General features: G+C 42.6%; 1 protein-coding gene across 2 annotated transcripts; it reads left to right on the top strand.

Annotated features, from left to right (window-relative positions):
* Positions 1 to 26383: 26383 nt before the first annotated feature.
* Positions 26384 to 70066, top strand: KDR (kinase insert domain receptor). 2 transcript variants are annotated; one of them, XM_075930409.2, is made up of 30 exons: positions 26384 to 26609; positions 29788 to 29878; positions 31202 to 31398; positions 33682 to 33806; positions 34106 to 34274; positions 35950 to 36089; positions 36696 to 36867; positions 38716 to 38827; positions 38923 to 39086; positions 40591 to 40747; positions 42454 to 42577; positions 43526 to 43634; positions 45463 to 45807; positions 47781 to 47927; positions 48168 to 48299; positions 50824 to 50930; positions 51342 to 51477; positions 51753 to 51857; positions 53151 to 53264; positions 54773 to 54861; positions 56833 to 56989; positions 60961 to 61058; positions 63125 to 63247; positions 63379 to 63490; positions 63737 to 63836; positions 63941 to 64046; positions 65331 to 65482; positions 67664 to 67760; positions 67867 to 67955; positions 68625 to 70066. In XM_075930409.2, the coding sequence occupies exons 1-30, from the start codon at positions 26552 to 26554 to the stop codon at positions 68842 to 68844; spliced, it is 4047 nt and encodes a 1348-aa protein (XP_075786524.2). In that variant the 5' UTR covers positions 26384 to 26551; the 3' UTR covers positions 68845 to 70066. The 2 variants fall into 2 exon arrangements, with proteins under 2 accessions (XP_075786524.2, XP_075786523.2); XM_075930408.2 differs by having other exon boundaries at positions 60958 to 61058.
* The last annotated feature ends 2023 nt before the right edge of the window (positions 70067 to 72089 follow it).

Raw genomic sequence — 72089 nt, 5'->3', positions numbered from 1 at the left:
AATAAGGCAAAAGTTTTTAAATATAAGGAGCAAATATTTTAAAATCCTGCAATAACACATTAGAAACACACAGACTCTATTTATTATAAACATCTTCAGAGTACTGCTCCAACAGCATTTTCTTCCTTTAATACAGCATCATACCACATAGGAGCTATTTTTTCACATGAAATTAACTGCAATCGTATTCATCTGCATTTGGAAAAAATGGTGAAAGCGTAAAATTGTTCTAAAGAGGGCTGTGGTTTTCTGTTAGGGATCATAATGTACTGAATCGAATCTAAGTTTCAAGTGCTTAAAGGTTATCAAAGTTCAACTGCCTAAAATTTCTAGAACCTCATGTACAGGCTTTGCACCCAGTTTTATAAAATGAACAAACCATACATCTGATTCAGAAATGTGCCTGGGTTTACAAAACACCTCACTGAGCTTCCATATATCTATGCCAAAGAAGTGATATATAGTAGTTAGAACAGGGAATAGAGAGAAACCCCTGAGTTCTGGTCCTAGCACTTGGGGTGACTTATGTGAGAGTAAATCATATGGTCAACTCCTCTGTGACTCATGTTACCAACCTGTACATTTATTGTTTCTATTATGGCATAATTAGGTACGCTAATACATTCCTACACAACCTCATAGGGTGTTATGAAGCATTGCTAATTGATATCTGTAAACTGCTGTGAGATTAATAAAAGGTGTGGTAACTATATAATTTCCAAATATTTTATTATAACTCTGCCCCGATCATTGTGCTGTTCCAGTTCTGACCTCCTATCTACACATCTCTCCTTTCTTCTTCCCTTGACATTGAGGGCCAGATCCACGACTGATAGAAAGCAGTGTTGCTTCACTAACTTTGCAGAAGCTATACTGACAGGCTATCTCATGACTGTACCACAATCACTTCTCCTCTTACAATATTATCTTAAAGCCTCCTTTTTCTATTGACTTTATAATTAAATATCTAATTAAATATAAATATCTAAAAGGGTGTTTCAAGGAGGAGGGAGAAAAATTGTTTTCCTTGGCCTCCGATGATAGGACAAGAAGCAATGGGCTTAAACTGCAGCAAGGGAGGTTTAGGTTGGACATTAGGAAAAACTTCCTAACTGTCAGGGTGGTTAAACACTGGAATAAGTTACCTCGGGAGGTTGTGGAATCTCCATCACTGGAGATATTTAAGAGCAGGTTAGACAGATACTTGTCAGGGATGATCTTGACGGAGCTTGGTCCGACCAGGAGATCAGGGGACTGGACTTGGTGATCTCTTGAGGTCCCTTCCAGTTCTAGGATTCTGCTATGAAAGTATTAATTGTCTTTTGAAGGCATTTCGTGATGCAGTTAAATAACATATTTTATTACATTGCATCTGCTTTGAGACAGATTTTGATCATTTGCGTGTATGCTCAGAAATTATATCCATCTATTTATAGCAACTAAAAATTTCTATTGTTTGGGATTTTAGAGTTGTCACAATCAACAAACTCTTCATCTTTGTGATTTGTCATAGCAGATGACCTTTTAATGCATTTACCTGGTCAGAATGAGCACACCTACCAGCTCAGGCCTCTCGGGAGATAAGTGCCTTTCTTCTCCCAGTTGTGGATTGTGCAAGCCCTGGAGCTTAGGCAGGAAATAGATGTCCTGGAAACTAGAGCAGGGACAGCAAAGCCAATGCCCAGAGAATGAAACGTATGCATCTAGGGAACTTTTAAGGCAAAACATTTAGGTACTGAGTGAGTTTAGGTGTTTATGGGGTAGGCAGTAGCCAAGTGGGGGTTTTGTTAATCCCAGTGTCACCTAGGACTTTGGCATCTAAGTTTCTTTATGGATCTGAGCCTATCAACCAGCCAAAGTGCTCTTATGCCACGTTCCCTCCCTATTTCTGACATAAGGAGCATGCTGTGAGCTAAGGAGTGTGGAGAATGATAACCTACATCCCACTGATCCCCAGTTGGCCCTGGCAACAGGTCTGATTGAGAACACCTTATTAGTATGGAGACACAGCCTGCCCAGGATTGGGAGGACTGCAAAGAGGAGATTTGCATCAGCTTCACAAAGTCCACCTTGTCCTAAGCTGTGTGCTTGTCAGCTAGAGCAAAGGATTTGGCTCACGGACTTCCACCTAGGTATACTCCCATCTCTGTCTGGGGGGATAGATGAGGTCACCTCTTAAGGTCCCTTCCAGCCCTACACTTCTATGATTCATCTCTGGATTGCAGGTTTTAATCTAGCCCTTGTTGGTTGTGTCTGGAAATCATTGCTGTCTGATGGCTGGTTGGTAATCACTCATTCCAATTCAGAGAAGATAGATATCCATACTGCAAAACCCACCCTTACCACCACGGGCAGTAACTGATGCCTTATTGGCATAGTGGGACTGCGTTGATAATAAAACATTTCTTCTCATACCTAGAAATGGTCCCTCCAAGCTGATGATTCCATATGGGAAAGGCTACTGCCTTTCTACCTTTTCTGAGACTAATCAGAGGGAACAAACTCCAAGGCTGTCAGTCCTTCTACAAATGAATTCTTTCCTTCAGTCTTCATGGCTGAGGATGTTAGGGAGATTCCCAAACCTGACCAGTCCTTTGTAGGTGACAAATCTGAGGACTTGTCACAGATTGAAGTGTCATTAGAGGAGGTTTTGGAATTCATTGATAAACTTAACAGTAACAAGTCACCGGGACCAGATGGCATTCACCCAAGAGTTCTGTCAGTCCTTCTACAAATCACCTTCCCTAATTAAAACATACAAAAGGTACAGCCCTTAAGTTCCAGTCATCCCCCAGCAGTCTGAAACCACAATTTTGGCTATGCCCATCTGAAAGCTCCGTCCTCACAGCTTCTTTTATGTTGCCGTCCGGTTGGATAATTTGTCAAAACTTCATTTCCTGGGGAGTAATGAACAGACTTAACAGAGTCCCTCATGTGATGTTCTGCTGCTTGCTACTGAAGGGCAGAGGAGAGCTTGACCAGAAGCATTCGGGTCTTTAAAAAGCAGCAATGTAAAGAAAGGACTGTTCATAGTTTCTCAACAGTAATTTTATCTTATCTGCGCACATTGCTCCTTTCAAATAAAGAGTGGCCTGACCTTCCACTATTATAAGCATCTGGAGATGTGGGAAAGTATTCCCGAAGGTAAGAAGCAATGATAGGGCTAATGCAAAGTGCAGGGGAGGGATATGTGAAGGCTAGAGCTACATTAATCACAATTCAATATGTATTCCGTCTTTAAGTACAAAGCTCAACTCCCCACAAAATAACACACAGACTAGTAGTCAAGTCAATTAACTTCAGTCCAAAGAGACTTTATATTGGCATGACAAGTGACAAAAGTGTTGCCATAGTCTTGACTCTTCAGTCACACTAGGCTTGCTAAGGTGCTGCTGCAAGGTGTCATGGCATAAGAACATAAGGACATAAAGAACAGCCATATTAGGTCAGACCAAAAGTCCATCCATCCCAGTATCCTGTCTGCCAACAGTGGCGAATGCCAGGTGTCCCAGAGGGAGTGAATCGAACAGGTAATGATCAAGCCATCTCTCTCCTGCCATCCATCTCCACCCTCTGACAAACAGAGGCTAAGGACACCATTCCTTACCCATACTGGCTAATAGCCATTAATGGGCTTAACCTCCATGAATGTATCTAATTCTCTTTTAAACCCTTTTATGGTCCTAGCCTTCACAACCTCCTCAGGCAAGGAGTTCCACAGATTGACTATGTGTTGTATGAAGGAGAACTTTCTTTTATTTGTTTTAAACCTGCTGCCCATTAGTTTCATTTGATGGCCCCCAGTTCTTATATTACGGGAACAAGTAAATAACTTTTCCTTATTCACTTTCTCCACACCACTCATGATGTTATATACCTCCATCATATCCCCCCTTAGTCTACTCTTTTCCAAGCTGAAAAGTCTCCGTCTTTTTAATCTTTCCTCATACGGGACCCATTCCAAACCCTTAATCATTTTAGTTGCCCTTCTCTGAACCTTTTCTAATGCCAGCATATCTTTTTTGAGATGAGGCAACCACATCTGTATGCAGTATTCAAGATGTGGGCGTATCATCTGCAAACTTTTCCAACTCAGTGTTTACCCCTTTCTCCAGATCATTTATGAATAAGTTGAATAGGATTGGACCTAGGACTGACCCTTGGAGAACACCACCAGTTACCCCTCTCTATTCTGAAAATTTACCATTTATTCTTAGCCTTTGTTTCCTGTCTTTTAACCAGTTATCAGTCCATGAAAGGATCTTTCCTCTTATCCCATGACAACTTAATTTACATAAGAGCCTTTGGTGAGGGACCTTGTCAAAGGCTTTCTGTAAGTCTAAGTACACTATATCTACTGGATCCCCCTTGTCCACATGTTTGTTGATCCCTTCAAAGAACTCTAATAGATTAGTAAGACATGATTTCCCTTTACAGAAACCATGTTGACTTTTTCCCAACAAATTATGTTATTCTATGTGTCTGACAATTTTATTCTTTACTATTGTTTCAACTAATTTGCCCGGTACTGACATTAGACTTACTGGACTGTAATTGCCAGGATCGCCTCTAGAGCCTTTTTAAAATATTGGTGTTACATTAGCTATCTTCCAGTCATTGGGAACAGAAGCTGATTTAAAGGATAGGTTACAAACCATAGTTAATAGTTCTGCAATTTCCCATTTGAGTTCTTTCAGAACTCTTGGGTGAATGCCATCTGGTCCCGGTGCTCTAGCCACGTGTAGAATCCCACCCTGGATGGAAATCCAGGAGGCTTCACACATGCTTGATATTAAGTGTGCTGCAGGATTAAAGTCAGACTGCATAGCCTACAGAGGTGATTGGTCCCCGATCCTCCATGGTATTTAAGTGCCTAACTCCCATTGATCTCAAAGGGCATGTCTACACTACAAAGTTAATTCGAACTAACGGATGTTAGTTCGAATTAACTTTGATAGGCGCTACACTAGCGCTCTGCTAGTTCGAACTTAACGAGGAGTACAGCTAGTTCGGATTAGAAGCCTAATCTGAACTAGCTACTCCGTGCCGTGTGTAGCCGCGCGGCACAGGGTTCGAACTAGCTGGGATTTAAAAATGGCGGCGCCCGGCTTATGCAAATGAAGCCCGGGAAATTCAAATCCCGGGCTTCATTTGCAAGTGCAGTATGCCTACATTACCCTCCTAGTTCGAATTAGGAGGGTAGTGTAGACATACCCTTGGTGATTAGTCTTTCACTGACTGGAGCACAGTACGGATACAGACAGCAAGGTAATAGGGGCTATAGTTACTACCAAAATCTTATTCCCTGATTTTGAAGGTATGCCAGTTATTGGTTTCACATGAAAATCAGTGGTATTTGACAGTGGGCCCTTCTGGACCTGCCCCACCCCCAATAATTTCACTGAGGTAGCTACATTTTATTGTGTTTATATAGAGCTCTTAAGTGCTCATATGTCGGTATTTCTTTGAAAAAGGTCCCAGTCAACTCTTATAAAATATCTGATGTCACCTCAGTTTCATCTCACAGGACAGGAGCCCCATGCAGTTTCTTTCTGGTACTGCTCTTGCTTTGCCCAAATAGCTTCCTAATCGTCTGTTAAAATGGATGGCTTGAACGGGATCTAATATCACACTTTTAGTTCTAAATTTATCAGAATTGGTGATTAATCCAAATCTGACAAATGTTTCTGGAGCCTGAAAACCATTTTTTTAAAATGCCACTTAAACTTATTTTGAATTTCAAAAAGAAAAAAAATGACAGACGCTAATGCTGGTGAAGGCCTTTGGATAGATAGTCCTGGAGACAGACCTGGAAAACTATTCAAGTGATTTTATACCTGGGTAGGAAAATAATACAATTCAGTCCTTGGTAACTCAGCTAAATCTGACGAGACAGTTGTTAATTAGATCAGATTTGGTGGTGGTGTTTGCATCCTGCACAGTTGTCCACTGTGTGTTGAGCTGAGATCCCCAAACTCAGTTCAAACGAGCAGTAGCCACAGGGCCTGCCCCCATGCCCATCACAGTTAATGAAAACACTCCCACTGACATTTTTTTTTCTATCAGGTCCATGATCCCCAATATAATTAAACATTAAAGTTTCCCCCTTAAAATATGTAATATGGTGTGATGGGGTTTGTTCACTGCTGCAGCATCTCTGGCAGGCTGCCCTAGGGATTAGCTCTCCTAGCCAGTGCTTCTTGTTTGGCACCACCACCTCTTCTGCTCCGGAGCCCATCTCCCTTCAAGGACCGCAGCTTCCTCTTCAATGACACGGCCCTCCGGCCATGCCACACTCAGTGCTTCTCCTTCTGGAGGACATCTCTGCAGTGCCTGTCCAGCCACTTCCCTCAGAGGTGACTGCAGTCTTCTGGGGGACTAGATCTGCCTACTATTCTGGGTCCCAGCCTAGCAACCTGTATATGGCCACTGCTTGCAGCTCCCCCTCCAACCCTGGGAAACTTCCCTGTGGCCCCCGCACCCTCTTTGCCCTGGCCTCAGATCCTCAGTCTGCAGATCCCTTTAACGAGCTGCCTTTAGCTCACCAGGTCTCTACCTTCAATATTACTCTGTCCAGAATGTTTGCTACCTTCAGCTGGCAAGGCAGACAGTTCTCCCTCCTCAAACTCCAGGGAGCAACTGAAGCTGCTCTGCAGCCCTTCTTATATAGGCCAGCCCTCCTTGAGCCCTTCGCTACTAGGCTGCCTCCTGCACAGCCTCCCTAGGGCTCTATTAACTCCTCATAGGTCAGTGTGGGACAGGTGCCCCATCACAGTGGTTGTAAATATATCAGGCAATATTTTCCAAGGGCCACCAACCTGACCTCAGTTTGGTCCCAAACAACTTTCATGTGCAACCTCTTGTGTGCCCAATATTTATCACTCCTGTGTACAAATCATATAATCAATGCAAGACAAACTTCCATTTTAAACCAGTTTCACTCAATTGATTCCACTGGAGTTATGCAGGTAGAAAGCTGGAGAAAAAGAGGTGGTGAATCAGCCCAGTGAGTCTGAAAAGCCTTGTCTCACAGCAAATAACTATCAGAGTCAACCAGCTACTGTGGCAACTAAAGTATAATTAGCTGTTAAAATATGTAACATCTTGTAGGTGGGGGCTCAGTTCATTTTCCAGTGCAGAGAATGTAGTGATCTTTGTTAAATAGTGGGAGGTTAACAGAATAAGTGTGTGTCTACACAGGGAGACTAATATGAAGCTTTTTATGATGTGCATCAGGTAACTTGAAGTACACAACTCACACCAATAACATGCATGAGAAACACCTGTTTCATTTCAGTTTGCATTGGTTGAACACACACAGCAATGGTTTGCTGTGAATGGAGGGTGTAGCATTCTTTAGGGCATCCCATGATCCTTTGCTTCACTGCTGAACAGTATACTTCCTGGGATTGTTTTTGCTACGACATGTGGGATTCCAGATGGATTCCAAACTTGCGTTTTGACTATTTCTGTCCCTTACTTCCTTTCTGGGTGGTTCACACCATTTCTGAATTGCTCTCTGCCAGTATGGACCTACCAATACTATGGTGACAAGCACAAACATGCAGAGGCTGCTGCTAATGTCTATATTACAGCATGCAAAGCCAGGTGAATTTGGCTTTGAACTTCTCCTGTTGTTCTCTTGAGGAGATGATGTGGGAGCAGGAGAACATTCTATGTCAGCAGCAGTAGCTCCTCCAGCAGCAGGTGGACACTCTGCAGGAATGGCAACAGGAGCGGGAGGAAAAACAGGACCATGCGGAGCAGTTGGAACTAGGGGACCTGTTCTTGATTCAAGACCAGGAAAAGGGCTGTCTTTTCTGAGAACTATGTAGAACTGACCCCAGAACCAAAGCAACAGCAGACCAACATATGGTGCCCAATACTCTTGGTTAAGTGACCATCATTGCTATCTAGAAGTTAGCCACTGCGGAATGTTACCAGTCTGTATCCAACCAATTTAATATGGGAGAGCAATTGTTGGGGCCATTCTTATGCAGGTCTGCTGCATCCTTGATAAGGTACTCTCTAACCTGGTCATAAGACTGGGTAATGCTTAGGAGATTATTAATGGCTTTGCATTCCTGAGGTTCCCAAACTATGAGGAAGCAACTGATGGAACTCATATTTGTTTATCTTTTTTTCCCAAAAGTGTACACAAGCATTTTCAAACTGGATAAATTCAGTTTGAGTCAATTTAAAACCCCCGCGTAAATGAGCCTAAGTTATTGAATGGACAATCCTCTTTGTTCAGCTTGTCCTTTCTGGACCAATATATAGGGTCTTTTGTTTTTGCTAGGAATGACTGACGTTTTAAGCAATGGTTAGATGGAATGTAGTGTAGTGCAGTGGAAGAAAGAAATTATCCACTCCTGTGTGTGGAGATGGTTCTTCCCTATAATTTAGAAAAGTTTTGATTTGGATTCCATAAGAGGAAGATGACTTTTATTGTTGAAGGGAAAAATAAAAACCAATTCAGATAATGTTTATAGCCCAGAACCTAACATACTAATCCCTGGCCTAAACTAGGGAGTTATTTCAAAATAATATCCCTTTTTTCGAAATAATAAGTGGAGCATCCACCATACCAAGCCCATTATTTCAAAATAACAGGCTGGTTATTTTGAAATCTGTATTCCTGCTTTCCTCGGGGAATAAGCTTATTTCGAAATAGTTATTTCAGCAATTATTATTTCAAATAATTTCCTAGTGTAAACATGCCTTAAGTTATTTCCTACCCTTTGGTGTTCTTTAACACAAATCTCTAGTGAAATGATTGTTGATGCAGTTAGAATTATAATATACATTAATATACAGAATTATAATTAAATATTACATTATAATAGAATTTATGTTAATAAAATGAAGTCAAAATTATTCACAGCAAAGCCACCACATTGCTGTTATTTTAACAATGAACATTTCTTTTAAAAACACGAGACTGACCCTAAGCCTCTGGAGATGCAGGGCAGGATTTCTATGAAGAAACTAGATAAAGATCTATGAAGCAACTTGTGCTAAGAAAGCAATTCGATGGCTCTACAGGACTGAAGAATAGATGTATTTTGTTTTATAGTCATTCATATTCTGTAGAGCCCAATTTATTACTTGTGTCCTATATATCAACCAAGTGAACTTGATGACTGTATTTGCTCTAGACTATGGGCCCAATCCTGCAAGGTACTGAGCACTCTGGTCCCACTCTAGTAAAGTATTTTATTTCAAGCCCAGACACACTCCCAAAGCACATGCTTGTGTGCTTTGCTAAATCAGAGCTAGAGGGCTTAGCACCTTGCAAAAGTCAATCCTAAGAAAATACAATGGACCTTTGCTAACAAAATTGTCATTACCTTCAACAGTAGCATGATGAAACCCCATATATCAATAGTTGGTAGATGATATTTAATTAATATATTGTGGACATGTACAGGCTGTGAAGAATCCAGTATGTTGCACTTTTTACCTACTTTACCTATCTGGGTCTGCATTTAACCTGTGTTACATTTTACTTATTTTGTAATAATAATTAATTACCAGTTGGCCAATGTTGACAGGGAAAAATTGACTGAAAATAAAAACCATAAGACCCTTGCTCTCATAGATGCTTCTAACTTCATGTAACACTTTGGTAACTTGAAAAAAATTCACTACAGGTTTTTGTTTGTTTTCCACCTGGCTTGTTTAATCTTAAATCTTGGAAGCCAAATCCGCTCTTGATAGGCAAAATGCAAGTTAGTAATGGGAACTTTTAGGGAATGTTTTAATGGGGTTAGGGTGCAAAGCAGCATTTTAACTAGGAGGCATGATAATATGTGTGGTAAATGAATCTTCTGGTGTGAAGTAATCATTTTGTTCCTGATACTTTACATCCTCATCATTGTAATCTTTCTTCCTCTCCACGCCTTTGTCAACCTCTGCTGAAATTCACGTTCAATTCCACTGAATTATCTTTTGATTTTTAAGAAGAGTTCAAGAAACAAAGTAAAACAGAAATACCCACAGATAAGCAGAAGGATGTAAGAGCCCTTTGTTATGAGATTCCTTTTATGTGTGAAATATTTATTAGGCCTTGCCTGCTCACTGTTTGAAGGACTATCTGAACTGGTGGGCCTAAGGAGAAATCTGAAGCAGAGAAAAGAGAATGTTTACAATTAAAATGGTGCTTAATCTCCGGGAGTGACAGGAAAAGATTAAGCAAACTGCAGATAAACCATCTTATCACTGAAATGTATACATGCTGAATGAAATGTAAAATAAATACACAGCTGTCCTTTAAATGCTTTATGCATCAAAGTCTGTTGATGTGTTGTCTAGTGAAAGCACAGAGTTAAAATGTATGGTTGTGGCATATCCTACAAGCTTGGGGGTAACTTAAAGTATGGCTGAATTGCTGAGGTTGGTCTAAGGTTCTTGGCCATTGACTCAACTATAAATCTTTGGGTTGTTTTGAACTTGGAGCTTTCTTTTGTTGAAAGTCCCATACACCAGAAATGCAAGATATGTAGTATAGTGTATGACAAGATGTCTGAAATATACAATTGTTGTTTGGCATGTCCCCCAGAGATTTATTAATGAGTTGGTTATTCTGTTGAAAAGCACATTAGTGTACAGTTGAATCACTCTGGTCTGGCACCTTCGGGACCCGCGTGGTCCCGAACAAGGGAAGTTTCTGGACCAAGGGAGGTCAGGCACCCGGGATCTCCCAGGGCTTCCCTCCTAACTGCTGCTCTGGGAGAACCTGGAGGCCTGACCTCCTCTGGTTCACCTGCCTGGCTCTGCTGCCCTCCAGAGCTCTGCTCCTTACCTCCAGCCCCGCATGGCAGCAGCTGCTCTCGGGGGTTCCCCAGCCCCCGTCCACTTGCTGCCAACTGTGGCTTTACTAATGGAATTGTGCTCAGATGGGTTGTGCAAGATAAATGACCTGTCTTCACAGTAAGAAATCCTCAGTAAGGGCCCTGCTCGACTCCCATTGATTGCAATGGAAGTTTTGCCATTGACCTAATGGAAGCTGAATCAGGCCCTAACTCTTGATCATGACACTGGTCACTAGTTGAATCATTTGAAAAACAAAAACACTTTTGACGTATTTAGAGATCATCAGCTTTTCATTGGCATATGACACACAAGAGAGCTCAGTTGGAAAAAATATGTTGACGTGCATCCTGATGCATAAATGTTTTGTCATAAGGATGATGGCACAAGAGATTTCTTTTTAATTAAATTATTCAACAGCTCATTTAACTGCTTAACTAATTGTTTCATTATTTACCTGTGACGGACTGGGCCGGGTCTGGGCACAGCTGAGGGTGCCACTCAGGGTGAATCGCTCAAATTCGGGGCTTCTTATTGCCCCAGACTGGAGACCTTCCCAACTAGGCCACAAACCAGTCCCACAGAGCACTTCAGCTGCCTGTCTGGCCAGCCAGAAGCAAAACTCCTCTGACACTCCAGCTCTCTCCGTGCCCCAAACAGCCCCGGGCCTAACACACAGGTGAGGGTTTATAGAACTCAATCTCATCTATCCTGAATGGGTTCTTCCAGTTTCAAGAAACTAGCCACAGGTCCCAATCAGTTTACACTCTGGATCTTACCCACAAATCACGCTGAGCCAATCCTTTAGAATCTAAAATCTAAAGATTTATTACTAAAAGAAAGAAAAGCATGAGAGTAAGGTTGTTAAAATATCATACATTACATGCATCAAATCTCCCAGTTTTCGATTCAGGCTTGTAGCAGAGATGTTATAACTGGTGGCTTAAAAGTCTTTGGTGTACATCCTATGTCAGGATGGGTCCACAGTTCTTTCCGGCTCGTGGCTCCTTGCAAGGCTGCCTCTAGGATCAAGAGCTGAGCTGAAGACCAAATGGAGGATGCCACATGGCCCCTATATACCTCCTTCCTCGTCTCTTCTTGGCTGCAGCAGGGCCCCTGGCCAGTGGCCTATCCCTCTGTTCCCTGCTAGTAGCCCTTAGGTATCAGTCACATTCCTGAGGTGTGTCTTTGGCCTATAGAGGGTCATTGTCCCTGAAACCTCACTCATTAGCTTATCCATGGGCTGAGCATTCCTCTGCATTGTTCAGCCACAGACAGAAAAGTTTCCAGCATCGATACAGAGTACATGTTTATAAATCCACATACAGACATTATACAATTACACTTCATTGGACTTTCGGTCAGCTACATTTGCATCCCTAGCTCGAACTAGGGAGCAAGTGCAGATGTACCCATACTAAGAAAGAGAGGTGGGGTCTGTTGGTTCCATCACAAGGCTGGAATCCTACACTTCTAGAGTCTACTCATAGGCTTAACAATGAGCTCCTCATTTGAACATTCTGGGCTAATTGGCAAGTTCTACTCTGGGTTCTAGGGACAGTGAAGAACTGTTCCACCACATCCTGGAGATAATGTGCTTCAGAAAGCACAGTGACTCTCAGACCTCTGGGGAATGGGATGTCTGTGCTGTCATTTGAGAGAATGTCCCATAATTAACACAGCTCCATAGTCTATCCATCAGTGTAGTGGCCTGAATAGGCAGAATCCTCTGAAAAGCAAAAGCAGTCCCACTGTAATCTATAAATGATCAGAATTATCAGCTAACAAAATGCAGTTGGTTGCAATAGTAAACCAAGTTTGGTTTTGGGCATAATTTTGAACTGTATAGACAATGCATAAAAGAACCAAGTCCAAGCAGGTAAGGGGCTGCATCTAATAGTTAGTTCTGCCAAATAGGAAAAAACCCACAGGTAATAGACATCCACACCAGTGAGAAATCAGGAAGTACCGAACTTATAATTTAGATAACAGGATAGCAGCCCCCACCTGAGTTTGGGCTATGACTGAGGGAAAGGATAATCATGTGGTCTTGGGAGATTGGAGGGACAAACTTTTCTTTGCTACAGAAATCCTCGGTACTTTGGGACACGTTTTCTCCTCTTAGCCATGTGCCTGTTTCAGGCTGGTTTGTTTCTCCACCTGACTATGGAAACTAAGATATTCTTAAAGGCTTTGCATGAAAGCACACGCTTTTGTTTGAATGGCTAGGCAGTTTAATCAAACCCAGTCTAATCACAGTGAGAAAGGCAGACAAAGACTGAGGTCTTCCAGCTGTCAGTTCCTAAAATAGTAAGAGAACCATGGTGGACTCTTCATCTTTGACCACAGCTACCACCAACTTTCTCAGTGGCAGCTGCGCTCAGTTGTTTTACCAGCATAACAAAAATGTTTTAAAGAAGCAACACAAGTCAGTGTAGCCAACTCTCATGATTTTGTCATGAGTCTCATGATAATTATTTTCTTCCTTAAAGCCCCAGCTCCTGGAGTCAGTGGATATGTGAGGATCACAGCCTTCATTCTTAAGGAAAGAGTAAGTTTCAAACCCCCTCTTCAGACTATAGAGAAAGCTTCAGAAATGTGTATATCATGCACCCTACAAGCTAAAAATGCAAAAGGCAAATAAAAAGATCTCCAAATCTATTCTTTTTACACAATCATATGATTTTAAAGCCAGTCTCATAATTTCTGATGAGCCTGACTCATGATTATTGAATATTTGGATACATCATCTGCTTAGGAGTAGGAAATCTGTTTATATCCAATAGGCCAGGCTGGAAATGCAGAGGTAAAGGGAAAAAAGTTCTCTCTGCCATTTTTTCCCCCTCAGTGAAAACACAGAAAAATATTAGTATAATTACCCTAAAACTTGTAAACAGCCAGGGAGTCAGTTCACAACACTATTAATGTGCGAGTAGTTCTAGTCACAATCAATGTGTGTGTAAGGGCCACAGGGTGAACTCAGTGTCAATAAACAGCTATAGGTGAACCAGCTATCTCCAAAACTTCCTTTTTGCTTCTGTAAATGAGAACACAAACAGTCTTGCACACAGACCTGAGCTCCTTCCCAGAAGTCTGAAGATAGGTGCGTTGTCCATTGTTAGGGTAGGTGTCATGTGCCCACACAGTATATGTGGAGGGTACCACCATCCATCTCCATATCCTGCCCAGCAATATCTCCCTTATAAGCACTGCAGCAGGAAGTAGTTGGAGAGTAGTACTCAGACATCATTCCACAAAACTCTGATCAATACATTGCCTTTTGCTATGCAGCTGTGTCTAGCCTTCCCGCTAGGCATTCGTAGGTAGATTTTGCTCTTCAAGTAGCTTATTTCTAGTTATAATTATATTTAAAAAGAACAGCGCATTGGATTGTGGAGTATAAGGCTTTTAAAATGTGATAGTTCAGTTACTTCTACTGTTAGAAAAAAGTAGAAGCACAACAGTAACCTGGTTTTGTTCTTACATTACAAAGATGGGGATAGAAATGTAGCCGTGTTAGTCTGGTGTAGCTGAAACAAAATACAGGACTATGTAGCTACATAGTAATTTTGTTTCAATTACAAAGATGATACAACATCAAGCATGCCCTGGCCATGTATCTATCATACAGGATAGTTTAAATAAAATAATGAATTCTGGACATATGGAAGGTACAGGATGTCATTGTGTTAACAGATTTGATGTGCAGGTGGCAACCCTCCCAGCAGAAAAGGCAAGGGTCAGGAAACATGTGGTGTTAAAAGGGTGGAAGAGAAAGTAGTGAGCCCAGACTCACTTTTCCTGATGACATGCAGAGTCAAGGGGAAGGCTAGAGGCTATAGAAAGTGACTGTCACTGATTGACTCCTCAGAGAGTGCTCAGAATCCCAGATTTATCTCTGTATTCCAAAGAAAGAATGTGGTGTTCATCTGGCTGGAACCGGTTCAAAGACTCTGTGCTGAAACTGATCAAAAATGGATTGAGGAAAAGAAATGGCATGCAAAGCCTTTTCATCAACATGCTTGTTTCAAGCAGTAGTTGTTAGCTGCCAGTTAGAAACTCTAGACCTGTATTTGCCCACTTGTTTCCTAATATAACTATATGTTATCATTGTATATCAATAAGTGTGTTATCCCCCAAACATATTTTGACATCTGTGCTTTGGGTTGCTTGAAATATTTTTGCACCACTTCAGTCAAAATATTTTCACAGTTTTGCCTGAAAAAGAAATCTTGTTAGCTCTTTAAAAAAGATGACTATCAGGTAACAAAGCTGTAATTATCAGGTGCTTATGAAGCAAAGAGCAGCAATAATATGGAAATCAGAAAGACAGGAAAGAGAAGACAAACAATATTAACATAAATACAGTGAGGACATAGTGTTTGTTATAGTCACCTAGGCTAAGTCTACACAGCGGAGCTATTTCAGGACCTATCCTGAATAGCTATTCCGCATCTTAAGAGCAAGTCCGTTATATCACAATAAATGGACTTGCTATACCAACGTCCCTGCAAACCTCATTGCATGAGGGATAAGGGATGTTTTGGAATAGTGCCTTATTTTGATATTTGGTGCTGTGTAGACAGTGCCAAATTTTGAAATAAGCTATTTCAAAATAACATTGAAATAAGCTACGCAATGTGTGCAGCACAATTTGCATAGCTTATTTTGAGGTAAGGTTGCTGTGTAGATGCATCCCTATTTTAAAAGAAAAGCAAGAAACAGAACATAAAATATAGGCCATAGTGATATGATGGGTTACTCTTTGCTGGAAAGCAGTGACTCCGAAAAAGATTTGGAAATCATGCTGAACATGAACTCCCAGGGTGACACTTTAGCCAAAGGAGCTAATGTGATCCTAGGATGTATAAATAAGGGAATATCCAGCATGACAAAAGAGATTATTTTATTTCTATATTTGATGCTGGTGTGATCATTGCTGGAATACTGCATCCATTTCTGGTGCCTACAGTTATAGGGATGTTAATAAATTGGAGGGGCTTCAGGGAAGACCCTTGAGAGTGATTAAAGGGTTAGAAAACATGTCTTACTGCCAGGATAGACTCAAAGCGCTCAATCTATTTAACTTAGCAAAGAGAAGGTTAAGGAAAACTTGATTACAGTCTGTAAGTTCCTACATGGGGAACAAATATTTAATAATGGGCTCCTTTGTCTAGCACAGAAAGATATAATATCATCCAATGGCTGGAAGGTGAAGCTAAACAAGTTTAGGCTACGTCTAGACTACAGGCTTCTTTCGGAAGAAGCTTTTTTCAGAAGAAATCTTCCAAAAGAACTTCTTCTGAAAGAGGGTGTCCACACTGCAAGGCTGCGTCTAGACTGGCAAGTTTTTCCGCAAAAGCACGTGCTTTTGCGGAAAATCTTGCCAGCTGTCTACACTGTCCGCTAGAATTTCCGCAAGAACACTGACGATACCATGTAAGATTGTCAGTGTTCTTGCGGAAATGCTATGCTGCTCCTGTTCGGGCAAAAGCCCTCTTGCGCAAATGCTTTTGCGCAAGAGGGCCAGTGTAGACAACACGGTATTGTTTTGCGCAAAAAAGCCCCGATCACGAAAATGGCAATAGGGGCTTTCTTGCGCAAAACTGCATCTAGATTGGCATGGATGCTTTTCCGCAAAAACTGCTTTTGCAGAAAAAGCATCTGTGCCAATCTAGACGCTCTTTTCCACAAATGATTTTAACGGAAAAACTTTTCCATTAAAAGCATTTGCGGAAAATCATGCCAGTCTAGACATAGCCCAAAGTGCATTGAAAAAGTGATCTGCTTTTTCAAAAGAGAGCGTCCAGACTGAATGGATGTTCTCTCATATGTAAGCTGTGATTGCTATGGATGGAATGGCCACCAGGACACCTGTGCTTTTTCCTCTGTCCTCTTCTTTCAAAAGAACTCCCTCTTCCCCATCTATACACACAGTTTTTGCGAAAGAGCTCTTTCACAAAAAGGCTTCTTCCTCATAGAATGAGGATTACCAGTGCCAGAAAACTCCCTCTGTTCTTTCGATTTCCTTGTGGAAGAACGCAGTTGCAGTGTGGACGTTCCTCAAGTTTTGTTGGAAAAATGGCCATTTTTTCGACAAAACTCTGTTCTGTAGACATACCCTCAGACTGAATAAAAGGCATATATTTTTTATGGATGAGAATAACTAACTATTGAAATTTACCAAGGGTCATAGTGAATTCTCCATCACTGACAATTTTAAAATCGAGATACATTTTTTAAAAATATATTCTCTAGGAATTATTTTGGATTATGCCTATGGCCTATTTTATAAAGGAGGTCAGATCAGATGATCACAGTGATCCTTTCTGGCCATGGAATCTATGAATCTATGAAGAGAGTTATTCTTACTTCCTAAGTGAAGCAGTCCATCCATCCATCCATCCATCCATCCATCCATCCATCCATTTGTCTAGCCTATTATTCTCCTTTTGTAGAATGCCAATCACAATAGGCTCTGAATAAGCAGGTATTAGGTTACCAACCCTCCTGATGTGGCCAGGAATCTTCTGGAATCAGACTATCTCCTGGTGGCTACTGTAGCCAAACAGAGATTTTTAGACCATTAAAAGTCTAGCAGTACAGCAGGGCTAAGATAGCCTTCTACCTGCGCTGGCCCTCTGCCACTCCTGGAAGCGGCTAACATATGACTGTGGCTCCTGACCAGGAGACAAGAGGGTGCCAGGAGGTCTCTATGCTCTGTCCCTGCCTGAAAGCACTGCTCTGCAGCTCCCATTGACTGCAGTTCCTGGCCAATGGGAGCTGAGGAATCAGTGCATAGGGTGCGGGCATTGTCAGAGCCACCTGCCCTATCAGGGTCCTCAGGGACATGCCGGCCGCTTCTAGGAGCAATAAGAGCCAGGACAGGCAAAGAGCCTGCCTTAGCCCTTTTGTGCTGCCCACTGGGAGTTGCCTGAGGTAAGTTTTGCCTGGTCAGAACCAGCACCCCAAATCTCTCCTGCACCTTCCACTCCAACACCCTAACCCTGAGCCCCTTTCTGCACCAAAATTCCCACTTTTAACTCACACTCACTCCTGCACCCCTTTCCTAGGCCCAGGCTCAGCCTGGATCCTCCTCCCCTTAACCCTTTGGCCCCAGCCCAGAGCCCGCACCACCTCCCACACCCCAACTTCCTGCCCTAGCCTGGTGAAAGTGAGTGGGGATTAGGGAGAGCCAGCAATGGAGGGAGAGGGGATGGAGTTTGTGGGGAGGAGGGGGCAGGTCCTCGGAGAAAAGGTGGGGATTGGCCTTGAGCAAGGAGTAGGTTTGGAGGCGGGACAAGGTGTTTGGGTTTCAGTCGGCAACCCTAGGTATTATACCAAAACTGGGGCACAGAATATTTTAAACCATATTTTTAGTTTTATTTTATGTATAAAAATATGTTGTGGTCATCAAAAGACAATAAATAGTAAGTGCAGTATCTTGTTACTATGCATTGACTTCTCTCCCTCAGAACCAATCTTCTTATAATCCAGGATGGTTTGTAGGCAGATACAATGAGTCAACAGATTTCAAACTCTATGGGGACCTGTGATGCCAATGCCTCAGTCCCAGCATAAAACTTGTATGAAAGATACTAACTTTAAATGTATGCAAAATAGCCAGTAAAATCAATTTCCTATTATTTTGGGAACAAATGAAGGAAATCAGAAAGGCAAACCTGGAGGGTGCAGGGCGCACATTCCATTTACTCTCTTTTTGTGAGCACAGAGAGGTACTGGAGTGTATAGGAATCCTGCAAGCTGAAAACAAGATGCTTCTTCACACAGTGTTGACTTTTATTGGCTTTGGCTGTGGAAGGGTTTCTTTCCAATGCATTTAAGTCTGCTTATTTGGTGTTTCCTATCTACTTTTGCACCTATGTTGTTTACTCACCATATGTTCCCATATACAGTATGCCTTGGTCTTCTCTTCAGATATGGATTTGAAATAATTATTTCACCTTTCCCCCCTCCCCTCAAGCTACTTTGCCAATCTGAACTGGAAATAGCATTACTGAAATACAATTATTGCAGAAATACAGATTCCCAGTGGTTAATCTGGAAATACAGGTTGAACCTCTAAAATCCAGGACTCTCTGGTCCGGGAACATCTGTGACTCATAGACTTAGACTCATAGACTTTAAGGTCAGAAGGGACCATTATGATCATCTAGTCTGACCCCCTGCACCGTGCAGGCCACAGAATCTCGCCCACCCCTGTTGGAGCAGAGAGCCCCGGCTGGCTACATTCAGAAGCACAACCTGGGCTGGGCTGACAGCAGGGAGCCCAGCCCCAGCAAGGCCAGCAGGGTAGAGAGCACATCTCTGGCCAGGGCTAGTGATAAGGAGTGCAGCCCCAGCCACGGCTGGAGGTAGCAGGGCCAGTGGCTGGGGCTGGCGTAGTGGGGAGCGCAGCCTTGACTGGAGCTGGCCCATTGAGAAGCACAGCCTCAGTCGGGGCTGGCGTGGTTCAGGACGACTCAGGTCCTGAGGGTGCCAGACAAAGTAGTTCGACCTGTACTTGGTCAGGTAGCCTCCTGGATATCAGTTTTTCTAGTCTGTTTGATTTTGCACCCAGAATGCTTTGGGAACTTCAGAGTCTAGAAAATTTGAAACACATGACGCAATTGAAAGGTGGCACTGGGTGCATTCCTTGGCTGTCCTTAAGCTGTGCTGTGGATTTCCAGGGAACCTTTTGGCTCTTTCCTGTGACTGGAGGGTTGCATCCTTGGCCTGCTGAGTACCTAGTCAGTCCCCACCAACTCTGATAGGAAGGAGCCTCCATTCTTCTTACTGGTCCCTCCTAGCCCAAGGGAGAGGGGTGATCTTATCTTTTCTCCCATTGAGATCATAGGAGGTTGATATGTTTCTTGGAAACAGTGCACAGAGGCCAGCCTACTGCAAAGTGGACACTTTTTGAAGTGCATATCTGTCCTGTCAATAGCATAGTTAATACTTGGCTTGTATCCTGGGAGTTTTGGGGGATACAAGTAATTTCCTATGCTGGAGGCATATGTGTAAAAGTATGTGTATGGGGGTGGGGGGAGGGTAGGACAGGGAATGTTTTTTCTAAAACCTATGTTAACACAATGTTAATACTGAATTATTAGCATTTTGGAAGACCCTAGGATTCTCGTGAAGACAGCCCTTCAAATATACAGATTATTCAATTTCTTGGCAATTTGCATGTGTATATCTGGCAGCAGGATAAGCCTCTAGTAAATATATCTTCTTGATCAACCGCTCCATTACCCTTTTTTTCGTACGGAATTTTGAGTCAAAAGATTATCACTGGTGCTCCAAATGGAATTCTGGGCTTGGATCTCATGCTGTCTAAGGCCTGTGTAATACAGGATATCAGATCTAATGGGCTGTTCTTATCTTAAAACTCTATGATCCATGAATCACATGTCCTGCTTGCTCTTAGGCTTATGCTCTCTCCATTAAACAAAGTGGAACATATTTTCAACCTTTGAATGGCCTCACAAGATACACACACCCAATGGGAATTCAGTAACTGTACTGTCACTTCCTGTCCTGCTGAATCTGCACCACTATCTTGTATCAGTTACTGAGTGTTCAGAGGAGATAATTCAGCTTTGGGAATAGCAGGCAGCAGTGAAAAGGCAATACGTTATTATCAGTAACATTCCTACTAGGCTAGGGGATGGTGAATGGTCACATGTTCAAAAAGATGGTCATAAATTGATTAATTACAAAAGAAAAAAATGTGTAGAAAACTCTTATTTCTTTCTAGTTAGGCTTGTGACTCTAAAATCTCAGAAAGTCCACTTCAATGGACTCCACACACCACAGTAAATCAGGGACTGTCTCTGATCTCCAACTCTGCCTTTTCCAGCTCTGCTTTTCCAAACTTCATCCATTTACCACCCTGAATGGAGACTGAACAGAAGCAGAACCTGTTTCTAGTAGGACAATTCTTTCCTTAGGAAGAAGAAGTGATCAATGCTGGTCAAGTGAGGAGTAAAGGAAGAGGAAAGAAATGAACAAATAAGCCATTACGTAACTTGTACATTTATTAAGAAAAAGGCTTCTGGTTTTCAGTAAAGGATTTTATTAGTCAGCAGGAGTTGACTTCTTGCTTAGTAGATCAATAGCATAAATCATGCATTTAATAAATGTTTGACTCCTTGAAATATATTGCTTCCCAGTGAATTTGAGGTTTGTAAGTTAAAAGAGTTACAAACAGACTTACAATGTGATCAGTGTAAATGAATTTTGACTACTCTATATTTGTAGCAACCCTCTACAAATACTGGGATCTTATGCACCATTGGGATAACCTGTCAGAATAGTTTCGTATCCAAGAAAACTCATGGGCTACATCTACACTGCAGGCTTCTTGTGCAAGAGCTGTTCTTGCGCAAATGCATGTCAAAAGATGGCCATTTTAGCCATAGGGGTTTCTTGCGCAAGAAACCCCTGTTGCCCGTCCACACTCCCTTCTTGCACAAGAGATCTTGCACAAGACAGCTTATTCCTTGTGGGGAGAGGAATAACTCTTGTGCATGAAGCCCTCTTTTCCATTGCTTTACTGTAAATTTACTTGTGCAAGAAAGCGCGTGGAGGTAGACGCTCTGCAGTGTAGATGTAGCCATGGGGTTTTAGTCTTTAACAGAATGTTTGGTACTACCGGAGCTAGCCCAAGCTACGAGCTGACTGGGCTATCACCCGGGGTGCCCCATTGTAGGGGGCCCCACGTGGGGCTGCCGGACCAGGTGGGGGTGGGGCCGCGCATGCGCTGGGCGCCCGGAGTGGGGCTGTGCATGCGCCACACTCCTGGGCATGGCGCCGTGCTCCCAGGGCCCGGGGTGCACAAATGGCTTAGGCCGGCCCTGGGTACTACTGGACCTTAAAAGTTCTCTAACTTCTTCTTGCTCTACACATTTCAGGTTCCTGAAATCCTTTTGATGTAGGAATATTGGACAGAAGTTCTATCGAGGTCAGCTAGCACCACTGCTTACTTGGCTGTTGAAATCATTGTAAAGAAAATTGTTTGGACAGTTTATGTCAGGGATAGACAACTAATTTTTGATTGGGGCCACTCCAAAATTTTGGTAAGTGGTTAATTGTGCTGCACTGTCCCCACCTCCAGCAAAATCTCTCAGCTCCCATTGGCCAGTCAGGGGCTCCTAAATCCACTAAACAAAGTGACCTGATCTGCAGAAGTGTTGAACATTCAAACATCCCAGTAAAGTCAATGGGAATTTTTGATGCTCAGCACCTCTGAAAATCAGACCATTTTTAAATAGGTAAAATGGGGATTTAGTGCCTAAATGTATGTAGGTGAAATCAGTGGGGGTTAGATGTCTAAATATCATGGAGGATCTGAGCCCTGGTGCTTAGCCATACTTATGTTCATGTGCAGTCTGCATTTGTGCTGCCGTGCTGATAGCCTTGCATTCTGTGCTGCTGGTGCTACTGGGTTGAAGTGGCCCATTGGGAAGATATACACAGAGGCCATTTATAGAGCTCCTGGGCTAAAGCAGCCAAGGCTATGAACCTCAGCACCAGTCCATATCTTCCCCAGGATGTTGTTTGAAATAATTAAGAAAACAAAAGGCTGCTTGTCTGCCCTGCTGCTGCTGGCTGTCCGGGCCAGGCTCCTAAAGCCAGGGTCCTGGCTGGCTGCAAAGTGCTGAGGAGTCGTGACTATGTCAGAGGGGAGAGGGAAGGGGGAATGACTCGGGGGAGCTGCCAGCCTCTGGCCTGATCCCTTTCCAAAAGTCTTTGCTGTTTCTTTGTGTCTTGTATTTAATGAGGTTTTGGCCATCACAGCAGCAGATGCATAAACAAAAGCATGTTGGCCCCTGTTTAGTTAAGGGGAGATGTTTGTCCTCCCCCATTTACACATATCTTGCCCATTGATTGTTTTCAAAATACAGGGTTTTCCTAATTTAGAGCCTCAGGGAGAGAGAAATGGTTTTTATTAAACTACTGCAGGGAAACAGGTTGACTCTCCAGGGAATAACAACAACAACAAAAAACAAAACAAGGTGATTTGTTGGGAGCCTTCCGTAAGTCCCCTCCAAGTCTGACAAATTATCTCATCTGTGCCACTCTATAAAGAGCCTTCTAGTTCCTGTTTTCGGAGGAAGGCAGAATCAGGCAATCTGAGTCTACTGGATCCTTTAGTCATGAGCTCTCACATGAAGGGCTAAGATGTTCTGTTATGGTCAAGATACATTCAGGCTATGTCTACACTACCAGTTTTCTCTGCAAAAAATATGCTAATGAGGGATTCATTTGCATGAGTCACAATCTCATTTGCATATTTTCTGACGATCTGTTTTTGTGCTAGGGTTTTTGCACAAAAACAATCAGTGAGGACATTTTATTTTTGCGCAAAAACCCCTTTTTCCGCAAGATCGGTAAACCTCCTTTTTTGGGGCATAAGGATCTTGTGGAAAAAGAAGTTTTTGCTCAAAGAGAAAACGTTCAGACTGCTTGTTTTTGCGCAAAAACCACAGTGCAAAAACAGATCAGCAGAAAATATGCAATTGAGATTGCGACTCATGCAAATGAGGCCCTCATTAGCATGCTTTTTGCCGAGAAAACTCGTAGTGTAGACGTAGCCTCAGTGCAGCAACGGGGAAGGCACTCAGGAAGCCAACTATAAGCCTCTGCTTCTCTGGCAGTCCATCTACTTTAGTGTCCTGTTTTTTGACAGTGGCCAGTGCCAGATGTTTCAGGGAGAATGAACAGAACAGGCTGATTTATTGAGTGATCCATCCCCTGTCTTCCCATCCCAGCTTCTGGCAGTGTGAGGGCTACGGACACCCAGACCATGGCATTGAGTCCCCGACCATGTTAGCTAATGACCATGCCCTCCATGACCTTATCTAATTCTTTAGCACAGTTTTACTTTTGCCCTTCACAAGATCCTTTGGCAATGAGTTCCACAGGCTGACAGCATTGGGTGAAAAAATACTTCCTTTTTAAAAAAAAATCTTCCGCCTATTAATTTCATTAGGTAATCACCAAGTACCGTAAAATCTCGAATATAATGCACACTTTTCCCCCAGTTTTTTTAGCATCAAAGTCGGGGTGCGCATTATTTATAGGAGGTTTTTAAAAAAGTTTTAAACTCACCCTCAGCAGGCATGAGCTGGGCGGGGCTGGGCTGAGCTGGGGTGGGGCCCCGCAGGCGCGAGCTCAGCGTGCCGTCAGCTGGGCGGGGGACACCCCCCCCAGCAGGCGCAAGCTTGGCATGCGGACAGCTGGGTTGGAGAGGCTCCCCCAGCAGGTGTGAGCTCAGCGTGCATGAGTTCAGCTGGGCAGGGGGATCCCGCAGCAGGCGCGAGCCCCTTCCTTCCTATGCATACCTTAAAATCTCGAGTATAATGAGGGTGTGCATTATAGATAAGAGTTTAGTTTATTCAAGAATTTTGACCTTTAAAAGGCGGATGCGCATTATACATAGGTGCACATTATACTCCAGATTTTACGGTATCTTGTTATGTGAAGAGGTAAATAACACTTCCTTAATTTGTTCTTTACCAGAACATCCAAAAAGCTGTGGCAAAAGTCACCTTCCTCCCCTGCTATTCAGCCCACATCACTGACTTATTTGTTTCCAGGGATGATCACAGTGTGCTAGACACTAGGGATGTAAAGGGTTAAGTGGGTAACTGGTTAACTGGTGGCCTGGCTGGTCTATGCTGAATTGCTGTGGGCCCAGCCCCGCTTGAGCAGCCCCCCAGGCTCCACCATCCATGGCACAGTTGGTTCAGTCATCCCAGCTTGGGCGGAGCAACCCAGGGTGGAGTAGGAGTTACTGTGTGCAGGGGGCTGCTCCAGCCTGGCTGGGCTGGAGAGACCCCCTTGTCTGTGGGATCCTGGTTAACCAGCTCAATATAACATTTAACCATTTAACTTTTAAAAAGGGATTTTACATCCCTACTGGACACTGTACAAACAGAAAGGAAGGCACAGTTGCTGTCCCCACTACAAAGATTTTACAATTTAAAAAGGGAGACAAAGGCTCTTTAAAGAAACACATAAGCAATGTGCTCAATGTGGTGATTGGCCTTCCCTTGAGTAGCTTGCTTTTTTGTTTGTTTGTTTGTTTGTTTGTTTCACAAACATACACCCTGTCTCCAGTTGCCTCTTGTCTTGCAAGAAGGGAGCTGGTTAAAAGGTGGAGACAGGAACCATATGCAGTAGTACTATATGTAGACAGGCTGTGACTGCCAGACATTAAAAGTCTATGTAGGACTTGTGGGGGAACAGGAGTGCCTGAGCAGAGAACAAGTGCAGAGGGAGCCCAGTGATACACTTGTCTACACATACTGCTGCATAGATTGATGTCCTGGGATTCGATTTAACGTGTCTAGAAAAGACCTGCTAATTTGATCACTGATCACGCTCCTGTTGACTCTGATAATCCACTGGACCAAGAAGAGAAAGGGAAGTCGATGAGAGAGTTTTTCCTGTTGAGCCCTCAAAGTAGGGATGCTGTGGTAAGTTGTAGCTGTAGCTATTCATGTAACTGGACTTGCGTATCTTAGTTTGACATTGCTCGCTAGTCTGGACCTGGCCTATATGAGCCTGCCTGGAAACCCACAAGATCCTATTTGATATGAATAACAGAGACTGGACCAGAGAGGGCACCTTAGGCATTAGGTCTGAAGAGCCCCCACTCTTTACTGCACCACCTCCAAGGACCCAAATGCTTACAATAATTGCTCACTTAGAATTGCAACTTTTTAATCCAAGGCTCTGTACAGAGGGTATTTGCAAGTTTTCCTTTTCCTTCCAGCCCAAGTAAAATATCCTTTCCCTTAGCTGTGATGTCTGAGTAGTTTGGGAACCCCCCAGGGCTAGTGCTTACAAGATCTTGCTGCTGAAGCACATATAGTTTATGTTCAGGAATTGTACTTGAAGCCAGCAGTCTTTAACTGGCTATATGATCCAAATTGATTGTCTCTGGGCTGTTATTCTCTAATAAAGCCTGCTGACTGGGATGGATTAAGCAAAATGCATCAGTGTTTGCAGTGAATCTCATAGACTTTAGGATCAAAAGGGACCATCATGATCTAGTTGCCTGCACATTGCAAGTTGCAAAATTCTCTCCCATTCCTGTAATTAGTGGTGCCGTGGCAATGCTGAAGGTGGAAATCATGGATTTGGGTTGTCATTATTGTTTCAAGCCAGGTAGTGTGGCAGTACCTGCAGCACCCCCATTCCAACACCTATGTCTGTAATTAAACCCCAGGGTCTGAAGTCCTCAAATCATGATGTTAAGACTCTGCAGGATCAGCCAAGTGCTTAAAGAAGCAGATGCACCAGCCCCCTCCATGGTTAAGCCCCACTGAAGGCAGGGGAGGTGAGAGGCCGAGGGTTGGTCACTCGATAAAAGCCCATCTGTCTGAGCGCTGCAAGCTGGGGGCGAAGGGCGCTGCTGGGCCACTACACTGCAGCGGGCTGAGCGGCCACGTGCGCCCAGGCCCCAGGGGAGGCGGGGCGAGGGGAAGGCCGGGGGCGGGCAGGTGGGAGGCACCGCAGGAGTCTGACTCCTCCCCCGGAATAAAGAAGAGGCGCTGCGGGCGCCGGCTGCGATGCCCTGGCACAGCCCCAGCTCGCGCGGAGCGGCCCTGCCCGCACCCAGGGCGCAGAGACTCGCCCCAGCGGCACCAGGATTAGCGCCCGCCCGCTCGCCCGCTCTGCGCACAAGGCGCCGCTGGCAGCAGCCGGAGCCCGCTCCCGGGGGGCGATGGAGGACGCGGTGGCGCTGGCGCTGCTGCTGTGGCTGGGGAGCCCGCCGGCTGCAGGTGAGGGGCGCGCGGGGAGCCCGGGGGGTTCCGGCCCATGGAGCGCAGATGCGGGGAGACCAGGCTGGGCAGGCGCGCCGGGAAGTGCCAGAGCCTCGGGGCAGATGCTCTGATGGGAGCAGCCGGGCGAGGGCTAACCCCGGAGATGCAGCAGGGCCCGATCCTGCTGCCGTGGGAAGCGACGGGAGGTTTGTCCCAGCCCCCAAAGCGAACCGCATGGAGCCAGAACATAGGGACTGGGGCAGGCGGAATAAACCCCCGGGGAAATCCTGCCCCTGTTGAAGTCAATGGGGGGTTTGGTCTTGGCTTCAGTAGAGGGAGGATTTCACCCTATGCCCCTGGCTTGTGTTGCCTGGTGACCTGGGGACGGTCTTCTTGGGTGAGTTGAGAAAGGGAAGCCAAGGGAGTCACCCCCATTTATAGCTCCAGCTGAGATTTTGCCTACGGAGCTTGTTAAAGGTCTTAGCCTTGGCCATGGCCTCCTCCTTCCCCTGAGGTCTCCAGAGGAAGAGGCTGTTCCTTATTCCTGCTCAGGTGCTGCAAAGGACAGGACATCCTGTGCCTCGCACGAGAGAATAGGCAGGTGCACAGGCCATTGCTTTACCAGGAGAATTTGGAGTGACCATGCAGGCTGATCAGCATGTGTAGGGATGGAGCCATAATTTCATCCCTGCATCTTTTGTAGAAAACTCACCAAGCGCCAGGCAGTTTTGCCAAACTTTCCCATGGCCAAGGCAGATCTTAACGAAAAGGGGGGAATGGGGAAACAAGATGGGGGAAAAGGAGTTTCCTTCTGTCTGTGAGGAGCTAACAATATGTTGTGCAAGACACAAAATACAACTAACTCCTGCCTCTACAGCCTAAACAAGAATGAGTGGAGTGCCTGGAAATAATCACCTGTTCACTATACCGTTGTCTTGGGAATAAGTGGTACAAAATTCTTGAAATTCAACATGATACATTTATGCTATTCTCTTTCTCAATAAAGGAGGCTATATAGACTGAGACTAAGCCCAGTGATAACAATCATACTGAAATTAATATTTTAGCAGAAATTAAATAAATTGGGATGACTTGGAAGTTAACTAAAATAATGCCTGTGTCTAACACAAAAATAACCTTTTTTGGCTATTCTAATATGGATATTCATATAATTAAAATTATGCTTGTGTTTGGAACTCAAACATTTTGACTATTATAATATGGATATTAATTTAATACCAAACATTTGCATGTTTACACAACAAGTAATACTATTTTATTGATCCTCATATTTGTATATCATGTTTTTTTTGAAGTGCATATGTAAGTTACCAATGTATTTTCTTTTGGAATACTCTCCTTAGAGATATGCATAAGAGTAATTTTAGTTCATGGCATGATGTTTCACCTTGAAGAAAACAATCTAGCCATACAATGGTCAGTTTGACTAAGGCTGAACATTCTTGACTAAATGGAGCTTATTTTACTTTAGTTTTTACGTCTAACAAAGCAACACTGAATGAGAATAAAATCTCAATTTTAGTATTGAACACTTCTAGGGACTCTTATTTAGCTGTACACTAGTTTTGTTGAAGGCACGCAAATGGGAGGAGGATTTAGTCCAGAAAGATTTAAACCTGTTTGCTGGACGATTAGATTAGATAAATCATTATTTGCAAATCCTATGATAAAGAGTAAGTTATAAATTTGATTTGATTTTCCTTCTTAATTCAAATTTTTACCTTAGTGATGGCTTTCTACAGTAAAGTGCAACAGAAATCAATTATCTGAACCCTATTGTCAAAGAATCTCTGTAGGAAAGGTTTGATAAAAATATGATGAAATTGTGGCGAGATAGTGAAGCCCCTAGCTCTAGGATGACTTTACTGTCAGTGAGGCAGAGCTCCACAGCTGCTTGGCACTACAGCCAGGGCAGAGCTTTGTAGCCACCTGGCTCCACAGCTGGGGCTGGAGCTCTGTGGCTGGGGTGGAGGGATGGGGACAGAGCTCCGCGGCCCAGGCCAGAGCTTCCTGACTGCTGGGGCTGGAGTTCTCTGGCTGCTGGAGCCAGAATGCAGCAGGAGCTCCATAGCTGGAACCAAGAGCTCTCTGGCTGCCGCTGGGGTCAGAGTTCCCTGGCCAGGGCCAGGCCTGGCTGCTGCTGGGGCCAGGGAGCTCAGCTGGGGCCAGAACTCCCTGCCATGCTGTCTCTCCTCCCCCACCGCACATACACACTCTGGACTCCCGGTTGAGTCGCCGGTGCCCCTTACAGTGTTCCTGCCAGACTGCCCTCTTCCTGGGCTCTATGGTCCAGGAATATCTGTGGTCTAGGATGGACCACGGACGATGCTGAACCAGGGAGTCCTGGTTAAAGGAGGTCCAGTCTGTACCATCGCTGTTCATTTTATTGTGCACGTTCACTCATTTGCTCCTTGTACATCTGAATTTGCATTAAGTACGCCGTGTTGTCTGGCCAAGGCAATGTTTCAGAACTTACTCAGATATGTGTACTCATCCTTTACTGACACAGAATTCCCAAAGGGAGTGAGTATGATAATAAATGGCAAAAACATCTCATTGTGTTCTTTGAAAGGTTGCATGGGCAGGACAGTTACATCAGAACAAATATTGGAAATTATCTGCAAGCTTTAACTGACATGAGTATTCTCCCCGAATGCCGTGGAACCAATCACCTAAATAAGGTTTGATAGAAACAGGTTTTCTTAGGGTTTCAAGCAACAAAGGAGATACATTAGAAAATGCGATAAAGGAAAACAAGACTGGGTCAAATGACCTTGAGTTTATGATGCACTATGCAAAATAATTTAGCAGAATTCATTAATCAGCAGCCTTGGCAAATGTATGTATTCAATTTACTATAAGAGTTTTCCCAAGGGAGTGAGATCATCAGATGAAGGTTCACTTTATTTCAATGTCCCATATCCTTTTGTTAGACCTTGAAGTTGGTAATGCAAAAAAACAGGAACTCCACCCGAGCTTTATGAATTGCAGAGCTATTCTGCTAGCTCATGACCATCTGCCCATTCTTCCTGTTATGACAGAGCTCGTGAACTTCTACTGGGGTGTGTGAAAAGCTGTAGAACATTTAACACATTAAACAAATAGGTCAACTTAAAACATGCTCTCTTTCCCCTTTTTTGCAGTGATTTTCTGATATATTGCTTTTCTTTTGCAGGCTTGTTTATTTCTCCAGATCAGCCAAGTCTTAGCATACAAAAAGATATCCTTGCAATAACTGCAAATGATACTCTAAATATTACTTGCAGGTAAGGGAAACATTGGCTTTCATTATCACTATGACAATGATTTATTAATTAATTTTATAGAGAGGTGAACCCTTTCTCTTTCCTGAACCTTGCGCAAACCCTTTCTCCATTGCAGGCCAAGGGCTAAGTATTAGGGTATGTCTACACTTCATTCCCCTCTCTCTCTTTCTCTCTCTCTCGCTCAAGAGGAATGCAAATGCAGACTCTTGAAACTGCAAATGAAATGGGGATTTAAATATCCTGTGCTACATTTGCATAATTGCGTTATGGAGCTATTTTGAGAGAAAAAAACGGGGTTATTTCGAGATAAAACCTTTCCCTCAAAATAACCCTTACTATTCAAAAAATGATGTTTAAGGGCTATTTCGAGGGAAGGGTTTTATCTTGAAATAACCCCATTTTTTCTCTCAAAATAGCGCTATTTCACAGTAGTGCCATAACTCGATTATGCAAATGAAGCGTGGGATGTTTAAATCCCTGCTTCATTTGCAATTTCGGGTGTCTGCATTTGCATTCCTCTCGAGAGAGGAATGAAGTGTAGACATACTCTTACAGAATTAGATCACAAGGAGAATAAAGAACAAAATAATAGCTATTGGTTAATCAAGGGATATTCTCAAGAGTCAGGTGCAGAGGTGAGGAACCTTTTTTGGGTTGTGGGCCACTGACCCAAGGAAAAATCAGGTGGGGGCCACACACAAGTGAGAAACCAAAATACCCCCCAAAACTCTCACCCAAATCCTCACTGATGTGGCCACCAACTGAGAAGAGAAAGACACTCCATACATTCCCTTCACGCACCAGAGCCTAGGGCGGGCCTAAGCTAGTAGATTTGCTGTCCTCCAGACCTGCAGTGGGGGTGTGGGCTTCCTGATGCTTGGGGGAGAGCCCTGAGTCTCAGGGGTCAGATCCAGATAAGCTGGAGGATGCATCCCAGGTTCTTCATCCCAGGTCTAGTGTGTCAAATGCATTAATGTAATCCCTGGGTAGCCTCAGCCACTCTTCCTGTGTGGGAAAGATGCGGTGCAAGCAGCAGGCATTGGGGAGAGTACTCTGGAACATAGAGCTGGTTGGGGGTAAAGCAGAGCCTTTGTCATCTCAGTTGCCTCCCCATTTTGGAGTCTTGGATTCATCACCTCTTAATATTCCTTTATCAGATTTAGTGTTTCTTAATGTTAATGGTTTAAGTTTGTCTAGTAGCAATTTGTCTTGAAGTTAAAACAGGCCATTCAAGAATGAGTAGGGCTCAGTTTTCCTGACGTGGACGTAGCATGCCCCTCAGCCCCTCCTGCCCTAATATGTCTTTCTCATTTGTTTTGCTAGTGGTCAAAGAGCTGTGGAATGGCTGTTGCCTAACAATCAGAGTAGTTCTGAAAAACATCTGGCAGTGACGGACTGCCAGGACGGCCCCTATTGTAAGAGGCTCACTCTCACAAAAGTAATAGGGAATGACACTGGAGACTACAAGTGCTTTTACAGAGACTCCCAGGCAACTGCAAGCATTTATATCTATGTTCAAGGTAGGTGGCTGCAAGTGTCTTACATGATTCCTACCTAACAATAAGGTGAAAAGAAACAAAGGTGTAACAAGGATTTCAAAAAACTTTGTTTTAAAGTAACGTTCATTGAATTGCCCACAGGAAAACCTATTTAGCAAAGCATATGCATCAAGATCAACAGTTGTAGGCTGGAGACTGTGAGCCTGAGATGAAAGCAGTTACCAGTCCATTTTTTTCAAGGTTTTAAGGAAAACAAGAGTAGAACTATGCATTTATTCTGTAGGTGCTGGGATTCATTGAACTCCAATGAAGTTTATAGCCATTCTGCATAGGAAATAACTGCAGAAACTATTCCTTAACATTGTTAAAGTAGATTGAAACAGGACATCATAACAACCACGGAAGCGGGGGAAATCAGACTGCTTTCATGAGATGTCTAGCGTTTCCCATTGTATCAAGCTTTACACTTTATTTAGCAGAAGGGCATCTCATGGTTTTTTCAGTGCTTGCATTTCCAGTCAAAATGTGGAGACACAATGTTTGTGCAAAAATATGTACAAAAAGCCAGCCAAACTTATTTGACTCTCAGAAACCAACTTTTTTCCCCCTTAGGCTGGGTTTTGAATGAAGGTTCTGCTCAGTTTGTATTTTTCATTATCCCTCTTAGTTCTTTGCAGATCGTATCACACAGATACATTTGCCTACACTCTATACATGCATTTGGGTGGCACAGTAAACAACAATGTAGCAGCAGAAACTTAGCATATGTTTTAGCTGTGATGGTAGGAACATCTTTTGATAGTAAACTGTGAGATCCTTGATCACAGCTTTTCTTCTCAGTGGCAGCTTTTAGAGATATTTATCAGGTATGGAACAAATGATCACCATAAGTTGTAAGTGAGACATTTGCATCACATAAAAGATTACTTCATGCTGAGCTTGACCTCCTGGCTTTCACCTTCACAAAGATGAGCCTGCAGCACTTCTTTCTGTCCTGCTGACCAGGCTATCTTTACAATTAAAATTGGGACTAGTTTCCTGATATTGGAATTCTTGGCTTTGTGAAATTGACATTCTGTATGCAAATTGTGTGAAATATCTACATGTCAGTATGGGTATGTCTACACTACCCCCCTAGTTCGAACTAGGGGGGTAGTGTAGACATACCCTATGCTATTTACTATAAATAGAAAAGTACCTGTTTGCAGGATTAATAAAAACGATATGTTCAGCAGTGCTTTTTTTGTAGCGGTACTGCCCGGTACGCAGTATTGGCACCTCCAGTCAGAGCTCAACAACTTTTTTCCCCTGGAGTACTGGCACCTTTTTTTTTTTTTTTTTTTTTTTTACAAAAAAAGCACTGATGTGCAGCAATTAGTCTAATTTACTTCTACAAACACTAGCCTACACATCAATACTGGGAACTGATCTCTTTGAATGAAGAACTCCTATTGGCTTCAATAGGAGTTACACACATAGGAGGATTATAGGGTGTATTTGTACAATTTTAAAAGCAATACATAGCTGTCACATTTGTATTATCTAAACAGGACAATGCATAGGTCAAGTCTGAAATTTTGTCTATATTACAGCTGTGGGACTCTGGGGAAATCCAAGTCGACTTCAAGGACTGACTTTTCAAAACAGTCCTCGCAGTTGCGCTTATAAAATGCATGTGGCTGCAACTATAAATCCTTCAATTATGTATGCAGTTTAGGTAGCTGCATACACAGAATGACATTAGAGTAAGCCCCTGAATATTTTCCCTTTTAATTATCTGGCTTCAATTACCTGTGCACCACACCATGCACAGGTTTGTTTCTATAGTTTATAGTCAGAATTCTGAAAAGTTGGTTTTTAATATATAGGGTTGTTTATAAAGCCACTTATTTATTGTTGAGAATTTTAAAAAGAATAGCCATTATTTTAGGGGTTATGAAGCACTTAGCTCCTTTTACCAATACTGGGATCCATTGCTATAGTCCTTAAGCACATTGACTTAAATTGGAGTTCTGCCTGTGTAAAGACTTCGGGGTCAGGCATGGAATTCCCAGAATTGTTTTGACACTATTACTGTGTATTTGGGCATGATGGTACTGTTAGACAAGGAGGAGTTAAACTGCACAGTTATGTCAATTTAATCTCCGTTTACATACAAGAAAAATAGAAATGTTTTCCAAATAACAAAGGGAATAGATAGGAAATGAAAGACAAGAGCGAAACATAGCAGGTTGGGTTCTTTCCAAATCAAGAGATTATAATAAATGCAAACGGTGGTGATTTACAAATCAAATATTCTTCTAGATTACAGATCTCCATTTGTGACTTCAGTTAGTGATCAGCTTGGTGTTATATACATTACTGGGAACAAAACAGTGGTGATTCCATGTCTTGGATCCATATCAAATCTCAACGTATCACTTTATGCGGTAAGAAAAAAGTCAATTATTTCCTATTTATTCTAGAAGTAGCAAAATTTAACATTAATACAATATCTTAGCATCTTATTTCTGGAGTTTCTGAAACTTATGAACAGAATGGTAACATTATCACTGCTAGCAAATAATACCACTCTCCTTGTGTAAACATCGGTTGACTGCAAAGTGAGCGTGGCCTGAGTCAGGATGCCAAGACTGCATCCATAACATTGTCATGAATATTAGACTAACAATTTTGAATTTGTTTAGTTTTGGAGTTTAACTATATTTTATTGATCTTTTTTTAACAGAGGTATCCAGAAAAGGTATTTGTTCCTGACGGTAAATCAATTTCATGGGATAATAAAAAAGGCTTCACTATTCCCAGTAACCTGATCACCTATGCCGGCATGGTCTTCTGCGAAGCTAAAATAAATGATGAAAGCTACCAGTCTGTGATGTACATAGTTGTGGTTGTAGGTGAGCCAAAGATGACTCTTTATGGTCATTGTTTTAAGCAATATTATTTTTCTTGGTGCAACATATTGAGCCATTTCATCTGATTGGGCTGTAAATCAGGAATACTGAAACTATAGTTAACACAAATGGGTTTTCATATATGTTGTTTTGAAAAAACACACACCTGAATTTAAAGGGAAAATGTTGTTGTGTACTTTTTTGGATGAATCACTGATATCTATACTTGGTATTTTACCTGAATTGCTTTCTGGTGTTTTTTTTTCAACTATGCAGGATTTCGTTTTTCCTAAACTCTCTTTCTCTTTTGTAATGAATGTCATCACGGAGAGACTAAAGCACAAGTGAAGGGACCTTGAGAACTGGCACTCCAAGGGGACAATTTCCCAGGGCTCGGAGATACAAATGGGTCTTGAGCTTCTGGCTGCTACTACTGTGGCGGTGACTGGAGCCCTGGGCCCTTTAAATTACTGCCAGAGTACCACATGGCATGCCTGCAGGCAGCACTGAGGACTGCCTATCTCCAGCCCTGCCCCTTCCACTCAAGGGCCTACCCCTTCCAGGAGCACAGAGCAGGGCCTCCTATCTTGCCTAAGGGCCTGGCAAAGCTGTTGGCCCAGCTCATAGCAGCTCAGAGAAGAGGAGAGGGTTCTAGCTTGCTCTGAGGAGAATCTGGGAGTTTCAAAAGAGCATATCACACTAGAAATGCAAAACAGCCTGCCCTCAAGAAATTCTTGTCTTCCTTCACACTAATGTCTGGGGACTAACTGGGATGAATATGGCTCTGACACATTAAAGCTCTACTGCTCATTCAGAACCAGAGGTAACATGATGACTCCTCTTAAGCCCCCACCTATGCTGAAATGGCAGTGTTCTTCCTGGACTGTAGAGCAAACTCCACCTCCAGGGTTGGAAGAGCAAATCCCCAACCTCTTGAGTTTCACTGTGGTAATGTGGCATTGACAAGCTAGGAACAGCACGTTCTTATCTAAAGTCAGAGATTCCCAAAGAGAGGAAGAAAAAAAAATAGGGAGTATCTCGCGATCCCTCTCCCTTTTAGCAGCAGCAGTTTCCCTCAATTCATCATCCTATACCTGATTTTTGAGTCATTCAGGATTTCTGGATATATTTCTGATATGTTTTTATAGCAAGTTTTATGCTAGGACATTTTTGTTGTTGGTAAAGTTCCAAGCACATCACCTGATGCCAACTTTTGGTCTATCAAAATATTTAGGGAGTGGGTTTCATAAGGGTTGAGGATGCTTAGCCGCTCCCAGGTTCTGTCTCAAACACCTTTCTGTGACCAGCTTAGAAGTATTGGGGGCTCACTCTGCCAGCTTCTTGTACTTTACTGTGTCTGACCACGAGGGAGCTTCTAGCAAATGATCTCACAGTTGTTCACTTATTTTGCATGTGATAAAATCTGAAAGTAGATTGTACATGCCTGAGATCCATTATGTGTCAGTACAATTTTTGGGCACCCTCATCCTTTCCACCTCCAAAATCTCCACTTCTTGAAATTGGGTGTATGCCCATCTCCCCACTGCTCAAGCTTCTTAGGATTTCTGCTCTGGGAGCATCACTTCAAAGGGAAGACTAAATGACACCAGGAAAGCAGCAACCTTATGTCATTCAGCAGATTGCTTTTTACAAATGCTGTTCCTTTTGCTTTTTCCAGGGTACAGAATTTATGACTTGACTATGCACCCTTATCACCAAGTAGAGCTGGCAGCAGGGGAGAAACTAGTTCTAAATTGTACTGTGAGGACGGAGCCAAATGTTGGAATTGATTTCAGATGGGATCACCCTTCTGTTAAGGTAAAACAGTTGTTTCCTAACCCCATGTTCTTGAGCTCTGAAACACAGAGGGATAAGGGTGCTCCTGTGTCTTAGCGTCCATTGTCATTTTAGTTTCCTAAGATAGCAGTTTGGGTTACCCACTTACCCACTCCTAAATAGTATCATCAGCTGATGATGATCTCTGAAGAGAAGGAATCGGCAGCCTATATAATATGTACTGCGGAGCAGAGGTGGATTACAGTGTTTCAGGGTCTGGGGCCGGAGCAAGTGCAGGTACTCCCACTCACCCCTTCTACCTGCTCTTCCCCTTTACTTCCCCTGCTGCTTCTGCCAGGAGCAGGGTTGGCGTGGTGGGGTTTGCCTCACTTCCCTTGCTGGGGAGTGGGATTAGGCCACTGTGGCTTCCTTTGTATCCTGGCAGGAGCACTGGGCAGGCAGAGCAGGGGAAACCTCCATGCCCCGACCTCACACCCCAACAGGATTACTGGGCAGAATGGATTGGGACATTTTTTCAGGGCCTCCTGAGGATGGGCCCCATTGGCCTACTGGCTAAACTGCCATTGGTGAGGAGAGTCGAGGAGAAGTTGGAATGAACTGCTTCTCAGAGCTTTTACTCTGTTACAGGGCAAACGTGCTGTAGTCAGAGACTTGAAAACATCGTCCGGGAATGAGCCAAAGAAGTTCGTAAGCACTCTGACCATAGATCATGTTACCTTAAGTGATAGAGGCCGATATAACTGCACAGCATTCAGTGGCCGCATGACTAAGAAGAACAGCACGTATGTCATTGTCCATGGTATGGAATTCTCTGATTTAATTCTGGCTATTTATAGGTGGGCACTGATGGAATGGAAAATGCAAAAGTTGAAAGCCATTAGCAGCATGGTATGTCAATCAAAACGTTCTCAGTGTAAACAGAGACACTTCAAATGCAGTGTTTCCATTGCTTCTAATTGTTAGTATTGTTATAGCTCAAAGTTTTTCTATTTCTCTTAGGACCTTAGATGTGATTACCACTGAAATCAACTGGCAGGCCCTTTATTTATTCTCCCCTCAGGGATACTGTACATTTGAAATGGTATATTTAGAGTTAGATTCTGGCACATTTACTCATAATGAATAGTATCTGACTCCACAGATAGCTCGATTGAGTTCAGTGTGGCTACCAACAGAAAGGTAGCTCGATTGAGTTCAGTGTGGCTACCAACAGAAAGGTATCACTTGTGATTAAGAGAAGTAGAATCCGGCCAGGAACTTTCTGGATACTGAAACATGGATTCCGAAACATGGATTCCGCTTTACTTTTGGTCATAAGGAAAAGACTCAGAGGAAATTACTTTGGCCAAATCCTTCCTCAATCCTCAATCAAGGAGAACTCCATTGGCTGCAGTTTTTTTTTTTTTGAATGAATGAGAAAGAACTTCAGGATTTGGTCCAATATTAATTAGTGCAGAGACACTGCAAGTTAAGGGTGTACTGTGTGTCTTGCATAAGAGCACAAAGGCTGACTTAAAATCATGATTTTGCACTCAGCACTTTGTCAGTTCAAACTGATCATAGTCATTAGAAGTGGAAAGGACCTTGAGAAAAGATTGAGTCCATCCTTCTGCCAGGACAAAAAATGCCCCCCTCTATCACAGCTGTATCAGATATTGATACTCTGTTTGGTATTAGCCAAGAGGCCAGTCATGCTGTTGGGCTGACTACAGTTTTTTGTGGTTGCAGAAAAGAAGTGTAAATCCTTTCAAAGTCGCAGAATTTTGGGGGGTTGCAAAACTTCACATAGCTTCAGTCTCTTCCCAATTATGCAACAGTAGCATGTCATTTTGAACACTGTTGTTAGCTGAAATGAAAACGTGGAGCCTCTTTTGTTTGATTTTCTATTTGGAAACCTTGGAGAGGTTGAAATGAGCAATTGTGTTACTGAACACATGCTTTACAGCACTTGGCTTGCATTGCTTGTTTTGTTACAAGGCAACAGAAGCTAGGGAGGGCACAGCATTGGTGCAGAAGGTTGCTGTGTGGTCTTTTGCTATCATGAGTCCCCTGGAAGCTGAATTACTTCACTTTTCTGCGCAAGGGACGAGGGAGAAGGCCTGGCCTAGGGTGAGGGGTAGCATATCCTTGTGTGGTACAGAGTATCCCTGTGTGCCAGTGTGCATGGGAAGTGAGGGTGGGCCAGCTCTCCGCTGGGCTCCTCTCCACAACTGTTTGGCACTACTGCTCTAGGACCCCTGGCTGCAGCAGCCCTGTGGGCTCCGTGGCTCTGCAAGCTCCAGTGGCCCCGGCACGTCTCTGCCCTGCGGACTCTGGCAACCCTGCTAGCTGTGAGCTCTGCCCTCCCACCTTGTGGGCTTCAGTGCCCCGGCTGGCTTCTCAGCCCAATCAGCAGCAGGCTCTGATGCCCTGTGGTCTATGCTGCCCCGCTGGCCGGCTCTGCTCTTAGCCACTGGCAACCTCTGTGCTGGGGCCCTCTAGTCCAGCAACATTCATGGTCCAGACCAGAGAGTCCTGGACCGCAGAGGTTCAACCTGCACTGCTTTTCACCTACAGCTAAACACTAAACAAGTGAGAGACAGTTTACTTTCCTGGCCATGTGGAGAGGCAATGTTTTGTTTCAAGCCCATCAATTTATTTCTTGCAGAAAAGCCTTTCATCCTTTTGGACAGAATGGGGTCTGTGGTGGAGACAAGGGTAGGAGACCAAGTCAAAATCCCTGTGAGATTTACTGGCTATCCTCCGCCGGAAGCAAAATGGTAGGAGTCAGCATGCAATGCCTTTAAAACAGATTGTGATATTTTGTGTCAAGCTGGCTCACTAAAATACTCAAGTTACATTGTATTTTCTTTAGGTATAAAAATGGAAAAGCCATCAGCACAAATCATACAATTAGACTTGGTTACACATTAACAATTACTGAGGCAAGTGAAAAGGATGCTGGGAATTACACCATTGTACTCACAAACCCCATTAACAAGGAGCAACAGAGACACACCTTTCACCTGGTTGTGAATGGTAAGTGAGATATGAACAGTGCCTTTCTCTTTTTGTTGTATATGTGTGTATGTAGTTTGCTAACACTTCTTGAATTAAAATTCATGGACAGAAAGAGTAGACAGAATTCCTGTCTCTTAGCCCTGATCTACACTAGGAGGTTATTTCTAAATACCCCCCTTATTTCAAAATAATAAGTGGAGTGTCCACACCACTAAGCCCGTTATTTCAAAATAATGGGCTGGTTATTTTGAAATCGGCACTCCAGCTTTCTTTGGAATAAGCTTATTTTGAAATAGTTATTTCAAAATAGCGCTAGTGTGGACATTCCACTGCTGCTATTTTGAAATAACTGCTCCCCAGAGTAATATGAAGTAATTACTCCCCAGTGCCTCCTGGGGCTCTTAAGCCAAGGTAAAACATCCACAGTAATGGAGCCTGCCTTTGACTAACTTTGAGGCTCCCCCATAGTGTGGTCACGCTATTTTGATTTTGTTATTTTGGGGAGTTATTATTTTGAATTTAGTTATTTTGAAATAATTTCCTAGTATAGAGATGCCCTTAAAGCCCTATGCTGCCCTTGATCTATGTACTGTCCTGATTTAATTTTGGCAAAAAATACTAAGGAGAAAATTCAAAACCACCACGTCATGGGAATGCAGGAGAGACATTGTTTCAACCATGCACTGAGAATCTATATCCAGGCAAGGTTTGAGATGCAATCTTCAGTTTGCTCCTCATTCTGTATTTTACAACTCCGAAGGTTTCAGGTTTTCCTTGTTAGCTAAAAGAATGTTTTGTTTTTTATTTTCTGTGTATTATTTCTTTGCCTCTGTGTCCTGCTCTTTTCCTGTCCTCTGTGTTCTCGCCTGCTGCTTTTGTTTCACGTCGTAGTCCTCATCTACCTCGCCCATCCTTCCTGCTGCTGTCAGCTCAGTTCTAACCCTCTCTCTCCCCCACCTCCACTGCACTCGCACTCCTCCTGCACTCTGTTCCTCAGGAAACATACTTGTCTAGCTGCTTCCAAAATAGTAGGGCTTTTAAAAAAAGTAGCTCTGCTAAGTATGATGGGGGTAGAGATGGGGACACAATGGGACAGGGAGGCCATTCACTTAATACTGGAAGTAATATAAATTTCTTGGCTGGGGATGGGAATGGAAGGGAAGGGCGATTTGAAGGATAATTTGTAAGGCTTAAGGGGTAGCTGTAAATAAGACTCAGAGGGATTACTTAATGTTTGGCTTGTATCGAAGCTACTGTGTGAAGTTGGCACACTTCTTTGATTCTTTTGCTCTCTGATTATTGAGAACACTCCGCTCCATGCAGGCGGCTCTCAAAATCACACAGACTCAGGTCCTGGGAGGAATGTGGGGAGTCATGCTGAGAGAGATGCCCCCCATGAAAGAAATGCTTTATGCATTTCAGAACAAACTGTGTTCTTGTTATCAAACAATAATTGCATAGGGCAAAGACTGTCACTCCTTTATCGTGAGCTATGCATGTAACATTCATGTTTTTCTTACAGTTCCACCTCAGATTGGGGAGAATGCTTTATTGGCTCCCGTTGATTCCTATAAATATGCGACTACTCAAGTCCTAACTTGCACAGTGTATGCCATTCCGGCCCCAGTCAAAATCCAGTGGTACTGGCAGTTAGAGGAGCAGTGTACTTTCAGCCCTAAGTAAGTACAGCATGATTTGCCAGTTAATCGGCATCTCTTCATTTCTGTAACTATTCAGATTTTTAAAGTGCTGCTGCCCTGTTTGTTTTAACAGTTCTTTACAAAAATATAAAAATGCAAATAATTGAACACTAACTAGCCAACCGCCTGGGTAGCACTTTGGTAGTGCAAAGGGGTTATAAATCCAATTTAACCTGAAGATTCCTTCATGTAAGGGGACTCCCTGGGTGGTGGCAAGTCAGTGTAGTGGCTGTTGCAGCCCCTGCATAGGTGATGTGATCAAGGGAAAGGGGACATGACTGGAGCCACTCAGTGCTTCAATGATCTCCTCCTCCCAGAACCAGTCCCTCAGGGTTACCTGCTGTAGGACATGGAGTAGAGCAGCTCTAAGGCTGTGCTAACTTCTGCTCAAATCATCTTGGTGGTTAATGAGACACAGAGGGAGTGTAAAGCAATGAACCCTCTAATTTTTTCCACCCACGTGCAGAATAAATTGTGTTATGCCTACTGAAACATGTGTAGATGGGCACCACCAGTAGATAAACATGCTACTTGAGGTGGGTACTGTGGGCATTCTGCTAATCAGCAGGGCAGCATTTTAATCTCTTCTGGGTGTCCTCCCAAGTGCTCAGCTTACAGGAACACTGGTGCAAAGCCAGTTTTCCTTTTCCTTGGATCTTACACTGATGCAGGTCAGCCAGGTTGGAGAATGAGGGGCATTTTACACCTGGATTTTGTAACTGAGGCGTCGGGCACTTGAAGACCACGCGCAGTAACTGTTGCTACTGGACAATGTCTGCAGATTCTTGGATCAGGGTGGAGGGCTGTTGCAAAGAGTGAATTCCACAGGAAAGGGCTACTTACCTATGAAACTCTACCACTTGTTGTTTCTTGTGTCTGACACTTTTCGCTGGCATCTTGCCTTGTTGCTAGATTCCAAACACGTATATGGGCCCTTCGGTCAAACCTTGTTGGGCAACAGCAAGTACAATAACACAACACACACAGGAAATTTGCTGTTTATGTGACTTGCAGTTCTTTGTGGGGGTTTTTCTTACACCAATCAGCTGCTGAATATGGTGTTGCTTGTTATCTTTGTAAACAAGGATCTCAGAGGAACTACACTGATTGATGGTAGCCAATGATAGAGAGTGCTTCTGACAAAGACACATGCAGCTTCCCTTATCTTGGCTTTGCATAGGGCCAGACTTCCTTTAAAAAAAAAAAAAAAAGCATTCTGCTTTCCGGTTGTTTATAAAATGACTTCCACAAACTTCGTTTGGTGCCTGTTGCTTCCTGCACAAGGGCCACTGTCCTAAAGAAATTCTTTTAAGGAGTCCAGTGATTTCTACAGCTCTGTTCTCTTTTGAATGAAATTAACTTGAATTGTCAATTTATGACTGGAAGTTTGTTCCCAAAATAGCTGCTTCCCTCCAAGTATCCTGATTGGGCTGACCTAGACAGATAAATTAGACTCTTTACCCCTAGGCATGGGAAATCTTTTTTTTTTTAAATATATATAAAGGACAAAGGTCTTGGAAGGTTATAGAGTACGTAAAAATGTTTTCAGGAACAGACACCAGTTTTATAAGATGGCTGGCCCATTGTTTCATCTCTTGGTGTTTTTTCTAAATGGAACAAAAATAGTCTCTTTGAAGAGTAGACATTTTCCTTACCTAAATGGAATCTTTCTGTCTATCTCCCAGTCAAGTTGGTTTGGGAATCAATCCTTATGCATGTAAGAAATGGAAAGACATCATGGACAGAAAGGGCGGAAACCGGATTGAAACAATTAAAGATAAATTTGTTGCTATTGCTGGGAAAATGAAGGTGAGCTGATGTTCATTTGTCTTAGTCAGAAATGGCCAGTTTTTGAGAGTTCTGTTTAGCATTTTATGTATTCATGAACATTTATATCATAACCATAAAGGCGTGGAAATTAATTAGCAGACGTGTGGGAACATACTGCTAATTTTGGTAGTATATAGTTTAAAATACATATATGCAGATCTATGTTTTAAATTTACTGTCTACATTAGGAAATAAAATGCAGTAATTAATATCACATAACCCTCCAGTATGACCTGGGTACCAAAAACACCATTGATTTGTATTGTGCAGGAACTGATAGTTGCCATGTAGCTGTTCACACTCAGCCATTATGTGGTTTGTCTCATGAAAGCCCTTAGACCAGGGGTGTCCAAACTTTTTTCAAAGAGGGCCAGATTTGATGAAGTGAACATGCGTGAGGGCCGACCATTTTGCCTGACATTCTTTGAACCATTAAAATTAAATGCAAATTAACTATTTTATGCAAAGTTTATTGCAAACGGCATACTTTTCATTTAGTCACATGGATGACAAATCTAAACAGGTGTTAAATCACTCTGCCTTTCATATCTGAAGGCCAGATGGAAAAAAAAATCCAGGAAGCTGAAATATGTCAGGAACATTGTAAAGTACATTACATATTATTGGTAATAAAGGTTGTCTGTCAACTTTTAAGTTCAAAAAATATGAACAGGAACATAACACCAAGTATACATGTTGTGTCCAAATATATTTATAAATGATTTAGACCAACTGACTAACTGAGATTTTACAATGTATTCATCTCAATACATATGGATTCGTTGGGGGCCATAAAAGATAGATATTGCCAAATTACCTGTGGGGCCGTATTAAACCAGAACACGGGCCGCAATTGGCCCGCAGGCCGGACTTTGGACATGCCTGCCCTTAGACTTTGTGGTATGAAATTGGTTTGTTCTCTTGTAGACTGTAAGCACTCTTGTGATTCAAGCAGCAAACGTGTCAGCTTTGTACAGATGTGTGGCTACTAACAAAGCTGGAGTGAGAGAGAGGATTATCTCCTTTCATGTTACCAGTAAGTATAGCTTGTTGATTGCATAGCTGCACTAAATTAATCTCACTCCCTCTGCCTCGCTAGTGATACCGGCTTCAATATGTCGTTTGTCTGATTCAACCCCTCACAATGACCCATCTCTGTTGTGAGGCCTCCTAAATATAGTCTTTATTCAACACTAGAAGACTTACCCAGCATTGCTCAATTTTTGTTTTTCTTCATTTCAGTCATTGCTCTGGGGTAGGGCTGCGGATAATGGGGTCAGTATGCAGGCTGCCATGGGGGGCCAGGTGAGACAGCTTGGGGCCAGGTGAGACATGCCACTCCATGGCTACTGTAGCTCCAGCAGGCACAGCTGAGGGAGGGGCGCGTGTCCCCTAGAGCAAATCCAGGTTCAGCTGCCCTCTGCACTTCCTAGTCAGAGTGAGGAATGCAGCAGACTGTGCGCTTTCCCTTTGCTCCCTGAATAAGAGGAGCAGCAAATCAGGGAGAGGAAGGGGCCTTCAATCCCCTCATACCTACTTCAAAGGGCATTGGGGGTGGGGCAGGCTCAGCCAAGGATGCATTTATACATGTGTGACAAGGCACTTAAAGTAAAATATTTTACTGGATCAACTTCTGTAGATGTGAGAGACAAACTTTCAAACCTACGCAGAGCTCAAAAACTTGTCTCTTTCACCCACCACAGTTGATCCAATAAAAGATAGTACAGGTTGCACCTCAAATCCGGGATTTTCTCATCCAGCAACATCAATGGTCCAGCATGACCGCAGCAGCCTGAGAGGTGGCGGGGGCCACAGCGTGATTGGGGCTGCCTGCTGCCCGGCAGCATGGCCAGGGCTGCGACCACAGCAGCTCGGAAGGGGAAACTGGCTGTGGCAGCCCGGCAGAAGCAGCACAGCTGGGGCTACTTGCTGCCCAGCAGTGGGGTTGGGTCTGCAGCAGCCCAATTGGGCAGCTTGCCGTTCCGGCAGTGGGGCTGGAGCTGCCCGGCTGGCTGGCAGCAGAGCCAGGACTGGGACTGGCCTACAGACAGCCCCGCCAGACTGACGGAACCAGCATCAGGCTGAGGGTCTGGTATCAGGAGACCTCCTGTTGTCCCACAAATTCCCTCTTCCGGGACCTGGGAGATCCCAAGGGGGCTGGACAAGAGAGGTCCAATCTATGCCACACCCAGCTCTTCTCTAATATTCTGGCAACACTTGGTTGCACTATCACTTGAAAGAACTGTATATATATGAGCAGTGCCATTAAAGTCAATGGGGTTACAATGGTGTGAAACTGGTATGAAGTGAGATCCAAAACAGGATCTTTGGTTGCAACATTGGTTAGGCATTTACAGCTTTAAAAAAAGAGAAAATTAAATAATATGAACAGAATTCATACTGTTGAAAATTTAAGGTCAAGATTTTGTAACCTGGGTGACTTCAGTGAGAGCTTTTAGCTTCTCAGGACTTTGGCAAATCAGGCCACATATTTATGTGCCTAAACATGGATTTAGGAACCTAGCTTTAGGCACCTGTTTTTGAAACTCTCGAGTATGGGGCCAGGTTTCATAGGATAGTTCTATTATATAGATGTTCCTTGGACTTTCATTTGTGTTGCTTGTGTGTGATTTTTTTTTTGGGGGGGAGGGGGTTAACTTGAATGATGAGCCTGATTCTCTAATGCCTTGTGATGTCATGTATCACTGGGCAAAGTGAGTAAAACAGGATACAAAGCACTGGAAAATCAAGCCAAATAAGTCCATGAATGTAGATTTTGAAAAAAAAAATTCCTAATCAATGTATAGGGAAAGAACGTTATTAATATAACGAATGCACTGTTTAATAGCATTTTTAATTTGCAGGGGGTCTTGAAATTAACCTTCAACCCAGATACCAGCCCACTGAAAAGGATAACGTGTCCTTGCAGTGCACTGCAGACAAACTTACTTTTGAAAACCTAACCTGGTATAAACTGAGTCCTCGCATCACACAGAGACCCTTTGGCGGATTGCCGATGCCTGTGTGCAAAAACTCGGATGATCTTCTTAGGCTGAACGCCACGATTTCTAACACCAATGGTGAAAATGTTACCGTAGAGCTCTTGCTTCGTAACATTTCTCTTCACGATCGGGGGGATTACATTTGTATAGCCCAGGACAAAAAGACTAAAACGCAACACTGTGTTGTCAAGCACTTCACCGTTCAAGGTATGAACCCACTTTCATATACTAACGTAGATGGGTACATGCACAGACTATGGCTAGCTGGAAACAAAGATTGCAATGGTAGAAATCATCAAGTGCTGTATCACCTAGCGTGTTACCAATTTAAAGGTGTGCTTACTAGGAGAAGGGATTTGAGCAGTTGCTAATAATGAGACTGCATTTATGTATTGGCTGTTGTCAAGTGCATGAGGCCAGGTCCAGGCAAAATGTGGTTTTTGTGTTGATGAACTGGCTGCACGCTTAGCTTGAAATAAGCTATGCAATTTAAGCTACTCAAAATGCATAGTTTATTTTGAGTTAATTTCGAAATAGCTTATTTTGTAATTTGGTGCTGTCTACACAGTGCCAAATTTCAAAATAAAACACTATTCCAAAACATCCCTTACTCCTCATGGAACAAGGTTTACAGGGATGTCAGAATAGTGTGCCCATTATTTCAGAAGCTATTTTGAAATATTAGGCGCACTGTCAAGATGCGGAAAATGCTATTTTGGGATACTGAAAGTATCCCGAAATAGTGCCACTGTCTAGAAGCAACCTTAGTGTTCCATTATTGACAGTGAAAGAACAGCAAAAGAAGGGTTAATAGTCCTGGTGTGGAAAAGCAGAGAACAGTGGTTGACAGGAAAATAAAGTCTCTTTATAGATGTGCACAAACAGTGGGACAAATTGATAGCTTTGTGGGTTTGCCTTGCAAAACACTCACATCTATGATCTGTTTACAATTGTTTCTTAAGGTTCAGAACATTGTGTGACTGAATCTTTGGGTTTGAGCCTGTGGTCCTGATTTTAAATGGTCATAAATGCAGGGCAGCATTTCAGCACAAACAACGCCAGTCACTGGCTTTTGATGCAAACATAAGTGATCTTGCATAGAGGCTCATAGACTCATAGACTCATAGACTTTAAGGTCAGAAGGGACCATTATGATCATCTAGTCTGACCCCCTGCACAGTGCAGGCCACAGAATCTCGCCCACCCCTCTTAGAATAATCCTCTCACCTATGTCTCAGATATTGAAGCCTTCCAATACTTTGAAGGCCCCAACATGCAGAGAGTCCTTCAGCTGTGATCTGTGCCCAATGCTACAGAGGAAGGCGAAAAACCTCCAGGGCCTCTGCCAATCTACCCTGGAGGAAAATTCCTTCCTGACCCCAAATATGGCGATCAGCTAAACCCTGAGCATGTGGGCAAGACTCACCAGCCAGATACCCAGAAAGTTCCCTATAGCAACTCCTATCATCCCTCCATTGACCTATTTCCAACTGGAAATGAATGGTCAATTAGTTACCAAGATCATGTTATTTCATCCAACCATCCCCTTATCATAGAATCAGAACTGGAAGAGACCTCAGAAGGTTGTCAAGTCCAGCCCTCCGCTCTAGGCAGGACCAATCCCATCTAAATCAACCCGGCCAGGGCTTTGTCAAGCCGAGACTTAAACACCTCTAGGGATGGAGACTCCACTACTTCCCTAGGTAACCCATTCCAATGCTTCACTACCCTTAAAGTCCTGGTTGTTTTGGCAACTTAGACCCTAATTCAGGAAAATACTTAAGCACAAGCTTATGGGCTATCCTGAAATATAGATGCTTTCCTGAACCAGAACCTAAAACACTAGCAATATCACCCTTCTTGAAGTGAGATTAGAGATGGAGATGTGAGGGGAGGCAATTTCTGGCTAATTTCCTCTTCTCTATCAGTTTTGATGTCTGAAAATCATAAAACCAGACTCAAGTAAAAGACAAATGACTTTTCCTTTTAATGCTTTCTTACCTATTGTTCTTGCCTCATGTGCCATGGAAGATTAAATACAGTCTCCCTCTGAAGGCCATGGTTGGTGCTATTGTAGGAAGGCCATGAGACCCAAACTTGTAGAGTGGCAGGGAGTGCTGAGGCATCACAAAAATGAATGTGCTTGGCAACTCTCAATAACTTCATTTTCATGCAAACAGAGCCTGTGGCACCCACGTTGGTAGAGAGGCTGGAGAATCAAACAGAAAACATTGGTGAAACCATAGAAGTATCATGCCCAGCAAATGGAATTCCTCCTCCATACATCACATGGTATAAGAACAATGAAACCCTTGTTGAAGACTCAGGTGAGTAGCTGCCCCTTCAGTATGACTTATTTCTCTTGCTGTGTGTTTTACACAGGGCACACCACTGATTTCAGTGGGGAGTTCAAGTGTGGATTGGGGGTAGATTGTGATCCTGCTTGTATTTATATAATGTGTAAGGGGTGTATATGCAAAAATATTGCTAAAATAATTGTGACTATTGAAATCTTAACAGCCAAAGGCAACACAGATAGCAGGATTAAGAACAGTTCCTTTTTGCAGGTATTGTTTTGAAAGATGGGAACAAAACTCTAACCATACGCAGGGTAAGGAAAGAAGATGGAGGTCTCTACACTTGTCTTGCCTGCAATGTCCTCGGATGCAAAAAAGCAATAACTTTTTTTGTAGTAGAAGGTCAGTGCAGATTTGCTTCTTCTATTCATTTGTGCTTGATAACTGCGAAAAAGGAGGCCTATGCATCATGTCTTGGTCAAAATTTTGAAAATGTACTAGCAGTGCCTTTGCTGAAAGTTTCATTATGCCAAAGTGAATCAGATTCATTTATTGATAAGGCTCCTCATCAAGCTTGAAATGGAGGAGGTTGCACCACACTGGCAGCCCAGTTTGTTTATTGAGGCTGATACCTTGTTCTCCAGAATCGCAGCTTTCATTAAACAAAATAAGTCCGTCGCTGGCCATTATGGTGGCAAAGAAAACCCTGAAAACATAGAGCGAGGGCAAATCAGTGCAATAATATTTGCCTCTGAGTCTGCGGAGAGTCTGGCACACCACAGTACCTAGTAATGCTGAGGATACCTAGCAATGCTGACATTTAAATAATTTCACTGCTGTCAAGGCATCTAAGAAAGGAGAGGAAAGGAGGAAGGTCCCTGCACAATCCCCAGTCAATGGTGTCCCATTTTGGTTGCATGAATAGATGGCACTTGCTAATATCATCCTATTTCCCCTCCCCTTACCTGTTCCATGGAAATAAATAGAAAAAAAGAGAAAAGCCTTGAGGGCCTCTAAGCCCCACCAATGGGGTTTCAGTGTACAGAGTTCAGGAGGCATCAAAGTTTCACATCCATCCAGCATTCACTACCCTGCTGGTGGGTATGTGGCCAAGCAGCTTCCTCCCTGTCTCTAATGGCTGCTGCTCCTCCCTCTAACAGAAATTGTCTGCAGATTCATTGCCATGCTCACATTGGCATCATGTTTTCAAACACATTTATGCAACCATTAGGGCTAAAAACACCTACGAGTTAAGTTGTGGTGGGAGAGGACCCCTGTTTCTCTTCCCACTCTGAAACCTTGTTCATAATCTTTTGACTTAGTAAAACCCATGAGCAGGCACTTACTTTAGGCATTTTCTTAAGGCAGTGAAGTCAATGGGACCTAGCCATGTGCTTGAAGTTATGTGCATGTTTACATGCTTTGACAAATAGGTATGGACTTAAACACGTTTAAAAAATAAGCACACGAGAGTTCATTGCTGAACCAGGGACACACTGGTGGTTTTAGTGCCTGGAATGAAGCTACACCCTGGCAGTTAGTGTTTGTTCCAATATCATCATGCCACATCTGACTACCTGGTGTGAAAATAAAACCCTAAGAAGTGGCCAAAATATTTTGTGACAAAACAAAACTGCTTTTCACTTTCCATCAACAATAGGACCTGCCAATTAAAAGCATTGATCAGAATCTCCTTGCCTTTGGTATTAGTATGTTACCTACATATATATGTATTTCAAAATAGTCACTAAATACTTCTGAAATCTCTGTTTCATAAATCAGGGTGATTAGCCCATCTGTTACATTGAGCTATTGAAAGCTATGGCCAGTTATTCTTGAGTTCTCATTAAGTTATAGGCAATGTATTTTTGTTGGCTGAAAATTGTCTGTAAATAAGCATAATGTAAATACCTGCTTTCAGCTGATCTAATGACTGTGTTTGTTCAGGTTATGATCAAGCAGGTCTGTGTAAACTGGAAACACATTTGAGACATTGTTTCATATTAAGGAAGTCATGATGCAGCTCATCGTGGGCCATATAATGGAGAAAAACAGTGGGCCATTGTGTGGGAGAACCTCTGTGATGCAAGGGCAGATATGTACAGGAACAGACTTTGAGAAATGGGGTTGGGGCAGAAAGAAATTCCATTGATGCTTATTATCAAATAGTCACCTGGCACCTTGCTTACAGCTTAAATCTGGAATAAGGATTCCATTACATAAATATATTGTCTCAGGACCGCAAGAACATCAAACAATCCATATGTTCATCTCAGTTAAATAAGTTAAAAAATTATTGAGCTGTTATTTCATAATACAGGGGATCATTCTTGCAACATTTTGTTTCCTATATAGTGTAATCACATTTCTCTTTGCACAAGAAAGAGTTATTCATTTTTGGGCGATCAACATTCATCTAGTTTTTGTGTGTTCAAAAACAGCAGTTTTCTTTAAATTATAGGATTTTGCCTCTTATTTTGTAATTGGTTAGGGCCAATTCTTTCTCTCCATTATGCACATTCAGCCACACAGAAAGAAAGTTGTCTTCAACATTGCATGGGTGTAATTAAGGGCAAAATTTGGCCACAAGAGTCTTACTAATCCTTGCTGCCATTTCATTGTGCACTAATTTGTAGGAATCAGAAAGCTTATGAGAAAACAATGGATCAAATCCTGTGCTGACCTATCTGATGCAAAATTCCATTCCTCATTGTTTTGAGTGAGGTTGCATGGTGTGTGTAATTCAGCATGGAACTTGAGTTTATAGTCCAACCTATAAGAAATGCCTGTTGTCTTAGCTGTCTTGCTACATGTGGCACTTTTAAAATGAACCTTTGGAACAAGGACCTCTATGAAGTACTTAAACTGATGACCTGAATCAATAAGCATTCAACTATCAATTAAATATTCATTTGTTTCTCCCCAGGCGCTGAAGAGAAAATGAACTTGGAGCTCATTATCCTGGTTGGGACTGCAGTGATTGCCATGTTCTTCTGGTTGCTTCTTGTAATCATTCTCCGGACCGTTAAACGGGTAATGAAATCCATTCTTTTACTGTCCCATTGACATTGGTCTTGCATGACAAATGAAAACTGACGACGGCTCTTTTGTGTTGTTTCTTTCCATTGTTCTTAAACCAACAGGCACATTTTTCTCTCAATACCATAACATTCTTGCCTGGAGTTGAGGGTGCAGAAATTTGGTTTAATTGACCAGGCATTTGGAGGAAAAAATGCTTCAATTATCTGTGGTTATGAAAAGTGCAAGTAGTTAATGATGCTCCATGTTCACATTCATAATGATGTACTTGGAGGAAACTATAGACTTGCATTTTTGTGAAATGTTAGAACACAAAAGGAGGAGAAAGAGAAGTTTGTACATGTGACTATCTCATTCCAGCCAACACGTACCGTGTATGTGACTAGAACTGATATTGTTTTTCAGGCCAGTGAAGGGGAACTAAAGACAGGTTACTTGTCAATTATCATGGATCCTGATGAAGTCCCTATGGATGAGCAGTGTGAACGTCTTCCCTATGATGCCAGCAAGTGGGAGTTTCCCAGAGACAGGCTAAAGCTAGGTGTGCTTTCACTATTTTATATGGGGGCTGAGGAAGGGATACTGTGCAGGTGGAGCCTTGCCAGCACACACAGAATTGCCCCTGGAACTATATTGCACTGTGATAGGAGGTAGTGGGTGCTCCCTCTGTGTTGGCTCAGTCCTTTGGGCCAATGCAGGAGATGGCGAGCCAAACTATTGTTCTTAACATTGGGGGTTGATTTAGTTAATACTTGGCATAGGTTTTTGTCCACTGCTATGACAATAAGTCTAAAGCTGTTCATCTTCCCATACCAGGTAAACCCCTTGGGCGTGGAGCATTTGGCCAAGTCATAGAAGCAGATGCATTTGGAATTGACAAAACTGCTACCTGCAAAACTGTCGCGGTAAAAATGCTTAAAGGTAAAAATGAAGACTAAGATCCTCTTGAAAAAAACATGTGATTTGTATTGCTAGGCTTGTAGCCAGAATCCAACAAAGCATGTCGAGCTATCACAATTTCTGTACCAATGTCCTAGAAGGGTTTAGTTAATAACTCCTGTTTGAATAATGTAACATACATCTAATGGTAAGAAGAGGTTGCTTATTAGAGCTTCTTTATCACACTTTATAGCTGTACCTAGATGTAGATGTTAAATTTGCTTGTACAAGTAATCCTACGCAAGTGTTACTTTCTGCAGTATTTACCCACATACGCTACCTGCAGTGTGAGCTTCCTGTTAAACCCTAAATGATGACTTAGACATTATCGGGGATGGAGGTGGAGAAACAAGCTTATTCCTTTGCAGATTTTAAACTGCTCTTCCGTATTATTGTCAGTGATGTGGCTGTCTTGCCATTAAATACAAAGCTGAGACCCCAGAATCATTCCTCCTGCTCAGGACTCTGGAACAACGGAACAAACTTCTCTGTGACCAAAGAATCCATTCCCGGTTTCATATTGTGACTAGTGAATAATGGAAAAGAGTTTTGTCAGTACTTCATGAATAGTCACATAATAAAGGCCCTTCCAATGAAGCTCAATGCTTATGTGCTGTGCTGTCAAGGAGAAGGGACGTAACACCTATGAGAGCGGTCCCCAAGCAAAATAAAGAGGAAAAACCCAACTGCCTACATAAGTTCATGACAATCACCAAATCTGCCAAATGCAGCCTTCGTTCCCTTCCTCTCATATATTTGCTGCTGACCCCTTCTCTGCCTGTGCAGAGAGCTGGCAAACGATGCAGTGACTGTTCCCATTGATTGGGCAGGAGGCCGTGCTGCCCTGCCCCACCTCCTCCCTTTCACAGGCCAATCTGGTGCCACAGGACAAGTTGTAACCCCATGCACTTAGACATCACTTGGGGTAATTGTTGTACCTCTGAAAACTCAGACTCTATTTAAAATGTTGCACAGCACAAAGGAGGTTCAGTGCAGTAATACTCTGATTGTCTCACCAGTTTGACATTTTACCTTTTCGGTAGTATTCAGGATTTGTTTTAAAATAAAGCAAAACCAACTCTAACTCTACAGCTGTACAGTACTGGAGCGTAGATAGGAAGAAAGTATGTCTTGAATGTCACATGGGAACCCTGGCCAAGGGTAACCTACAAGAGCACTTACTTAATGTGCCAAAACACTAACTAATGTGGCTACCAGAGGGAAACACCTTTCTTTCTGCTTTGGTGATCAGCTATATAATTTTTTTCTTTACAGAGGGTGCTACACACAGTGAGCACCGGGCACTTATGTCAGAGCTCAAGATCCTCATTCATATTGGTCACCATCTAAATGTTGTCAATTTACTTGGTGCCTGCACAAAACCAGGAGGTAAGTGATTCTTGTTTCTCTAGGGGTATAGAATATCTTTTCAATGGTTGGAAGCAGTACCAAAAATTGAGTAAGACCATTTCTGATTAGTGGAGAATTGAAGTGCATCATGAACAAGACTTTGATTTTTCCATTATCGTTATTCTAAGGCTGTTCATTATAAGAGTCAGCATGATCCACCAGTTAGATTAGGGGATGGGAAGGTTAGACTTGGATCTGTCAGCTCTGTCACTGATGTGCTGTGTTACCTTGGGGAAATCACTTTACCTTTTGTATCTCAGTTCAGCTCCCCCATCTGTAAAATGGGGTAATAATACTTGCACACCGTTGTTAACAAGCTCTTTTGATCCTTGGATAAAACACACTTTAAGCTCATTTACAATATTAATTTTCTTTCTTGTGTGGACTGTTCTTATTCCTCACATGAAAAACACAAACACGATATAGTTGTCAAAAGGCAGGAAGTAAATATAGTTTATAATTAGAAATAGATCCCAAATAGATTTCTGAAAGTACACAAAATTGTGGGGTTTTGGAATCAGAATCTAGGACCAAATGCCAGAGGTAGCCCCTATCTTTAATGAGCTAAAACAAAACCACAAATTTGTAACAGCCTCTGGAACTCTGGGACAGAGAGTGATTATGAATCTGAATCCAAATTTGGACAATTTACTCTATTTTACTTATAATTGTAACAGATGTTAATCTGACAAATGCAGCATTGTACACTAGTTTTGGAAGACATTTAGAGTAAGTAACTTTGTAATAACTTGCCAAAGATGCTGATTCAGTTGTGAGTTTAATATTAATGCAGTTAGCTGAGAATTTCCTTCATGTAGTTCCATAGCTATTGTACATTTCTGGGAAGAAGAAGAAGTCCATACATCTTTCTAAAGGTAGATATTTCTAAAGGACCAGTTATTAATTGTGGGTGCCATAATAAGAAACCCACATTCGACATTTGGATTTTAGATTTCCAAACTTCATATGGCAGAGTAACCCAATTTGAGCATTGGGATACAACATTTAAAAGCTGCTCATTAAAGCACCTCTGTTTGAAAATTAGGTTTTAAGGATCAAATATTTTAAAACACAGAGACTCAGCTCCCTGCACAAAAATGCACAAACAGTTAAATGTACATGAATGTAGTTTACTGAAATTTGTTGGTTGATTGCATAACTGCATGCAACTATCAGTGTAGATGGATATTTGAATTCACAGTGAGCTAATCTGCATGTGTTCTTAGTCACTTGCACTTGTAATATAAGCACACAATTTTATACACATTTTTGCATGCAAGTGAGGCCTGTGCTTTTTGAAAATTTTGGCCCAAAATGTTCCCCTATCCAATACATTACTCAGAAAAAGAGTCTGAATAGATTTTTACTGTCTAAATTTTGGATATTATCTTTAAAACTGTTTTGAAAGATGGTGGAATGGTTTTTAAAATAATACATATTTTTTAACTGGGCAGACCTAGGAAATAATTGGTTCTTGTTTTATACAGGCCCGCTTATGGTGATTGTGGAATACTGCAAATTTGGAAACTTATCAGCATACTTAAGGAGCAAGAGAAGTGATTTTGTTCCGTACAAGGTACACAGTATGCTGTCAGCATTAAAATTAAACATTTTAAAAACACTTTTAAAAAATATTTTGCATGGAAAGCTCAAGAGTTATTGGGAATGTACCTTTGTATTAATACTGATTATGATAATGTTTAGCACTTACAATATAAATTCTATATAGAAAGGAATTATAGGTTGTCCACTCTAGCCCCAATGCCCATACAATATAGTTAGTTTATTTCAAGCTTTAAATGTGCAAGGAGGAGATGTCTACAGTCTCTTATAGCAGGCTATTCTACAGTTTACTGTATCTTTCCTAATAATCAGCCCATTTTTCCCCCTTAATTTCAGATTGTTACTCTTAGTCAAACCATCTTAGTCAAACCATCTTATACTACCTTAAATCACCCTACTTGTTTATACCTTTCTGCAGACTGCTATCATGGCCCCCTTGTTCATTGTTTAGCCAGGCTATACATATATAGTGCTTTTTAATCTTTCCTCATAAATCATTTTCTCTAGCCAACCTATGTCATGCTTTTCATCTTCAAAGCTTTCTCCAAAGATTTAACTAGTCCTCACCGCCCTCTTGTGAGATCCCTGTTTTAAGGGTGGAGAAATGGAGCCAGAGAAGTGAAGGCCAGTGTTAAAATCTGGGCACCTGTGTCAGTGATCTGATTTTCAGAAGGGTCCCTTCTGAAAATCAGCCCACTTCTGGGGGCATCAATATATATATGTCTTTAGGTTCAACACTGAACATTTTAGCCTAAGAGACTTATCCAGAGCTCCAGAGAGAGCCAGTGTAAAGGGGATTAGAAACTCTGGAGAGGTTGGTCTACAGTTTACTGGTCATTTGTGTCTCTTCCTACATCAGAGCCCCCTTTTACTATATGGCTGTGTCTAGACTGGCCAGTTTTTCCGGAAAATCAGCTGCTTTTCCGGAGAAACTTGCCAGCTGTCTACGCTGGCCGCTTGAATTTCCGCAAAAGCACTGACTTCCTACTGTAAGAAATCAGTGCTTCTTGCGAAAATACTGTGTTACTCCCGTTTTGGGCAAAAGTCCTTTTGCGCAAAGCTTTTGTGCAAAAGGGCCAGTGTAGACTGCTTAGATTTGTTTTCCGCAAAAAAGCCCCGATCGCGAAAATGGCGATCGGGGCTTTTTTGTGCAAAAGCGTGTCTAGATTGGCACAGACGCTTTTCCACAAAAAGTGTCTGTGCCAATCTAGACGCTCTTTTCCACAAATGATTTTAAAGGAAAATTTTTCCGTTAAAAGCATTTGTGGAAAATCATGCCAGTCTAGATGTAGCCTGACACTTTCCTGAGGGTTGTTCCTTGTGTCCTTGGAGGCAGGGAAGGGACAGTTTTACTATGGTGAGTGCAGTCTGCTGCTGCATCTGTTGGGAGTTAGGGGATCAATGGGAATCTGTTGTGTCTACTTATGGTTCAGGGAGAGAGGCCGATGAAAACAGGGGATGGGATTTAGGAGGGCTTTGACTTTGGTAGATAAGCTATTGGGGTGGAAATCTGTTAGGGTGGAAAGGCAGCATTGTTTGGCAAGAATATAGCAAAAGTGAAGGAAGAGAGCGTGGCTTTGGCGCAGAGGGAATCTGCCTGGGCTTAGGACAATCTCCAGAGGCATGTGGCAGAAGTAGTAAATCAGATGTGAATGGTTTTGTGGGGTGGGAAGGACTTTGCAGCGGGAGAAGAAGCTAAAGAATGAACAGTGACGTGAGCAGTAGAATGGAGGGATCCAGTAACAGAGTGAAGGAGAAGTCACATAACATGCAAGTTTAGCAAACTACAGAATGTTGTGAAACCTGCTTATAAGTGCTGCTGATTGACATATGAAATTGTGATGGGGGGGCTGCTGCGCCCTTGTGGAGGAGAGCAGGCTAAATGCCTTCTCTCCCCCTCTGGTGCTCAATGACATCCCTGATTTATGTACTGTGAAATATCACTTCTGCCTCTGAACATCTCTGTTTATTTTTTTCTTTCCAGACTAAAAATGCCAGATTTAGGCAGGGAAAAGAAAACTATGTGGGTGACATCTCAGCGGACTTGAAGCAACGTTTAGACAGCATCACAAGCAGCCAGAGTTCGACGAGCTCAGGCTTTGTGGAGGAGCGATCACTCAGTGACGTAGAGGAAGAAGAAGGTAGGATTTATGCTCACTTTGGCTGCGTCTAGACTGGCATGATTTTGCGCAAATACTTTTAACGGAAAAGTTTTTCCGTTAAAAGTATTTGTGCAAGAGAGTATCTATACTGGCACGTGCCTTTGCGCAAAAGATTTGCTTTTGCGCAAAAGCATCCAAGCCAGTGTAGACGCTCTCTTGTGCAAGAAAGCTCCAATGGCCATTTTAGCCATAAAAAGGGCTCTAGAGGCGATCCTGGCAATTACAGACCGGTAAGTCTAACTTCAGTACCGGGCAAATTAGTCGAAACAATAGTAAAGAATAAAATTGTGAAGCATGTAGAAGAACATAATTTGTTGGACAAAAGTCAACATGGTTTCTGTAAAGGGAAATCCTGTCTTACTAATCTATTAGGGTATGTCTACACTACCCCGCTAGTTCGAACTAGCGGGGTAATGTAGGCATACCGCACTTGCAAATGAAGCCCGGGATTTGAATTTCCTGGGCTTCATTTGCATAAGCGGGGAGCTGCCATTTTTAAAACCCTGCTGGTTCGAACCCCGTGTAGCGCGGCTACACGGGGCTCGAACTAGGTAGTTCGGACTAGGATTCCTATTCCGAACTACCGGTACACCTTGTGGTGTAGCTGCGCTACACGGGGGTCGAACCAGCGGGGTTTTAAAAATGGCGGCTCCCCGCTTATGCAAATGAAGCCCGGGAAATTCAAATCCCGGGCTTCATTTGCAAGTGCGGTATGCCTACATTACCCTCCTAGTTCGAACTAGGAGGATAGTGTAGACATACCCTTAGAGTTCTTTGAAGGGGTTAACAAACATGCGGACAAGGGGGATCCAGTAGATATAGTATACTTAGATTTTCAGAAAGCCTTTGACAAGGTACCTCACCAAAGGCTCTTGTGTAAATTACATGGCCATGGGATAAGAGGGAAGGTCCTTTCTTGGATTGAGAACTGGTTAAAAGACAGGAAACAAAGGGTAGGAATAAATGGTAAATTTTCAGAATGGAGAGGGGTAACTAGTGGTGTCCCCCAAGGGTCAGTCCTGGGACCAATCCTTTTCAACTTATTCATAAATGATCTGGAGAAAGGGGTAAGAAGTGAGGTGGTAAAGTTTGCAGATGATACCAAACTGTTTAGGATAGTCAAGAGAGAAGCAGACGGTGAGGGACTCCAAGAAGATCTCACAAAACTGAGAGTATGTCTACATTACCTCGCTAGTTGGAACTAGCGGGGGTAATGTAGTCATCCGCAATTGCAAATGAAGCCCGGGATTTGAATTTCCCGGGCTTCATTTGCATGAAGCCGGCCGGCGCCATTTTTAAATGCCGGCTAGTTCGAACCCCGTGCCGCGCGGCTACACGCGGCACGGAGTAGCCAGTTCGGATTAGGCTTCCTAATCCGAACTAGCTGTACGCCTCGCCTCATTCCATGAGGAGTACAGCTAGTTCGGATTAGAAGCCTAATCCGAACTGGCTACTCCGTGCCGCGTGTAGCCGCGCGGCACGGGGTTCGAACTAGCCGGCATTTAAAAATGGCGCCGGCCGGCTTCATGCAAATGAAGCCCGGGAAATTCAAATCCCGGGCTTCATTTGCAATTGCGGATGACTACATTGCCCCCGCTAGTTCGAACTAGCGGGGTAGTGTAGACATACCCTGAGGGATTGGGCAACAAAATGGCAAATGAAATGTAATGTGGATAAGTGTAAAGTAATGCACATCGGGGAAAAATAACCCCAACTATACGTACAGTATGATGGGGGCTAATTGGCTACGACAAATCAGGAAAGAGATCTTGGTATTATCGTGGACAGTTCTCTGAAAACTTCCACACAGTGTGCAGCGGTGGCCAAAAAAGCAAATAGGATGCTAGGAATTATTAAGAAACGGATAGAAAATAAGACCCAGAATATCTTACTGCCCCTGTATAAAACTATGGTATGCCCTCATCTCGAATACTGCATACAGATGTGGTCTCCTCACCTCAAAAAAGATATTTTGACCTTGGAAAGGGTTCAGAAAAGAGCAACTAAAATGATTAGGGGTTTGGAACGGGTCCCATATGAGAAGAGGTTAAAGACACTGGGACTTTTCAGTTTAGAAAAGAGGAGACTGAGGGGGGGGGGATATGATAGAGGTCTATAAAATCATGAGTGGTGTGGAGAGGGCCGATAAAGAAAAGTTATTTGTTAGTTCCCTAAATAGAAGAACTAGAGGACACCAAATTAAATTAATGGGGAGCGGGTTTAAAACTAATAAAAGAAAGTTCTTCTTCACACAGCGTGTAGTCAACCTGTGAAACTCCTTGCCAGAGGAGGCTGTGAAGGCTAGGACTATTATAGAGTTTAAAGAGAAGCTAGATAATTTCATGGAGGCTAGGTCCATAAAAGGCTATTAGCCAGGGGATAAAATGGTGTCCTTGGCCTCTGTTTGTCAGAGGCTGGAGAGGGATGGCAGGAGACAAATCGCTTGATCATTGTCTTTGGTCCACCCTCTCTGGGGCACCTGGTGCTGGCCACTGTTGGCAGACAGGCTACTGGGCTAGATGGACCTTTGGTCTGACCCAGTACGGCCGTTCTTATGTAGCCATCAGGCTTTCTTGCAAAAGAAATTAACTTGGCTGTCTACACTGGCCCTCTTGTGCAAGAATACTTGCTCAAGGGGGCTTATCTCTGAGCGGGAGCGTCGGAGTATTTGTGCAAGAACCACTGATTTTGTACAGTACAAAGTCAGTGTTCTTGCGCAAATACTTGCGGCCAGTGTAGGCAGGCGGCAAGATTTTGCACAAGATTTTTGCACAAACAAAGATTTTTGCGGTGGCTTTTGCGCAAAATCTTGCCAGTCTAGACGCACCCTTTGTGTTGGGCCATTTGTCATTGGTAGGGGCTGCTGCAGGGCTAAGTCTCATCTGGAGCGATGCCACTGTTCAGCTATAGGAAGGCTTGGCAGAATTTAACTTTATTTGATGCATAATTTCAAGGCAATCCATGTTTCTTTTGAAACTTTTTTTCTTAAAACTTTAGTTGTTGAAACACACGAAGTAAATGTCCTTGAATCATGTCCTTGAATCAAACCCTAAAAAGCTGTCAGGCAGCATTTTCTTACATTGCCTACTTGTACATGTCAATTAGTATTGACGGAAATATGGTTTTGTTGGGTTTTGCAGTGGAGCCAGCAGCCACCACAGGCCCCAAGGCAGGGTGTGTGTGTGAGGGGGAAGGCTCCATGCTCCAGAGGGTGCAGGGCCTAGGATGGAAGTGATGGAGCTGAGGGCAAGTCAGCCCTCCGTGCTGCCCAGAGCATGGCACCCCTCTCTCCCCCAGCCTTCAGAGTCATGCGGAGCGGCGCTCCAGCAGCAGTGGCAGCCAGGAGCCCTTGGCAAAGCAGTAGTGGCAGCCAGGAGCCCCTTTACATTGCCAGGCCCTGGGGTAATTGTCCCCTTTGTTCTGCCCCCTCCTGTCGGCAGGCCTGGGGTTTTGTGTGCATGGTGAAATTTCTGGAAGATCATTCTACCCAGCACAGCAGTTCTTACTCAGCAGATACCCTAATGATGTCTGGACTGAGCAAGGAGTGGGCTGTTAATATTTGTGGTTATGGACCTTACACTTCCAATTTACTAGAGAGCAAGATTAAATGTGTCTCTCCTTCAAGTACCGATTTTTCTGTGATTCACAAGTATTTTTACCTTGGTGCTTTCTTCCCTAATGGGGCAGGGTGAGGGCTTCCTTCAGTTCCACTCCTAGTTCATCCACTGGGATTGCTGTGCAAGGCTTTCCTTTCACTAGGAACTACATGAACTGTGCTTGCAGCTCTCCCATCTCTTATAAATGCTGGAAAAAATCAAGCCTGAGATTTAAACATGGGTCTCTCTTACAGTAATGTAAAGTGCTTACTACTGATCACGGGTTTGACAGTATAGTTTAAATTATGTCTGTCGGTGAAATGAATGTGTTTGACTGTTGGCATCTTTCAGCAGCTTCTGAAGACCTTTGCAAGAACCCTCTGAGCATGGAGGACCTCATCTGTTATAGCTTCCAGGTGGCCAGAGGGATGGAGTTCTTGGCTTCACGCAAAGTAAGCCTCTGTTCAGAAAAATGCCATCTTTCTTACCGTTAACCATCATAGAAAAGAATCTTACCAATTTATAGAAGGAAGTAATATTTTGCCATTGGACTGGCAACCATCCACAACATTTTCTGATTGCTCCAAAAATATCAGAGCCATTAATACGACAAAGTGAAACAGTCTATGTGTGGTGCTTTGAGTGACATGAATGTTAGCAATTTGTATAAGATTCATTGTTCATTATTCATAGTAGAATGATTAATGACTGAAGGGAATGAACTTTGCGAAAAGATTAAAGGAACTAGGGACCAATTCCTGATAAATGGAGTCAAGATAGAATAAAAGGGCTTTGCTCTGAAGAATTGCACCTCATTCCACGGGGAGTAACGGTAGTTCGAATTAGCCTAATTCAAACTACCTACTCTGTGCCGCGTGTAGCTGCGGGTACGGAGTCTGCACTAAGGGGGATTTAAAAATGGCGGCGCCCGGCAAGATGCAAATGAAGCCCGGGATATTTAAATCCCGGGCTTCATTTGCAACTTCGAATGCCTACATTAGCCACCCTAGTTCGAACTAGGGTGGCAGTGTAGACATACCCTCAGAGACATTGGAGTCTAAGAGATGCATATGTATGGGTATTGTCAGTTTCCCCTTAGTGGATCTCTGCCTGGCCTTCTGACACAAAGAAAACACAATATTTCAGCCCTGTACAGATGCCCCATCAAGATTTGATCCTAACTAGTTATAATGGGATGAAACAATAGCTAATCATTTGCAAATATTCTGAAGGTTGTAAGCACCAAGAAGAAAGAGTAATTGTTTAAGGTGATACCAGGCATAAAAAAAAGAGTACTGGGTAATATGCAAAGGAAAAATTTAAGCTGGATCACTGGACACATAAGATGATGGTGGTGTGTATTAGAATGTGAGATAGTCTCCCAAGAAATATTGGAGAGTCCCTTTTTGTTTTAGTCATTTAAAAGTGTTTTTGTCAAGGCCTGAAAAATATACAGGTTGCACCTCCCTCATCTGGCACCCCCAGTCCCTGACTGGTCCCAGATGAGGGATTTTGACGGACCAGGAGAGGACATTTTTGGACCCTTGCCACTGGCCTCCCGACTTAGCTGCTGACCTCTCGGCTCAGCTGCTGGCCTCTCGGCTCAGCTGCTGGCCTCCCAGCCAGCTCCCCAACTCCTGCAGGCCCCACTATCACACATTGGGCAGCCCCCCCCCATCAGCTCCCTACAGGCAGCCCACTGCCCTGCCAGCCCTGCAGGGATCCTTACTTTTTGCCTTCCACTGGGACTCTGTTTCCTGCAGCATCCATGCCGGACCATGGATGTTGCTGGACCAAAGGATCCCAGTTATGAGAGTTTCAACCTGTTTTTCGAAGAACAATCCTGCATGTGTAACCTACTGGTCATGTAGGGTGTGTGTTGTGTCCCCTTCTGTGCCTGATTTATAGAGCATGAACACTGGTTACACCTCCCAGCTACAGAGCCTGCTTCTGTAGGTCAAGCTGTAGAGAGGCTTGTGATTTACTTCTGGATGTCCCTGGTGCATTGTCCAAGATGGTGGCTGTCACACAGGCAGAGGTAGAGATGTGCTTTTCCAACTTTGTTCCCAACAGAGAATAATCTCAACATTGGTCCTGTTGTATGACATTTTTCACCAAAATATATTAAAAAGGGTGAAGTGTCATAGATGCGATGGGGAATGTGGTTTGAATAGAGGCAAAGTAAAACTGTGGTAATGAGATCCTGACCTGTTTTGTATCAACTTCCTGGGATAATTAATTGGCTAACCTCAAAGGCCATGGCTGCTTATTGGCTAAACAGATGTGTGTTTGGACTTGGCCCAGAAAGACTTTTGTTTTCAGGTCAATTATAATCATCAAAAAGCCACTTTAAAAACCAGTAACTCTGTTGACATTGGGGGTTATTTTACTTATTAGGATTTAAGAAATATCTGGCCTCTGAGGGAGAGGTCAGCACAGATGTGAAATAGATTAACTCTCTGAGTAGAGCTGCAACAACAGCAAACTTATAAACTTGTTTTCTTCTTCTTTTTTGCAGTGCATCCATAGGGACCTAGCTGCCCGTAATATCCTCTTATCCCAGAATAATGTGGTTAAAATCTGTGATTTTGGCTTGGCAAGAGACATCTACAAAGACCCAGATTATGTCAGAAAAGGAGATGTAAGTTTTGGAAAATAAATCTTTAATTTAAATGATGCTAACTATTCTATTTTACTATGCAGTTTTGGGAAATAAAGTTCTCTTCTTCCTGTCTCTTACTAAAGCTTAATTATTTTTTAAAATGCTTTAAGGCCAGATTACCGCTAAAATGGATGGCACCAGAAACAATTTTTGATAGAGTATATACTATTCAGAGTGACGTATGGTCCTTTGGCATTCTGCTGTGGGAGATATTTTCATTAGGTAAGTCACTTCTATTTTCCACTGAACCTCTTTTTAATTTTAACAGTAGAGCTGGTTAATAAAATAGTGAAATATTCTGGGAGAATTTTCTGAAAGTTTTGACTTTCCACATGTAAAATTCTCTAATTGCCTGGCTTGTTCACATAGCAGTAATTTCATGTACAAATCATTTGGTTGAAAATCAGCACCAGAATTTTAAATGTTTTCTTTAACAAAAAAAAAAAAGTGCATCCATTATCATTTCAGGAGCTTCGCCATATCCTGGTGTAAAAATTGATGAGGAGTTTTGTAGACGACTGAAAGAAGGAACAAGGATGAGAGCACCGGACTATACAACACCAGAAATGTAAGAACTTACAAATATGCTTTATAGTAATAGCAATAATCTGAATAGGTCAATATGCCCTCCTCATTGCCCTGACGTTGTCATGATTTTATCTATCCCACTAGATATCAGACAATGCTGGACTGCTGGCATGGAGAACCTAAGCAAAGACCTACTTTTTCTGAATTAGTGGAGCACCTGGGAAATTTACTGCAAGCCAATGTTCGTCAGGTACGTGGAATATAGATACCATGCCCATATCACAATTTTCTGTAAATGAAGCAGTGGTGCCTTTGTTGCGCCATCGTTACACCACATCAGCGGGGGAGCTGAGGCTGATGGGATGGGCCAGGTTCACAGAGATCTGTGATAGTAACACAACTTGTTCCATGTGTACTTCTCCCTCCCAGCCAGGCTTCCCACTGTCCCCTCAGATTGTCCAGCTGTATCCTATACCCCACTTCATTTGCTTAGGTCCCACTTCCCACTGACTACTTGGTGCTTGTTAACTACACACATGCCAGTGGTAAGAACATCAGTGTAGAATTCAGGGGACTTCCTGTGGGACCCCTGACAAGTTAGTTAGTTTCTCTGACTCAGTTGTCCATTTGTAAAGTGGAAGTGATAGCACTTCCCTGTCTCTCTGAGGTGCCAGGAGGAAAAAGACGTTAAAGACTGATAGGTGTTCAGTTACTGTGCTGGTGGGACCATATAAATAACTAAATAAACACTCATTTCTGTGGATTTCCTACCACTTGACGTGTGTGTGTGTGTGTGTGTGTGTGTGTGTGTGTGTGTGTGTGTGTGTGTGTATACATAATTTATATAAATTCAACTGAGAAATGAATCTTGAAAAAAGATCATAATAATCCTCTAGGCCAATTTACTTACAAGAATATGATCATTTTAACATACTGCTTTATCTTTGGTACTTTAATGAATTAGACATTCCTTGTAAAAATAATTTGTCTCTGTACATCAGTGAGGAGACTTCAGCAACTAGAAATTAGACAATACCATTATCCTATAGGTACACTGTCTGTATACAATTAATTTTTAAAAATCCTTATTGTTACATCATTTTAGACTATTTGCCATTGAAATATTTTAATCTTTTTGTTATCTTCACTTATTGCTCATTTTTTTTGCCTTTTATTTCACTCAGGTCAGTTTCATTTTCAGTTTATGGTTGATTTCCCTTTCCCGTTCTCCTGGCCTAAAATGACATTGTGTCATTTGGGTTTCAAACATGACAGGAAGCTTACATTTGTAACTGAAATAAAACATTAAAAAGTAAACATTTCATTTCCTGTCTAGATCTGTAAAACCATTAGAAAGTCTGTCTTTATAATCTAAGCCTCTTTGACAGTGTCCCTTCAAGTTCAAGTCTTTTGATTTGTGTCAGCAAATATAACATAATGAACAGTCCAATAAAGCAGCCCCCATAGCTTCAATATTATTGTAAGAATTCTTATTTACAGTTTTCCTCTGACTTTTTTTCACTGTCTCCTACAGGATGGTAAAGATTACATTGTCCTTCCTCTAACGGTATCACTGAACATGGATGAGGATTCTGGACTCTCTTTGCCAACCTCACCTGTTTCCTGTATGGCGGAAGAGGAAGTCTGCGATCCTAAATTCCATTATGACTACACAGCAGGAATTAGGTATTTTATACGATGAACATCCCATTGTGGTCTCTAGGCACTTGTGTTCAGGTTGAGGGAGGAAAAATGAAAGGAAGAGGTTTCAGCAGCTGAAGTCCATATTTAACTTTGTCCATAGGGATAAAAATAAATCCATAAGGTCTCCATAGGATGATCTGCAAAACTCTAGTTTCTCATCTTCTGAAACACCTGTGATAACCTACATTTTTCCCACAACACATTCAAGAACTCAGTCTCTTGCCCAGAATGCTGGGGCAGTATTTGTTAGCTAGTCCTTAGAAAATGTCTAGTCATTCTTTGCTGTTCTGTTCAGGTTCTCGTACCACCCCCTGGTATAGTAAGAGTGACAGACCTAGCAATTGGATTAATTAACAAAAGCCTATCTTTACACAAGCCTCCTGATATTTCTACCCAGAAAACGAGCACATTGTTAGGTGGGCCATGAACTGATAGCAAATGGAAGTCAGTTATTGATCATTACAATTGTTATATGTTTCTTGTTTCCTGGTAGCAACAAGTCACAGATAAGGGCTCTGCTGGGGTAGGCACAGTATAAATGTACCATAGATGATTCCTGTTGCTTAGAGCTTACAGTCTGATCCAACACGGTGCAGTGTCACTTAAGGCCAGTTCCAGAACCTGCACCTAGCTTGTGCATATGGGCTGAGAAAAGGGCTTCTCCATGTAGAATGCGAGGAAGGGAGGAAGGAATGTTCTCACATAGGCCTCTCCGTGGTTTCTGCTGCAGCCTCTGGGATGCTGGATGCCCGGGATGGGTACCAGTGTACTTCTACTGCCTCTGAAGAGGCTCAGAGGGGTTTGGTACAAGAGACAGGAGCAGACATAGAATCCACTGATGGATTTCCTATAAGAATCAGAAAGCCCCTTCAGACTACTCTTCCCCAGTTTAACCATTTTAACGGTAACTATGTGCATCCCCCAAAGTCAATGACAAAGTTCGCATTGACTTTGCTGGTGCAAGATCAAGCCCTATACTGCTTTTGTATAGGATCATGGAGAATAATAGCTACAAGGACTTCAGTTGAAATCAAGGTACTATAACTACACACCTAAATGCCATGTTTTAACATTGTGGTGGTCAATAATATTTATATTTAAAAGATGAAAACATTTGATATCATTGAAAGTACTGCTCTCATTTTCCATTTGCAGCACTTCCTACATGGCTTTCCCAACCCACTCTTCCTGTTATTCTGTAATGACTAATGGGAAAAAAACCAACATTGGTAGCACATATTTCAAAGGGGGCTTCAGCATTTTTTTATTTTGTTAAGAAACTGCAATGGGAGTGCTGCTGTAAGAGGTGCAGAGCAGGGAATATGAAACTCGACTTTGGGTTAATTTATTTTTCTGTTCCTGAAGCTGGAAGCATTTTGCAGACAACAGAGCAGATTAGGATCTCACTGCAGCATACCGAGCTGCCTTTTGTCCCATTGACTCCTCCTCTTCCAGAAACCATGTTGGTGCCTCTTTTCCCGGTTAGTTAAGTGTGATCCCTTTTTAGGTCTCTGCCGGTATTGCTGCAGCTTTCATTTCAGTTTTAAGTAGGCTAGCTTGGGAACAAGGTACATTTCATTACCCTTATGTAAAGAGAGGGGACTCTGAGGTTAAGCTGATTTGGACATCTGTTTCCCCCATGGTAGGCCACTGCTGTTTTCTTTGTCGCTGGGTTACTGAATTCCTCCCGCTTGAAGGGCTTATTCTGGAGAAGAGCTTTTAAGAAAGGGGATATGTGGAACATGTAATCTCAACTCCCTCATTTTAACAGGAGACAGATTGCTTTATCTGCTGTTGTTGACTCAGGTCCAGCTAAGAGTCTCAAAAGTACAATCCAAAGAAAGATGGTTGTGATCCAGGTTTCTCTGTTTGTTAGACTTTTATGTGGAGTTTCCAGGAAATGAAAACTTACAGCTTCACTCAGAAAAGGAGGTGGTTGTTTTAAAAAAGATGTTTCTTAGGATTTGCTTGGGGGTCAAGGTTTCAACACCCACAGATCAGAAACTTGCCAGTTTCTAGTCAGTTTCCCTGTTTCAGTTGAGGTTTCCATGGTATGTTTGGACAATTTACTTTACTGTTGAAAGATAGAAGATTCTGATACCATCTGTGTCATTTTCACCTAAACAACTGCTCTTAAAAGCAAACCCATTCTTTTCTTTACAGTCCCTACCGACAGGGTAGTAAAAGAAAAAGCCGACCTGTGAGTGTGAAAACATTTGAAGATGTGCCCTTAGTACCTGCAGTAAAAATTGTTCAAGATGTAAGTCTCTCATTTGTTCTGTCCCTTCATATTCCTTGTGCTACTTTTCCTTTTTTTGAGTGTATTTCCATCTGATACATTTTTGGCATCTCTGTGGCTCTTTAAGGACAATCAGACAGACAGTGGGATGGTTCTTGCATCTGAGGAGCTGAAGACATTGGGGGACAGAACTCAGCAAGTGACAGTTCCCTTCAGGTAAGGGTTAGTCAGCAAATATGTTGGAATAAGATGATCTGTTTCCAGAAATTTTAGAAGAGGCTTAGGCTATGATTTGTCTCAAAACAGAGACTCTTCTCTGAATGGCCTTAGTGTACTATGTAAAGTGTAGAAAATAACCCACTTCATGCCTCACTTTGTGTCTTGTAACAAGTCAGTGGGCTCCTAGGACTCTGTAGTGCTCACTGTGCTGTATGCCATGGTTATTTAGAACTTCAGGCAGTAGCACACAGGAAACTTGTGCTGATTGGCTCCACGTGTGCCCTGCTAACCTGAGGAGAATTCTGGGCCCAGGGCACACATTTGAAATTACAAATGCAACCTCACATTGCAATGTACTGACACATTTTCAAGCTTTCATTCCACTTCCCTCTCAGGGGCCGCAGTTTAAATCCCACAGTCAGCCTACACTGCCATGAGAATGTCCCCAGGATGTTGCATGTCACAAGAGAGTTAAGGGGGAAATTATTGCTCCTATAATCAAGTGTGTGTTTAAAAGTGTTTTTATGTAGACATACCAGCCACCCTTGCTAACTACAGCACTATGCCAAGTTCATGTTGGTATTGGAGAAGAGCCATTTGTACAAGTTGATGTGCCTCATGATGGCCTTCAAAGGAAACTCAACACTGTTTGTATTTCTCTTGCAGTGGGTTGGTACCCAGTAAAAGTAACGAATCCATGATGTCCGAAGCCTCAAACCAGACAAGTGGTTACCAGTCAGGATATCATTCTGATGACACGGACACCCCAGTTTATTCCATTGAAGAGACAGAACTATTGAGCACCAGAGAGGACATACCTCAAACATGCTGCACACAGACACTTACCTACAACGCAGGTGTTCCACTCAGCTCACCACCTGTTTAGAACAGAACAAACAGGAAATCACACGGAACATTCCTATTTTTCTTAGACTGGTTGTATTCAGGGTTTATGCGCAGGACGTCTACATTCTCAAAATAAAGAAAATACACATTAATGTGACATGGCTTTCACAAGGCGGAGACGAGTTTCATGTAGCAAATTGCACAGCGATGAGTCACAAGATGCTTGGTCAAGAGACATCAGTAGCTCATGCTGAGTTGCAACACACTGTACAGATGATGTATTTTGTTTCTCTGATTACAAAGTTGGGTTGTGGGCTCTTCAAGACCCAATTGAAATGCATGTTGACACTAAGACTACAGGCAATGGTATAACATTCAGCAAAGCACTTTGTGCGTCCAATTGTACGAAATAAAGCTCCAGCCATGCCTTTTGTTTCTCCTTTCGGCTGGGCTCCAGGAAGGAAATATCGCTGTTCTGGTTTCTTGTTTGAGAATTATTTTTTTACTCACACCTACCAAAAAAAAAGAAACTTCCGATTTAAGCTCTGTGTCTGTCTAAAGGTTTCTGACTAAATATAGATGGGATTAAACAAAGACAAGTTTGACAGTTGCTCTCTTTGACAGAGAACACATTTGCTGTGGTAAGACCTGATGAGCTGTATTTCTTTCCCAGTGAAGTCAGTGAATTTGGGCCTCATTCAATACCAGCGAAAGTACATGCCAATAATTCACATGGACTTTAATAGGCAATAGATCAGGCCCTATATCAGCCAGATATGAAAGGAGAAGTAACCTAAGGCTCAGAGGCAACTTGTTTTTAAACTCTTATTTAAATTAACTCATAACTTATTTTTAAACTCTTGTTCTTCCCAAACATAGAAGGCCAAATTCTGTGCAGGTATAAACTGACACAGCTCCAATTTACAGCAGTGGAGAACTTGACCCATAAACTTTTGAGTAACAATAACTTGTTACATGGCAGCTCAAATTCCTATGAGTGGTGATTTTTTCAACTTAATTATTTGCTGAACAGGCTTTCAACTGTTCTTTGTAGCCCAGAGCTGTAATAACACTGTATATAGGCAAGATTTTTAAAATGTACAGCTATTTCTACTGTGTTTCTTTATGTATTTTGTGGTTTTGTACTATAATGTCATGCTGGGGGATTCACAAATAGAAAGCAAATATGGCACACAATATTTATAGCCTGTTAATGTAGAAATAAATATAATATATTAAAATATAAATATATATTATATATATACCGAACATTGCACTATTTACATTTTGTATCATTGTTTTGTAGCATTACAGAGGTCACAACTTTTTTATGGCTGAATTATCTCACTTTATTAAAAGGGATTGGAAAATATAAATGACAAGGGAACATTGAGTAGATCTCTTTTCTCCTCTTCATGTTCTTATATGCTGTTCGTCACTATACTCACTGAATGCTGCTAGTTAGTTTGACTGCTGAAGAGCAAAGCATGAGGAAACAAAAATAGTAAGCTTACAAGTACTTTACTACAGGTAAACATCCCTTTGTGTCTAGTCATTTATACTATGCACCACTATTGTGTAAAAAATGTCCAAGGGCATATTAGTAAAACATTGGTTCTGCTAATCGCTGGCAAAACAACAGTGTTCAATGGATTTGCCAGGAGAACAGAATATTAGCACTTAGAGTCATCAGGGAAAGTGTTCTCTTGCAATTGAGAGGGGAAATAGAAGTATAAGCAGACAAATTAATGACCCATAGAAATCCTGCTTGTTATAAACTGCATTTTCATGCAAGGTATTTTGCAGCTTGTCATACAATTCTCCTGAAAATGGAGTACAGTCGTGTTCTCATATTTTCTTGCACGTGTGCGCCCACAGATCAGAAGAATCGGACATAGAGGAAGGACTGGGTGTGGAGAGGACAGAGCCAATTCACAAACCAAAGTAGAGCTTGTGTGGATGGTCTAATTTTTACTCTGGTTTTGTGCTTGGGAGAGGATTTGTCCTTTTATGTTTAGTCCCCATCTTGTTTCATGGTGTCATTTTCCTATTTTTCTGTGTTGCTTTTTGATGTCCCCGTTCTTGTGCACCAAGCATTTCCATTCTCTTCCTTTGAATCCAGACACAGATTTTTTTAACCTTCCTTTCCACAGCTGCCCACCTCTTCTGTGCTGTCTGCTAGGCCTCTTTTGCTCAGTTGCAAGATTCAAAGAACAATTAGACATTTAGGGATATTAGGAGTACCAGAGTTTTAGTGGTTAATGCTGAAAAAAAGTGTAGGCTATAAAGTCTCATACTTTGGGTCTTAAAACAGTAAATGATCAGGGTTTAAGCAGAATCCTTGAGGGGAGCAAATTATCCTAATTCTACCTACTATGGGTTCTTATACCTTTCTCAAAGCATTTGGGGATGGCAACTGTTGAATACTGGAAAGTCCCTGACATATAAGATACACATTATTTGCTTTAAAACTAGTCCCTCAGATTCACGCTCCTTTATCGGTTCACTTCATGTTCTACCACTGCTTAATTTAAGACCTGATCCTGATACCACTGTGCATACAGAGTAGAACTTTATACAACAAGAAGTCTTCTTAAATTGGATGGTACTAGTGATTTAAGATATTCATCTTGACTGAGGCTATTGCAATCTGGACTGTAGATTACAAACTCTTTGGTCCAGGGATCATCCTGTCCTTTGAATCTCAGGCATGCACCATGCATATTTCTGGTGTTATGTAAATGTTTAATAGTAATATCACTGAAGAGTATGATAATTGAATACACTAATCACTAATCCCCTCGTGAGACTATGTCAATGGAGCCAAGGTGGTTTGTCACTGAAATTCTATGTTCTGGTCCATAGGCTGACATTAATGTACATCTATCAACACTATGACATCACATTCCTGGATGACAGTTTTTACACAGGTAAAGAAAGTAAGTGTGTTGTATACCCAGTCATAGAATGTTGTAGCTGTCAGGTGCAGCTCTGTGCATTAAGAAGTGCCTACAGAAAAGCACCTCCTAATGCCTGAGGGGAAATGAGGGCATACCTTCATTACAGCAATAGCTCCAGATCTAAAGAGCATTAGAGGTTCTGAAGTCAAGACCTAAATGTTGCAACCTGGGTTCATCCCCCAAACTGGTCCAAAATTTATGTAGCCCATGTCAGTCATATGCTTCCAGCACCTGAGGTGCACATCTAGTCGTTCTTTCCTTGGCAATTCCTTGATTCGAGGATGATCTCTACCACGGCTTTACATATGGGTCCTGAGATGAGTCC

This window comes from Pelodiscus sinensis, chromosome 4 (genome assembly GCF_052426305.1).
Source record: "Pelodiscus sinensis isolate ZL-2025 chromosome 4, ASM5242630v1, whole genome shotgun sequence".
NCBI lineage: Eukaryota > Metazoa > Chordata > Testudines > Trionychidae > Pelodiscus > Pelodiscus sinensis.
The sequence above is the reverse complement of the archived record's forward strand: the minus strand, read 5'-3'. Positions and strand labels throughout refer to the sequence as shown.

Excerpts from the sequence above, each read along its gene's own strand:
- KDR (XM_075930408.2), top strand. The coding sequence starts at position 26,552 with ATGGAGGACGCGGTGGCGCTGGCGCTGCTGCTGTGGCTGGGGAGCCCG. Across the intron at positions 63,248-63,378 it reads ATTATGTCAGAAAAGGAGAT|GCCAGATTACCGCTAAAATG; the intron begins GTAAGTTTTGGA and ends AAATGCTTTAAG. Across the intron at positions 67,956-68,624 it reads CAAGTGACAGTTCCCTTCAG|TGGGTTGGTACCCAGTAAAA; the intron begins GTAAGGGTTAGT and ends TTTCTCTTGCAG.